General features: G+C 37.0%; 1 protein-coding gene across 1 annotated transcript; it reads right to left on the reverse strand.

Moving 5' to 3' along the window:
• Positions 1-6,321: 6,321 nt before the first annotated feature.
• On the reverse strand, positions 6,322-52,937 carry PCDH10 (protocadherin 10). The gene is made up of 5 exons (XM_075544817.1): positions 49,484-52,937; positions 47,865-47,923; positions 47,222-47,328; positions 38,783-39,088; positions 6,322-6,860 (listed from the first exon to the last, which is right to left on the reverse strand). Exons 1-5 carry the CDS (start codon positions 52,112-52,114, stop codon positions 6,841-6,843), a joined length of 3,123 nt encoding a protein of 1,040 aa, XP_075400932.1. The 5' UTR covers positions 52,115-52,937; the 3' UTR covers positions 6,322-6,840.
• Between the last annotated feature and the right edge of the window lie 19,152 nt (positions 52,938-72,089).

Below are 72,089 nucleotides of genomic sequence, written 5' to 3' on the forward strand. Positions count from 1 at the left end.
AGGAGAAGGGCTATTTAAAAATTCCAATGCAATAGAGCAGAATTCTACCCAAATTCTTCATTGTAATAATATAAAAGCCATGTTCCAAAAATTTAAAATTATTTCACATATGCAAACATTTTACATATGTAAACAGAGGTATATTCAAAATATTCCTTGGAGTCAAAGAAAGAATAAGGTATAAGGTAGATATGCTCTCATGCAAATCACTCATGAATATTTCTCGATCGTGGGAATAAGGGTCAATGTGAGTTGCAAAAGGAGAAGAAGGTCTAGGAACTAACCATCTGTGTGCTTTAGCCATGATTCTACACCACGAGCAAAGAGCCCTGATTGTGTAGTTGTGATGTGTTGGGCTGTTATCCACCCGGTCATCAGTTCAAAACCATCAGCAAATCCTTGGGAGAAAGACCGTGCTTTCTGCTCCAGTAAACAGTTAAAGAGTCTCCAAAACTCAGAGGAGTTTGCGATGAGTCAGCATTGACTTGATGGCAGTGAGTTTGGAATACCACTGATCAGTAGAGAGGAAAAGGCAAGAAGAGCAATTGAGTAAGTAAGTATCTAAAGAGAGAATCCTTTAATGTCAGAGGTTAGCATTATTTAGATACAACTCCATAAAAGTCTTAAAAAATTGAGATTAATTATTTGAATTTTTAGATTGTTTTTAACCAAGAAAAGTGGGAATATGGTGGAAAATAGCATAAAGATGATCTAGCAGTATCTGTTATCATTCTGCTGTGTGTTTTACACACTCAACCTAATTCTCACACACACGAGACACCAAAAAATGCAATTGAATATATTTTTACATATTTTATAAATGGTAAAGATTAAGATTTGGTAATGAAGAAATTTTGAAAAGATAATTCCCATCTTTCTTTAGATTTAAATACTTTTAAGTTTAAATTTGAAACACATGTAAAACATTTGGAGAAATTAGTCACAGTAAGAAATATATTTCACATTACATCCTATTTCACACATACATCTAAAAAAATAACTGTCACAAAGTGCTATTTACTTACCCTGAAATTATAGGTTTTAATATTTTTCAACTATTTTTTAACATCCCATTCATGTTTTTGCTTTTAAATTATATTCCTAGATTACTCACTTGATTGATTTCTCACTAGTAGATTTGTAGCAGACATTTTGATGATGTTTTTGGTAATTTTTTCTTCAATATATTTTTATGAATTATTTTAATTCCATATCAGATTAAAATTTGCTTGAAGGTAGGTTTCTTGAAGCCACACATTTTACATCCCCTTGTTTCAGGAACAGAAGAAGTGTTTTGAACGCAATCTATTTGATTTTACTGCTAATAACTGATTACCTTAACTGCAACATCAATGGTAATTCCCCCCCGCCCCCCGCACCACCACGCCCCCCCCCCCCCGCCCCAAAGGCTGAAACTAAGAGGTAAGTGGTAGAACACAGGAAAACCAAGTACACTGGTTTATTTCACTGAAAACGCACTATTCTTGAATGCTTTATCCAATTATTTTTCACCATAAAAATGACTTTATTTAAATATCTATAAATGTTTTATCTTCTAAAAATGGTCCTTTCCCCAGAAATGTGTAATTTAAACTCACGAAAAGCAGTTACATAACAACTCGAGTGTTAAAGAAGCGCACATCTCTTCTATCTCCTTTGAGCTATTTTACATCCTAAATTTCTACAGGATTCAGTCAGGGAAGTTCTAAGTAATGATGATGTTTACAAGGGAATGCTGAAACCAAGAGCCTTACTCTCCATTATAAAATCATTAGAATATTCTTATTCTAGCCTCCTTTTTTATCCTGATATTTCTACTTTGTTTTTGTGGTGATAGTTGGTCCTTTTTTTTCATTCACTAATGTATCCAAACATTACATCTTTACTTTCCTGGTTGAATTAGTTGCATTTAGGAAAATGATACCCATATGGAATGTGTTTAACTTGCATTTTCAACAATTTAAAAAATGTTTTCTAGAATTTAAAATAACATTGATGCTTTTTTAATTGTTTGGAACCATTTCTGTAATATTTATATCATAATCCAGCCTCAATATCCATCCATCATTGCGAATGCTCAGGATTACTAAAAATCAGAAAAGCAAATAAAACATATCAGATGGAAAATTATGTTTTAAAGATTCACGTGGGTATCTCAAGAATCATAGGGAAGCATCTCCTTTAGAATCCATAAATACAGTGATATCCTTGAAAATTAGGCATATGTTCCTTCAAATAAAAGTCAGTGATGAACAGATGTCCCCTGAAACCTGGTATACTAAGACTAAAGTCACTAAATCCACATTGTTTTCTTTTAAACATAGGGCCATATTTTGCCAGTGATTTTTATTCAAAACTCCCACAGGCGTCAGTGGAAGATCCATGCATGGAAAAATGGCATAATATGTATCCTAGTTTTATTTATTTCATATGTATACAGCAGTATAAAATAATATATTACATTTACACTCATTTTGCTTATGTATTATTATAGCATTCACAGTAACAAACACTATAGTTAAGATCGAAACTCATCTTTTGTTATAATACCCTGTTTTCACTCACAGATAACTGTCTCAAAAAATGTGTTTAGAGCTGAAATTCCCTGCTTACTTTCAGCTCTGAGTTGTATGAATGTACTGGAAATCTGACTTCTATCATTCAGAAGTTTTTGAGCCTTATGTGAAAATTTAACATATTTTGCATTATTTATGCAATTATTTTCCCACACCTCAAAAACATCTGGAGTGTAAAACTTCAAACTAAGTATGTGACACGTTTTCATGAAATAAAAGTTATATTTCTAATTTTACAAATACTTAAAAAATAACAGCGGTTAGAAATACAAGCATGCACACTAAAAGTATTAGAATTTTTGACATATTATTGCCTGCAATACTCTTGGCGGCACCCACCTACTTGCATTCGAATGGAATGCTATGATCTAAAACCTATGCCAAGTTTTAGAAGGAAAAAAAATACTCTACTGAACAGGTTCACAAATTACTAGATAAGGATTTTGTTTGCCTTAGCGGAGGGTTATTCCTTGAAGTACTAACAATATATAAAATAATTTTACTACTCCATGGCATAAAAATATGGAATTTTGTCATTTTCTGTTTTTCCTTGTTAAAAAGGAAAATAAAAAGGATGTTAAGTGCAAAGCCTTTACCACTACAAAATTAGAATTGAAAAGGTTAAACAACCCAAGAAAGTACAATATGAAAAATATAAGATTTTCAGAAAAAATTGTCAAGTATATCAATGGTTTAAGTATTTTTTAGTTCCTTGGGTATTAAAAGCACACATAGAAACATGGAAGAAGAAAATAACAGACGGACCGAAGAGAGAAAAAAAAAAGCGGTGAAATGTAATACTGATTATTCTTTGTCAATAACATGAATAATTTTCTTTGTCTTTGTTAACATTTGCCACACGCTCACTGAATCATTATATGAAAGATCAATTTAACTTGAGTTATTATTTTTGGAAGATAAAATGATACAAGTAATGAACAATTATTAAAGTTCATGTAGAAAACTTCAAATAACTTTGCCCTCCTTACAAGAGAAGCAGGAGCATTGACAGGAGCATTATGTGACACCTGGATGCCAATCATAAAGTTATTAAGACATAAAAAAGGAAAATGGATACTAAAAATGTTAGATCTTCTACTATAACACTTAATTTGCAATGCTTGATAAAGGCATTGCATTTAGTATATTCATTAAATGAAGTAACCATTTCCTCGAATTTTTCCCTAGAAAGATGAAACATCTATGTTGTTATCATTACACCTGTAACGTAATTCTGATGTGATGTTTAAATACCTGATTTTAAATTATTTCACAAAACTATGTTCACAAGTTAAATATTAGAAAGTTACATATGAATGTAATATTTCTAAAAATTGTCATTTGACATACCTTTGAAACATTATGAATTGTTTCCACAGGAAAATTGGTTGGCTTCTCACTGCTTTAAGACTGACCATGTTTGAAAGGTGTAGGTATCATGAATATCCTTTTGTGAAATAATGAAAGACTTTAGCAAGCTGGACATTGCTTTTCTTTGCTATAAGAGATTACAATCTCCTATAAAATCTAGGGGTGGTTGGATATTAGTATGGCCAGATTAAATAGAAATCCTATTCTAAAATTTTTGGCACACTAAAGGAGTAAATGTCTATGTGGAAATTGAGAATACAATGTTTTCATTTATCTGTTTTATATTCCAATCCATTTATAAATGAACGTTTTGCCAATTTACTCAAATAATCCTTATTTTGTTGTAATTTCTGATTTTTTAATTCAATGGATAATTGATAAATGACTTAATGATTTATTTTATTTACATAATGTTATTTATCATAAATTTGTTAAAAGTTGGTTGGTGATGGTAGAATGATGATATAATTTGAGTCCTATAATTCAAGTAAGTATGACTAGATGCTGTGACATTTTAAAAAGTAACTATTACACAAATATATAATTAGTCTTCAGGGACATTATGTACAACATACACGAAGGGTTACATAATTAAAGAAAACAGACTTGAATCAAATTAATTAATATAGCCATTACATTATATGTAAAGTAGGAAGAAACTTATTTTCAATGGTTTGTAATAAGGAAGATGGATGTGTATTTTTTCCCAGGATTGTAGCAGAATGCATGAAAGGTTTTAATTAAAGCACACTGATTCAACAAGAAAATCACTCTCTTGTTTAAAAAGCAATTATAAGAGACTATTTTGCAATTAAATTATATAGAAACGTTATCTTAATAAAATAGTCTATCATTCAAAATACTGATGCAGAAATGCCAAAACTTTGATAAAATGCACTTAGGGAATGTATGTGCTTTCTGTATTAACTATGATCAATTAATTTTATGTATTTCATAAGAATCCACCAAAGATTGGAATGTTACAAACATTATTTTTAAATATAAGTTGATTGGAGTATGACTTATTAATATATGATTTGATAGCAACGAATTTAGTGATACAAAGATATCACTTATGTGTCACCTTAAGGACCTATAAACATACCTATGCTTTGGAATGTCAAAACTAAAGTAAAATCTCAATTAAATGATATATATTAGATAGATTAAACCTGGAAGTACTATATTTTTGTCTATTTTTAGTAACGTATTGCAGCTCAACTTATTGAGCATAATAAGATCAATTAAAATTTGGATAAATATTTCAAAATAGGTCTTTAAGTTATGTTGGAGGCTTTTTAATGGGGAGCTGTGTTGATTTCGTTCTTTGCTAAGAAGATTGTCTATGTTCTCGATCTTTCCCTCTCTAAATTATGTTTCAACACCCAGTAAGCAATTAAATAAAGGGGAAAAAAGAGAAATACACCTCACTGAATTTAATCATTAACCTGTTGACAGAAAAATAAAAGACAAGCTTTACTTTGCAAGGCTGAGACTCGTGAAGAATTTTCCCATTAATAGAATATAGACTCCATGTAAGTTATTAATGTTCATACATAAGATTGAAGGAGTAATGTACTATGTTTCTATCTCCAATTTATTGAATTTCTCTTAGATGTATGGATCCTCTATATCGCATAACTTTTCTTAGTTCAAATATTTATATATCTCTATATAGTCATATAGAGTTATAAATACATTTAATATTCATGTGTAATTAAGAGTCACAAAACTACATAAAACTATGTAAAATAAAATTCTGTGTGAGTTATATGATTGAGGACTTTTTTAAAATAGTAATCTTCAATTACATACTTTACACCACAAAATGTACAGACACCCAGTGTTCTTTTTTTTGCGTGTTTTCTTTTCTTTTTCTAACAACAAATACAGGTGAATTTATAGATTCTTTATAAAAGTTTTAAGTGATTCTAAATTCAAAGCCTTAGAAATAGAATCCAAGTAATGTAGATTGTAAGATAGTTTGATAGTACATGTTCAGTGCTCAGTCTGATAACATCGACAGCTACATCTTTGGCATTGAAAATTCAGTACTCATTCTTGACAAAATTTTGTAGCTTAGAGCGTCATTTTCTTTTAAACAAGGAAAAACAGGGTTGACTAGGATATGAGACTGGAAGGAAACTATTAATGATGATTTTTCTTTCTCAGTAAGTTTATCTTTGGGACCCTGAATTGCCTTTTACTTTATTATATGATGTGGACTGTATGAAGCCATTTAAAAACCAACTAAGTTGTACCACATTTTAGGAAAATTATATAATATAATATATATATTTTATATTTATTTAGAAGCTTTGAAATAGTACAGTAAACACTTTGCAACACGGTGTATAAACTACAGAATGTCTTTGATATTTTTGTGGGTCTTGAGAATACATTTTTTAATAACCCACAGGTGAAAAGGACATAATCACAATCTCTCTTGTAAAGTTGGAATAGTTTGGGGAACACTTGATCACACAAAAATAATATAAAACAGTCAAGTTTAAAACAGTGATATTGCATTTATAATGCACAAATTTCCTTTATCTTTATGACTGGCTTCTCGTGGTGAATATAAACATCTAAAGGGGTCAGTGACATTTGGAGAGAGAAAGATATATAGTGCTGTAAACAGGCACACACTGATCGGAGAGACAAAAATCAGTTGCCTCTAAAGTTTCTACAGTTCTGCACATTTCAACTCATTTCTCAGGCCTGCTGAGAGCAATCAGGTCCTATAACTGGCCACGACGACTCCGCCGGCACTCTACTACTCCGGTGCACAGAAACTAACTGGATGGCCAAGATAATGACGTTGAAAAGTTGATGCTTTTGTTGGTCGACTTTGTGCAAATCATGCTGCTTCAGGTAAGTCCTGTAGAATTGACTAGCATATCCTTTTCCGTGCTGTGAAGAAGAGAGAAAAAAAAATGCTCTAAGATAAAGAGACTGACTTTTGGAGTTTAGGAAATGCACAATGTTGCAAGAGAAATAAATATCATTGGAGACAATTGCCACGCACCTGATACATGTCGTATTAAAATACTTCTATGCTGCTTTGATCTTTAATAACTATTCAACTGACTGCTATGGACATTGGCTAAGCTAGTTTTAAGCGAAAAAAAGTTTAATACCAACTAAAAATCATGGAGATCAGGTTTTAAAAAGCATTTACAAAGCAATCTCTACTTCATTTTTTGTATGTGAGAACTGATTATATACATATTCGTGTCTATGAGATGGAGCTAAAGAGGTAAACCTTTTAAAAGTATCGTCCATATAAATGCTCATTTAATAGACCTGCATTTTCTTTTGCCTCATTAGCAACAGCATGCCAAGTTGTTCTTCTGAGTGTTGACAGAAATTGTGTCATTCCGTCGCCCTCTCACATGCAGCGATAACGCCACGACAGAATTCCCAGCGCCTTTTACAATAAGCTCACAACTTGAAGGTGTCCACAAAATTTCTTCTCAGAAGAAAAACCCATTAACCTTTAATTTGATATATATTCAATTTAATAAAATCTAAATCATATGAGCAGATTGAAACCAATAGGTAATGGAGAAAATGGACAGCAAAGTGTTTTATGTGGTTTACATATTTTAAAGCTGTGAAATTTCCAGGACAATAGGGTCACAGACAGCGGCTTGTGAGACATATGTTGCTTTGAGGCTCTGAAGTGATACTGAAAATTTTAAAGGATATTATTCAGATAATAGTGATTCAATCTGATTGTAACAATACATTAATTAGTCTCAATTTGAGATTGGCTCTTCTGTCTCAAAAGTTTGCCACCTTCTGGCTAGGTTAATTTCACTTTTCCTGGAGAATTAAAAATACAAAAATCTAGCCCCTTAAAAAAGAATTAATTTTCTGAAAAAATGCAAAGCCAAAGTGGAGAAAGATTGTCATGGTCATTAACCATTTTTGAGAACTTTTTTAATGAATCCAGGAGTCTGTAGGTCACAGAAAGTTAAGTGCCTGGCGACTAGGTAGGGGAAGATTGACAGCTTTACATCCAGAATGTCCTCAGAAGTCAAACTGGAAGGTCTGCTTCTCAAAGGTCACAGCTTTGAAAACCTCAAGGGTCATTTCTGCTCACCAGGACTCTGATCAATGACAACTGTCAACAACTGATAGGGAACTGCATGACAACCACTGAATCACACTTGACCAAAATGCTAAAGAGAACGCCCAATAAGCAAATAGATACTTGGTTTTCTGTCCACATTAGTAGAATTAAATGAGATTTACCTATGTGTTTATTTTATTAATTTTTCTTTTTTATTAATTGAGAGTCGATACACATATCATATCATTCCATAGATTAATCATATAAGGCAGAATTGTACAATTGTTATCATAATCAGTTTTCTTCCTAGACAAATTGACACTGTCTCCCTTTTAACCCACTTGTCTGAACTGTCTCTCTCTAAATCCTTATTCTACTTGCTGTCCCTATAGGTTCGTCAATGCTGGGTTTCATTCAGAATTTCCTGTCTCATTATGACTTGGATTAAATTAGTTCAAACCTATTTTTTCACAGAGTTGAAAATTATTTGGTAAATTAAATAACTAGCCACCAAAAAAATTGAAGTTTAGAAAATAAATGGAACAAATAATGATGGTGAACAAATTAGATTTAGCCCAAATTCAATGATACTTTTGTAAGAGAAAGAGAACAGTATCAAAAAATTACATAATATCCAATTGTGTGCTGTCTTAGAGAAATCAAGAAATATGGTTATCCTATAAATGATTTTATTTTTCATATAATAAGTTGGACTATTAATTATGTCTTTGATTCTTTTTTAATAGTTCAAATCAGAAACCATTATTCAAGTTCTTTGAGCAAAAGAAATTCAAGAATAACATCTAAAATATCTACTAATTTTCTAAAAAATGAATATACTGAAAAACAATCCCTTCTTAATATAAATGTAATAGTCAGGAAAACATGTTTTCTAATTAGGTTCAAAGATTACTCAGGGGAAAGCTATTGGCACGGGCATTGTGAGTTCATTTGATTTAGAGCGGACAAAAATAAATTTAGTGGCTGAAGCAGTTGTCATTAGCTCTCAGGAAATTTGGCACATACTACATTCAATACCTTACAAATAAACTTAAGCTCCAAAGATATTCTTTCATTCATCCCGAGCGTTGCATGTTTGTAGCCTTTATTTAAACTTCTACTTCTTTCAGTAAGGCTCTGAATAACATCATCAGCCTTTTGTTTTTTTTACTTCCTTCCACCGATTGGTGAGTTCAGGATGCAGCCCTGAATAGGACAAGTGTAAGAACTGAGTCTGAAGGTCAGAACACATTAGAAGGGAGAAAGGTGATGTCCCCGTTTCAGAAGCTAATCCCACACATCTGAAGTGCTGTCAGGCAAACTAGAGAAAATGGAATATTATTTCCAAAGCTATAGTCACTTCCACTTTAGTCTTGAGAGTTTTAAGAAGTGAGTTTGAATATTGAATAACCATTATTCCTTTGTGACTGGAGGGGTCAATGTTATAAAATTGTGAGGCTGAGATGATCCTCTCCAAAGATGGTTCAATTTGATTGCCTTTTAGAGGCAGGGGCTCTAATAAAATATCCACTACTGTTAAAAAAAAAAAAAAGATGACCATACAGCACCTTCGAGACTTGCTACAATCGGTCAAATACACTGAGTCACTGTGATTTTTCCTGTGCTCTGTATTTATTTTGGAATTGTCAACGACATTTGAAAGTCTTCCTTTCTTTCCTTTTCCCAAATATACTTTATTTTTCCTATCTCTGCACTAGCACATGTAAGGAACTGGTCATTTGATAAATGAAAGGTTTTATTTATTTTCAGTTAAATTCAGACATAAGAGGAAAAGGAGTATTGTATTCTTTTCCAACTCTATTTTTTAGTTAATCACTGTATTTATTTTTGTGATGATCTCGATATGTTATCTGAATGGTTGAATTACACTAAGAATATTTGTTTATAATGGCAAATAATTACTTGTCAAATTGTGTCAAATATTCTTATAATTTGGCCTTTGTGTTTTTTGAAGGATGCCTGCTAGCTGAAGTACTCAGCTGATAGCCGAAAGGTCGGTTGTTTGAACCCACCCCCTGCTCCATGTAAGAGAGCTGTAGCAGACAGCGACCGTTAAGATCTACATCCCAGAAAACCTGTAGCGCAGTTCTCCTCTGTCCTATTGAGGTGCTAGCAGTCTGAATTCCAGAAATGGGTTTCCTATAAGAAAGTCTTGTGCTGCATATTTCCCCCCAGATTGAGGAAATCTTTAACAAACTGTGAGGTAATACATAATAGTATGGAACACTTAAAAGCCCCAATTAACTAATGACAAGAAGAATACATGTATAAAATGTAAAAATACTCAGTCCTGGGATAGTATTTCTATCATGGCACTGTCTGATGAAGAATGTTTTATGATTCATTAAAATGACAATATTTGAATCCTTACAACAGGAACTAAATACCCTTTCTACTTTATGACATTATAAATGACAGAAGCTGAATGGATAAGTTATTCTTGTGAAGGTAACCCTATACATTTCTTCCATTGAAAGAAGAAACAGCCTTTAAGCATCCCAGATGATTGAGACTCTTCACTATAGTGAAAAGCTTCCAGAGGCTGAGATCAGTAACCTACTCTGGAGCTCATTCAAATGTTTAATGAGCCTCACGGCCAGGACACTTTGGTATATAGAAAATGAATCTGGCATACAAAAGTTTGAGCCCAATACCCCCTGTGGCAGTCAGAAACAGCTGCTCTCTGTTCTCTGTGTGAGAGCATATCATAAACTTAAAGACAGTTTAAAAGCAAGACTCCATCAGAGATTTGTCCAGTTCAATAATCAGTTCTTTTAACTGCTGTCTTATCCTGAACCACGTTTGAGAATGTTCTTTAAAATCTCTGCAGAGAGTTTTTCTTTTTTTTAAATCCCTATTTAACGCTCTCACGGGAATATGCATAGTGGCTTTAACTATTTAAAGGTGACATCTTCTGCATTTGTCCTCACACTCCCAATTCGGACACCTCAACGTTTGCGTTAAAGAACACTGGTGTGGTGTTGGGTTAAGCATTATTAGGCTGGTGATGGAAAGGTCAGCAGTTGGAACTCACCAGCCACTGCATGGGCAAAAGATGCGGCGTCTGCTTCTGAAAGACTGACAGCCTCTGAGGCCTTATGATTCAGTTCTTCTGTGTCCCTTACGGTTGCTTTGTGTAGGAATCAACTTAATGGCAGAGAGTTTGGTTTCATATATTTGCCTTTACTCTTTAAATACTTTATATGGTTCAAATGATAAATTCTGTTTTCTTATAAAATACATAAATACATAATATGTCTGAAATATATACATAGACATATATGCATACACATTTGAAATATAGAGAGAAGACATATGCTATAAGAACACTACCTAATTCTATGTTGTGATTTATTAGGTATTATAAAAAATGTGAAATGGTGCTGTTGACAATATGTAACCTTTCTATTCTATAGTAATGTCTATGTACAGACAACATTCTGTTCTATGTCTAATTCTCATTGTGCTCTTGATATACTTACAATTTCTCTCAAATATTATGCATTTTATTCTAGCTCGAAAGAGTAAAAGGGAAATAATGTGTTAAGAAGAGGTCTTCCCATATGTAAAATGATTAGGCATTTAAATGGCAACTATGAAGTAAACGACTCAAATCATTTGCTAAACCATAAACATAAGAAATATGTGTTAAAGCTTAGTATTTAAATTTAGGTTAATCTCCATTTTGTGCTGGGGGAGCTGTCAGTTAAACAGTGGACTTATATCCCAAGGTGAGCCAGTGGTTTCAAACCCCCCAGTCTTTTTGTGGGAGGAAGACGAGGCTATCTGTTCCCGAAGATTTATCACCTCGGAAACGCGAGGTAGGTTCCTTAGGAGCTTGCATGGATTGAATTGCAACAGATTTGGTCTTTCCATTCTATATGTGTGTTCAATAGTTACAATAGAGTTTAAAATTAATACATGTTTATCATATAAAATATAAATTCATGCAGTGCATTTTTGTGGAATAGAAGTGTACATCGATGATGGAATAAAAGGGATCGTTTCCCAGAGTCCTGTAAGCATGTTTAGCATCATAGTTTCTTCATAGACATTCTAGCTCAATCAGTGCTGGTACACACAATGATCATCCCTAAAAATCCAGCCCTACCAAGATTACTCTTGCTAGCTAAGATTGCTGTCAAGGTGAAATAGGGATTAAAAATAAATTTGCCTACTTTTCTCACTAAGCATGATATGTACAGAGTGTACTTTGATACACTTTAAAGTCCCCTTAACTCTACATCAAGCTGGTGCACTGTGCCAAGCTCTGATTTTACTTACTAATTTCAGAATTTTGCACTGTTTAGTGTTTACTTTTATACTAAACCTTGGATAATATGGATTTCTATTTGTGTATTAGGAATTTCTATTTGTGAATTTGTGGGTTAGGTATTGGGCTGTGAAATTCAAGGTTGACAGTTTAATCACTCTGTGGGAGAAAATAAGGCTGTCTGCTCCTACATAGATTTATAGTCTCAGAAACCCTGTATAGGGTGGCTGTTGATCAAAATTAACTACCTAGCATTAGATTTCTCTGTAAGTACACATTCAATGAGTCTATCATTATACTGCTAATCTCACATTGCTTGCTAGGAGGAAGTTATTCTCATGGAACGTGATAGATTTCTTCTAGAAAGAGGACCGGCTGGTGTATAGGAATCCCTATGTGGATGTGTGTGTGCAGGTACATGCATGTCTTTTCCTTCCTCACTCGGAATTATCTTCTCACAGATGGCAGTGCATTTAGAACTAGTAAGTATCTGTTATCTCTACTCTTAACAAGGGAGATGTAATCCTATTACCATGATTTTAGTCTGTTTACAAATTTTTTCTCTCTCTGTATTATATTTAGTTATATGAAATCCACCAAAAAACATGATGGTGCATTTATTTCGTTAATTGAGATAATACCCACTGAAAAGTCATTCGTAGAAGTGATTGGGAGAGAAATATTAAAAGCACAGTAATAATTCTTAACATTTCTACCCAGACACAAAAATGTGAATATCCTAAATATCTATATTAAACATATAAAACACAAGATTTTAAGACTCAAATATACTTAAGATACTAGTACAATAAGTTTGCATAGAAGACTACAGATTTCAGGGAATCAAGTCTACACATCTAAAAATGATCAAAATTATGGCTTGGAAAATTGGATAATTTTCTCTGAGGTGGTGGGATAAGACATGACTTCGCCTATTACACTGTGGTCAAGAGCTTCGATCAACAATGTCCCATTGCCTTAGAAGTATATTAAAATATAGTTTGGACTCTAAATTGAATTATTTTCATAGATTCTGGCTCTACTTTGATATACCTCAGAAAAGACAATTCTAATATAATTTATGTTTATTATAAAACAATTTTTCCGGAAATCCATAATAACCCATGAAAATACTGAATTATAAAGAACTTCTGCAATTTTTTGTGGATAAATCACTGAATTATATGGTACTTTTATAATCATAAGGAGTCTAGGTGTGTAGTGGTTATGTTGGGCTGCTAACCACAAGGTAGGCAGTTTGAAACCACCAGCTGCTCCATGGGAAAAAGATGGGCTTTCTATTCCTGTAAACAGTGACAGTGTCAGAAAATCTAAGGGGGCAGTTCTAGCCTGTCCTACAGGGTCACTATGAGTCACAACTGACTCAAGGGCAGTGAGTTTGATTTTATTTTTTAACAAGCAGAATGGACACAATCCATTTAAGCATCCCTTATTTGAAAATATTTTGTGTATCTGACATCCAATAAAGGCATCTATATGTTCATTTAAAGAATAAGTGATTTCTAATTTTATTTTTGAGAATCATGGAATTTATAGCATTTACTGACATTTAGACACTTCCATTCAAGCTTGAAAATAGAATTATAAACAAGGAATTCAAATTAGTAACTTCTCTGAGAGGTTGAAATTAGATTTACTTTTGCAAATAGAATGCCTGGAAATTGCTGAATGGGAGTCATCGCTCCTGTAAATTTAGGAGTCTTGTGTGAATAAAGAACTGTTTGCACAAAAACAGCATTGTTATCATATTACTCTCAATTCCTCATGACACATACAACTTCATTTTCCATCTGAAAATGACGGATCACCTCCAGTAATGTAAGATCAAAAAACACAATGACAGAATAAATTGTTTTCTAAATGATCCCTTCACAGGCATATCTAGAATCATTTCTGCTCTGATGCTGATCAGCTTCCAGACTAAGATGGACTAGGAAGAAAGACATGGCAATCTACTCTTGGAAATCAGACACATAAAACCCTATGGATCAAAATGAACTGATCCACAACCTGACACAGGGATAGCATAAGACTTAGCAGGGTTGCATTCTGGTGTTCACAGTTCATCTATGAGTCTAGGGTGAGTCCAAGATAGCTGACAACAGAAGTAGTCTACTTTATTAAGGGTAAGGTTTTAAATAACTTAATCACAATGCTGGAGAATTCATCCTTGAAAGTCTTCTGGGTTGATAAAGTACTTGTGATTCAGTCAAGACAAGACTTTTTAAAAGTTCAAAATGGATACACCCAGACTGATGACTTAACAATTGTATGTGAGATTGTATAACGCTACATATTTAATATAATGGATGATCTGGTTTTCTTTAATATAGTTCGATACTTATACGTTTTTTTCAAACTAGCAGATTAAAACGAGGAAGTGAAAGTTCAGAGGAAATTGAAAATACTGGCACATTGAAAGTGACAACTGAGCACAGAGAAAGGACAGCAAAAGACCTCTCCACACTAAAGAAATGAGGAAGTACAGGGTTAGAGGCCTTAGTCAGGAATGAATAAGGTTATTCAATCAAATACAAGACCTTCAGCTCCATGTGAATTTTAGATAATCAGCGAGCACATTCTTATGGGTGGAGAATATAGGTATGCCCCATGAAATGTATGGGACTTCGGTATTTTATTTGCTAAATTTGTTAGCACTCTCCTCAAGGCGTCTGCTTCATCACAGCACAGATAACTCTAGTTACCAAGAAGGTAGGCACATTGCATTGTTTTCTAATATTTGTAAGTGTAGTTTTATAACAACCTGTGTACATATTTCCATAAAAAACAATTCAAAATTAAGATGTCAAATTTCAAATGGAATAAAATGAAGTTACTTGACATAAAGTTTTATTTAATGATAAATTTTCTTATAGTAGCTGAATAAAAAGCCAAAATAACATTTAAAAGAACTGAAATAATTTATGTTTTGACATTCAGAGCACATAAACTCAAAATACCAAACTAACTGCCATTTGAGTCGATTCCGACTCATAGCAACCCGATAGGCCGTGATAGAATTGCCCCTGTGAGTTTCCAAGACCCGTCTTACTCACCTAAGAGAAGCTGTTGGTTTTGAACTGCTGACCTTTGCAGATAGCGGCCCACTGTGTAACCATTACGTCACTGGGGCTTCTTTAGCACCCACAGGAATTATATAAATGTACCAAAGTCCAAGTGGAAACCTAAGCAACTAAAGAGAAAGAAAGAAAAAGCTACTTGCTTCCTGGAGAAGAATAATGAATGTGCTGTGGTCTGTCAAAAAAAGAGCAAGGAGATCTGAATGGGAAGAAGTACAGACAGAATGCTTCAGACAGGCAAGGATGGAAGGATGGCGAGACTGTTTCATGTCCTTTGGACATGTCAGGAGAGATCAGTCGCTGGAGAAGGACATCATACTTGATACAATAGCAGAGCAGCAAAACACAGGAAGACTTTAGCCAAGATGCATTGACCCAATGGCTGCCTCGATGGGACTGATTCAAATATAGGAGCATGTGAGGATGAGCCAGAGTTTCCTTCTCCAGCACATCGGGTTGCTATGAGCTGTAACCAATTTAACGGCACCTAACAAGCACACCAAAACAACTGGCTTTCTTGGTCTCAGGGTTTATTGATTCACTATTGCAGTCCATACAAATGTATATAAGTGCAGTTTATTCCAGAAACACTTGTGGAGCCTGAGACTCTAAAAATGAAAACACATGGATTCTGCTCCAAAGATATCCCAGCCCAATTAACAAAGCAGCATGCATTGCCTTAATTGTTTTACAAAAGATTTTTTTAAAGGCAATCATATAAGAAATTACAAGAAGTTACAGGGAGGCATGCACGTAACTGTCTCATAAGGCTTCTCATTAAAGGCAAAATTAGATGAACCTTGATTGATGAGTAGGAGATGGTCATGAAGATGGAGCAGGGATGATTTTATAGATGAGAGATCACTCAGAGGGAGAATAAAATGTGCAAAGTTACTAAAGGGGCTGCAAAAGAACACGGCATATCAAAAACCTGACAAAGCAGTGAATGACATGTAGCAAAAATTGTGGGTGAGACTTAACTATAAAACTCCATAGCTGTAGTCATGTATCTTGAGGAACTGAGCCACTGAGCTTTCAGGCTAGCGGATAGTCTCAGGAGATAGCACATTCCACAAAGACAACGCTCTACAGCTAACTATGGTGAATGGAGACATGCGTCTTCCTGTAATAAAATAAAATGCTTGGTCTCTTCCTACTCGGAGCAAAGAAGAGTGAAGAAAATTAAAATATCATGAAGCAGAGGCCTAGGGAACCACATGAACGAGTCTCTACTACCTTGAGAAGAGAGTAGCTGACGTGTGGCTACCACTGCCAACTTTTTGGATGGGGATCACAATAGAAATACTGAGCCAAGTGGCAGAAAAATGTAGAACAACCTTCAAAATAATAAAAAAGACGGACTTATTTTCTGATGGGGATTGCTGGACACTCCAAGACGATGGCCCTTAGACAACCTTCAAACCTCAAACTGAATCCAGCCATAGGGATTATTCAGCTGAAGAAATAGAGAGGGTTGCCCATAAAGCTCCAAATAATACCTTTGACGAATATATGCCTCAGAGCAATTAACCATACAGGACCAAGAGCAGTGATCCACTGCTGTCAATTCAATTCCAAGAGGACAACCTTTCTCCAAAAGTAAAGTTCACAAGGCTGGAAGAGATAGGAAAAAGAAAACAACAACAACCCCCAAAGGGAAACAGGGAGCCCAAGAAAGAGATGGGAAGAGTAGCATTACCATGAGGGAAGAATGCAACCAAGGCCACAGCACAAAGCGTGCATAGATGTTTGAATGGATCGCTGCTTTTCTCAGTTAACTGTTACCCTGATGTCAATAATTCCACTCCGCCACCAAATTACCAAGAAAAAACTGTGCAGGTTATGGTGTTGGCAACAGACAGCACGCACAATTTGAATGAGAATATATTATTCTTAAAAGAAAACAATCTAGTTGATGATAGAGTTTTAGAGAATCTAATTAGTAGACATCAAGTTTTAAAAAACAGAATTCTGCATTGATTTTGTTGAACTAGGCCATTGGCATTGATTTTGGTGAACTAGGCCATTTTGAGAACTAAGAAAGAAAATATTAGTGTATGTTTTCATAAAGTTAGGGGTCTAAAGTTTACAGATCAGGAAACTTTGCATTTAGTCACTGTAAGTCTTCCATAGTTAATAAAATAATTGAAATCAAAAAGATAGCCCAGTTATTTCATGACTGATGCTTCTAACATTATTCTAGAAGGAAAGAAGCGGTGAAATGATCTGTGTTAGGACGTCATTCTATCCCACTATCTCAAACTCGGAGGGAACAGCGTAAGCCTCAGAAAAGCTAAGGACCCATAGACGTAGGCCAGATGTTCCCCGCAAAAAAATAATGATGAAAATATAAAGCAGATAGTAATTACAGGCTAATATTAAATTTACCTTATGATTCAGAATTTTCCCCCCATTTCATACAGGATGATTTGATCATAAACACAAGCATATTTCACTTTAGGATGATCTGATCTACCACTCACAGAATTGCTGAAGACATGGGGAAAAGTTTAATTATGGTCTTTAAATTCACTAATATAAACAGTGTAAATGTTTAAAGTTCTCCTGGGTTGCTCTAAAGAGCCCTGATGGCACTGTGGACCAGGCACCAGCTTCTCTGTTATAGAGAGTGCAGGCTGTCATCTCCCATAAAGACTGAAAGTGTCAGAAATCCAATGTAGGGTTGTTACAAGTTGGAATCGAATTGATAGCAGTGGATATATTGATCAAGTCTCTTCTTTCCCAAAATAACCCCAGCCCAAGCTCAATCTATTAGCATTTTCTGCTCTTTCCTCATATTTACTTTTCAGTTTCAAAAAATGTACTCTATATTAAAAAGAAAACTGCATTTTTATTATTCTTACAGTCCAACTACACAATAAAACACTTTTCATATGTAATTTGGTCTTTTATTTTATTTTTTACTGTACAATTCATTTTGTGGCTGTTCCTAATTGCTGGTCAATTTTCCAATTAAAACATTTCCTCTATTCTCATCAACTTAAAAAAAAGTAATTATTATTGGGGATGTACCCTTTTCCCAGTTGTCGAATCTCAAGATTGTGAATTATACTTGGTAACTACTCACTTTCTTCTTTTATCCCAACTTTTAGTTTACCAATCCTATGAAATATTTTCCAAGTTTCCTCCCAATAGTAATCCCTTCATTTTCTTAATCACTATTATTTTAATCCGCTCAATGTCACAAAATTTAACTATTAAAAAAGTAGGCTCTGCTAGTAACACAACCCCATGTAACAAACCTTTCCTTCCAAAAATTGTGTCAAATTTCTTATAGTCTGGGATTCAGGTACTGAACTGGTGGAAAACTCCCAGTCAAATAGCAGGAGTAGTCTCAAGTATAAAACATGAGTCTCTAAAGAAGAGACTATAGCTAAGTTACTAGACATCTCTTTTTTCTCATTTTTATCTGCTAGGAAATGGGCATAGTAAAACTACCTGTCTTGTTTTATTAATTTAAGAATTACACAAACTAACTTCTCCTGAGTGTGTAGTGTAGTGCCCAGCTCCTAAGAGTGCAGTTGCCTTGAAGTCAGTACTCACTGCTGGAGTTCACGTGCAGGACAGAGCACTGTACTCCATCAGTCTTTCACACTGTGATCTTTAGGAAGCCGATCATCAGTCATTTGTTCCACGGGGATTCTCCGTGGGAACTTAGACCCTCAAATGTCCAGTGAGTAGGCAAGTTCTTAACAGTTTATACCACCAAGGACTCCTGGAGTCACAATGTTTGTGACAAATGTTATCCACCATGACTCTTGGTATTATTATTTAAAATGTAACATTCAAAGGTTCACTTCCAGTGACCTACATCATTGTTCTATATATTTAGTAAACTACAATATCCATATTTCCAAGGCACTTATCTTCTTTTATAATTTTATACAAAATTTTGGCCATGATATGCCCTACTCTTAAAGTATTTTTTATTGCTGTCAGTTAAAATCATACAGCTCAGATCACACTCTACTATTGACCCTATAGTACAACTTTATAAATCCTTCCTTGCTTACTATAAGCAATCTTTTCCATAGCTAGCCAGAGATATTTTTATTATAATAAAGTTAGTATCTTGATATCTGTTAATAATATGAAAAATAGTGGAATCTTTGAAAGTTGAGAAGTTCTGAAGTGCAATTCACTTTTCAATTCACAAGCATTATATTAAATGAAAAACTAAACCTTGTAAAATGCTTTTTCTTCACATGTTGGAAAATAGCATTATTTAATGCCAGAAGCTTCATTATTTTATGAAAATTGAAGTTTGTCTTCTTATGAGATGTTATAAAGACAGTAGAATGTACGCTTTTTAAAATAGATTAAGCCCTGAAACAGTTGTTAGGTCTCTTTTTTTCAGGTATAATAATGATTTTGTGTATAACTATTTGTTATGTAAACACACACTCTCTATGTTGTTTTTTGTTAGGTACCATCCAGTCAGTTCTGACCCAAGGTGTCCTTATGCAAAGCAGAAGGAAATGCTGGAGGTCCTGTGCCATCCTACAATTGCTCTTATGCTTAAACCGATTGTTACAGCCAAGGTATCAGTGCATCTCCCCGTGCGCCTTCCTGCTTTTCGCTGCCTCGCTACTTCACCAGACATGATGCCCTTCTCCAAGATGTCCTAAGTGAAGGATGACATCTCACCATCCTTGCCTTTCAGGAGTGTTCTGGTCATACTTCTTCCAAGAGAGATTTGTTTGGCCTTTAAACAGTCCCTGGTACTTTCAATGTCCTTCTCCAGCACCACAATGCAAATGCAAGTATTCTTCTTCAGTTTTATGTTTTCAATGTCCCATTAATAAATATACATACATATAGATAGATAAACAGATAATGTGATGGATTAAGAAATGGGTTGCTAACTGCCAGAGCTTCAGTTGGAAAATGACCAGTTAGCAGGAGAAGGATGAGGCTTTCTACTCCCACAAATATTTACTGTCTCACAAACTCACTGGAACATTCTGCTCTTGCCAATGGGTTGCTCCAAGTTGGAATCAGCTCAAGGGAAGTGAATGTGTGTGAATATATATATGTGTGTGTGTATACACACACACACACACAATTAGTCAATTGTGTTCCATAGGGTTTTCATTGGCTGATGTTTGGAAGTAGATGTCCAGGTCTTTATTCCTAGTTTGTCTTAGTTAAGATGCTCTAAGCTCAAAGATTTTCCTGCCACTTGTTTCTGTGTGTGTGTGGTGTGTGCGTGGGCTGTGTGTGTGTGTGTGTGTGTGTTTGATGTGGATGGTAGAAGCCAGCAAGAGAAAATCATAAAAACATAGGAATTACAGAAGCCTCAATTAATGAAGCCTGGGTAGAAACTAATGTAATATTAAGGTGACTTTTATTCATTTCTCAAATGGACCTGTGGCATCTTTGCTAGTTCTGCATGGTTTGGAAGACAAAGATACAAAATTGCTAAGTATGAGGATATTTGACAGAACCAGATTTTCATTAAAGAAACAAGAAGCAGGAAATTTTGGATTTGGAGCACCTAACTAGAACAAACAAGGAAGAAAGGCCAGGCCATCCACTTCCAAAAATCAGCCCATGAAAACCTATGGAACACCACTGCCTAATTAGCCATTGATAATAGACAGGTCTAAGCAGGACTGGACATTTCATTCTCTTGTGCATGGGGTAATCATTAGTTGGTTGGACTCTAGAGCAGCTATCAGCAACCACAGTACTATCATATGGTAGATATAGTCATCTTTGGAATATCTTGCACAAAGATCCACTTTTCCTCACTAACTAACTGTTTTCAATTATTTTCTGTGATGAGGTTAGGAGCTCTGGTGGTATAGTGGTTATGCGTTGGGCGGAGAACCATGAGCTCAGCAGTTCAAAGCCACCAGCTGCTCTGCTAAGAAAAAATGGGGCTTTTTCTTCTGTAATTAATTTCAGAAACCCACTCTCAAAAATTCACAGGGGCAGGGTTTCAAGAGTCAGCATTACCTCAATGGCAGTGAGTTTGGGTGGAAACACTCAATTGCTAACCAAAAAGGCAATGGCTTGATTCAACCAGCCACTCCACACAGGAAAGATTTGGTATTCTGCGACCATACAGATTTATAACCTTGGAACCCCTATAGGGTAATATACTCTGCCCAAGGGGTTGTTTTGATTTGCAATAAAAGTACTGTTTAGGGTTCTCTCACACAGAGCTATCAGACCTCTGGAGCAAATAATACCTTCTCTGAACTCAGAATTTACATTAACAGGCTAGTGCAATTGTCTACATGGTCGGGTATATATGGCCATCAATTTGGATCATTTAAGAATTTTTTGACTTGAAGAAATGTCTTCTCTTTTTCTAAATCTACCTAGATAATATGCTTCTTATATTAAATATCAAAATAGGTTTCCAAAACAGGTATAATTTGTCAGATTATTTTTACAGTTTGCTGTTTATAGTAAAATGTCTTCACTCACTGTAAAAACATAAATTAAATAAAATACTGGGGATGTAAAAAATTAAAGGTTATAATCATGCTTTTGAGACTAACAGCATCACAAAATGAATAAAGCTTACTTTTTTGGTCATTATAACTTTGGTTCAATATTCTGTCATACTAGCTTAGAAATTTAAAAAAGTAAACTACATTTTAAAAACTGACATATAAGAAAATATGTACTACAGAAATAAAATAGCAATATGTTGTGAAAAGACTATTTGAAATCTGGTTTCTCTGGGAGTAAATGAGTGTACCTTTGCTCTCTTAAGCACCGAATTTTAATTTTTCCATCCTCAGGCTGATAGCAGTGTTCCAACTGTAACCGAATATATGGTTGCCTTGAACACTTAAAAAATCTGTCCTTTGTGCTAGCGCATACTGTTTTCAATATATTAAATAATATCATTCCTACAAGAAATATTTTTAGGTCTGTTTGATAGATGAGAACAAAACATGTAACAGACAGATTAAAGAATCTGCAGAGGTGACACAGTAGTAACTGGCTACGTTGATGTCTGCTACCTAGCAGACCGGTCCACATTAGAGTCTGTAACCACAACATAGCACTGCTTTGGTATGAAGATCACTTTGCTAAGTGCACAGTAAGTTGTGAGTTTTTAGAATGTAAACGTACACCTAGAGAACAAAAATCAGAAAATGCTTTCTTATGAAACTGTACATATCAAGTAGTAATGATGTCAAGGTGAAATATTTTAGTAATGCTTCCATGTATACACTGTCACTGAGCAGATTCCAGCGCACAGCGGCAAAAGAGGCTGTACACCTCTACAGTAGCAGATAGCCAGTCTCTCTCTCTCTCTCTCTCTCTCTCTCTTTCTCTCTCTCTCTCTCTCTCTCCCTCTCTCCCTCTCTCCCTCACTTTCTCTTTTGTAGAGCAGCTGGTGGTTTGCAATCCAACACTTACCCAATAGTACTTCCAAAAATTCTTACTAATATATAGAAACTGTTTATTTGAAATAGTAAGACTAGGGAAATGTCAAGCATTTATTAAAAGGACCTCAATTTAACCAAGTGAGCAGGTTCTAGTTCATGTGTATTATAAAGAGAGTTGAAACATTTTTACTGGTACAATAATATACCCAAAGTTGGGTGATTTATTTTTTAAATTTCCTGTCAAGGCTAGTGCTATGCACCGAGGTGAGGGAAAAACAATTCGATACTTAACATCTATGATTCTGAGATGACCTGACCTGATTATTTACACTATGCAGTAGATACAATATCCTTATACTGAATATCATCGCTAACAATTACATTAATCTAATTCAATTTTTGTTCTAAATCAGAATTCTGATAGTTTTTTTCTAATGGAAAGCTCAGATATTGAAATATGTTGTCTCTATATTTGTATTTTAAATTAAGATATTGATATTTTGATATGCATATCAATCTATGCTAAGTTCATGAGTAATAATCACTTGCCCATTAAAAGGTCTTGAGGACATTCATAAAATCTATTTCTAGGACAAATAAAACTGAAGACCATTGTACCTAGAATAAAGTAGATTTTTAAAAATTAGTTTCTAAAATGAGTGTTAAACTGTTCTTGCCCACTATTTATGAAGATCTGGCTAAAACTATTGGTTAAAAATATGCAAACAATGTCCATGCTACTATTTCATAATATATACAATTATTTAAAATATTAGGACCTGAGAAGGTGGGGGGATTGGTGGGGAATGGAGGAACCTATCACAATGATGAACACATAAACCCCACCCCTTACCCCTAGGGGAAGAACAACAAAAACGTGGGCAAAGGGAGACAGCAATCTGTGTAAAATATGAAAATAATAATAATTTATAATTTATCAAGGGTTCAGGAAGGTGGGAGGCTGGGGGAAGGAGGGGAAAAAAGAAGAGCTGATAGCAAAGGCTCAAATAGAAAGTTAATGTTTAGAAAATGATGATGGCAACATATGTACAAATATGCTTGATACAATTGATGTATGGATTGTTTATAAGAGTTGCAAGAGCCCCTAATAAGGAGATCTTTAAAAGAATAAATAATATAAAATTAAAATTCTAAAGCAATATTATATACCCATTGTAAATTGTCTAAGTATTTCTATTTAAATGAAGAATCTTTCATTATACTATACAGATTAGCATTTTAATTATAGTTTCTACAAAGAATTCTTCCTAACAGCTTCAATAATCAGGGGTTACACTCCTAGACCGCAACCTAAATTTTATGCAAAATATGACTATTAAGTTAGTTAATAATCATATTCTACATAGTTAAATAGTTTGTAAAACTAATTCATATATAAGCCTAACTTTTAAACTACCTTTCTTATTCATTGCTATAATTTGAGAAATTATTATTCTCTTAGCACTACATAACATAGATACCAAATATAATTGAGTATATGCTGACCCAAATATCAGCCGAGGCACCTAATTTTACCTCAAAAAACTTCATTAAAAATGTGCTGAAAAACTCGGCCTATATACGAGTATACATGGTATATATTTTTCATATTGGTTTATTGATCTTAAATTAATTCATGTTAAAGAAATTAGCATTCACCACAATCTATACACTAAAGGCATTTCCACAGATGCAATCACCAAGTAATCCTTTGTATGCATAAATTTAAATATAGGTTTTAAATATAGTTTTACAATTATAAAATAGTAATGAATTTGACACAAAATTGTTTACTATAATCTGAGTTACAGGAATTATTCCATAAGCTTGACAAAAATGAAGGTCCTTTCATAATGTTAGTGTGCATTTAGTAAATTGGTACCTTTGTTGTTTCTTATATCTCCTATGCTTATAAATGGGTATTTAGTAGTAGGTTGCTAAAATTATTGTTTTAAAATGTAGCATTAATATTTAGCTAACCAATTACCCACTTGACTTTTATCCTTTCATTTTCTTTTTCTTAAAGGTATGATTAAATCATATTTCCACATTACCAAGAAATTCTGCATTTTTCTGCTCTCAAAAATATCAACCCAAATGTAATAATCATAGGTGGTATGCTTGTTAAATCTTCTAAGATAAAAATGAGCTACTAGATTTAAACCAGAAGTTAAATTGTCATCATATCCAATTTTCTATTTTTTACTTAGTGTTATTTAATTCCAAACCTTTCAAATCAAATAAAAATGAAAAATATATCCAAGAACAACTTGAATTTAATTCCAACTTATTTCCAACTCCTCGTCTGTCAGTTTGTCATATTGCAGAGGTTTGCATATTAGCATGATGCTAGAACTTTTTCCACCGGTATTTAAAATAGCAGCAGGGCCACCCAAGTTTCAAGAGGAGCTTCCAGATGAAGACAGGGTAGGAAGAAGGATCTACTTCTAAACAAAATTAGCGAGTGAAACTTTATGAAGCATAGTAAAAAAATTGTGATATAGTGCCAGAAAATTAGTCCCACAGGTTGGAGGGCAGTGAAAATACAACCGAGGGGGAAGAACCGGTGACTCACAGTAGGGTCAACATTAATGACGTGCATGGAAAAAGGATTTAGAAACTGTCACTTGTTAATGAGGCATGGATCAAAAGGAGAAGAAAAAAGTTGCAAACATCATTAATCATTGGAATGCGATTATGCATGACGTGGGAATCAAAGAAAATTGGAAGTTCTCCACGATGACATGGAAACTTCCAGGTAGATATCATAGGCATCTGTGCACTTAAATTGGTCATTTAGAACTTAGAAATTACGTAGTCTTGTATGCTGAAAATGGCAACTCAAAGAGGAATGTTGCTGCATTCATTGTCAAACAGCATTTCTACGTATACACTGAACCCCAAGACTGTCAGCTGGTATGCCTGAGTCGCTGCCCTTGTAGTTAGCCGCTCAGTGAGTAACCCACCACCAGAGCACAGCTTCTTCGGAGGTGCTACAGCTGAAGGGAAACCAGCACACAAACATTCCTTGAAGAAGCTCAACAGTGTCTGTGAGAATAGGAGCCCACTGTGGAGTATTCCGACACAAGTTCAAGAAGATGAAGAAAAATTTAACAAGTGCACAAGAACAAAAGTATGAGCTTGAATATATTTCACCTAAATTAAGAGACCATCTCAAAATGAATTTAACACAACGACTGAGATTAGCCAAGTTATGAGATGGAAGGACACAGGGCCTTGCAATGCAGAGACCACGTGGCTATTAGCATAACAATAAGGCTGTTAACTGGATTATATTAGCAAAAGAGGAAAGAAAGAAAGGTCAAAATGGATGTCAGAAACCATGCTGAAACTTGTTGTTGAGTGCTGAATGACTAGAAGAAACAAAAGAAATGTAGGAGAGTGGAGTAGAAGCGTTCAAAGGGCAGGGGTAAAAGATGAAGCACAATAGTAGCATGTGCAGAGAACTGAGATTAGCAAAGGATAAGCGAATAACCGGCCTCTCCCTTTCTCAGGCTGAAAGAATGGAAGGAACATAGCTAACTTGTGAGCAACATTTAAGGATGCTGTGGACAAAATTTTGAATAAAGGAAGAATCAAAGGAATACATAGAGTCACTCTATCAAAAACATTGATCAATGTTCAAACATTTCAGGAGGTAGCATACAACAAAAACTGACAGTACTGAAGAAACACATTCAACCTGCACTGAAGGCATTGACAAAAATTAAGCTACAGGAATTGATTCAATACCGATTGAGATGCTCCAGTAAATAATGTACTGGAAACATTCATTTGTGCCAGGGCATATGGATCATTTGGCATTCTTGCCCAGAATAATTGTACTCAAAATAACTCGTCAACATTCAGCCATTGAAAGAGGAAGCCTATGAGCAACAACAAATAGAACTGCAGGAATACATTTAAGCTAAAGTTAAAGCACTAGTCAAACACAGGTTCCAGAAATTGATGAAATGCCATTGACATGTTTCCACAAACTGATGTGGCCTGGAAGGACTCACTAGTCTATGCAGGGAAATTTGGAAGACAGCTACTTGGCCAACTGACTGGACAATATCCATTTAATTATACCCATTCCAAAGAAAAGTGATTCAAACGAATGCTGAAATGATAGAACAAAATCATCATTATCACATGCAAATAAAACTTCGCTGAGTATCGATTAACAATGGTTACATCAATACATTGCCAACGAGTTGCCAATGAGTCAAAAGAGGACACATAACAAGGGATGTCATTACTGATGTCAGCAGGATCTTGGCTGAAAGCAGAGAATACCAGAAAGATGCTTACTTATGCCAAGGCATTTGATTATGCAAATCATGGCAAACTCTGGATGGCCTTCAGAAGAACTCCAGATAGCCTTCAGTAAATTCCAGAACATTTTAATGTGCTCATCAGGAACCTATACCTAAAGCAAGAAGCAGTTATGAAAACAGAATTAAGTAATATTGTATGGTTTAAAATCAGGAAACTATGGTTTATGTCTGGGTTGTCTCCTCTCATGCATTATTCAATATATATGCTGAGAAAATGATGAGAGAAGCTGAATTATATGGAGAAGAATCTGGCATCAAGATTGGAGAAGGCTTTTTAACAACCTGCAATATGCTGGTGACACAACCTGTTGAAAGAAAGTGAAGAGAACTTGATGCATTTTCAAAGCCAAGAGGTTACTTTGAGGATTGAAGTGTATCTGACTCAAGGAATAGTATTTTCCATTGCCTCATGCGCATGTGAAAGTTGGACATTGAACAAGGAAGACCTAAGAAGAAATGCATTTGAATTACGATGCTGAAAGCAGAGAATACCAGAAAGCAGTTCCTCTGTGTTTTGGTCACTGTGTAAAGGCACTCAGCTTTGTGACTCACAGAACATTATGAAGGGCGTTGTAAAGAATGGCACTCCAGAACACTTCATTGTTTTCATGCAGAAACTGAGTTGATCTAACAGAACAAGGGACTAGCGTTTGGTTTAAAATCACTAATGTTATGCATCAAGGTTGCATCCTTTTGCCCTACTTATTCCATCTGTATGCTGAGAAAATAATCTGAAAGTTAGGCTATAAAAAGAAGAAACAGATTTGTGTTGGAAGAAGTAGAGTCAGAATACTCAGAAGAGAGGACGGTGAGACTTTGTCATAGAAACTTTGGACATGTTACTGGGAGGGACCAGTTCCTGGAGCAGGACATCCTACTGAACCAAAAAGAGGCTCAGTAAAAAGAGGAAAACCCTTAAGGAGATGGATTGACCAGTCCCTACAGCAATGTGTGCACTCATTAAGGATTGTGGGGATGGCTCAGGATTAGCCAGTGTTTCCTTCTGTTGTGCATGGTGTCACTGTAAGTCAGAACCAATTAGAAAGCATCTAACAACATAAGAGAAGACAGCTCAGGAAAGGAAAAATATATATATATGTAATGACAAATATATTTTAAATCTGTATTCTATGCGCCTCTTCCCTTTGACCAGTTTTCCAGGACCGGATTAGGAAAAGCATTTTTTGGGAAATAATAACATCACACAACAAGAAAGTATTATTTCACTAAATCACAGAGGATGTATGCATATGTATGTAGTTTGTCACACTTTCAAGGTAACATGTTTCTATATTCCTCAGGAACAAGTTCCTGGTTGGGTTATTTGTTACAATGTGTGACGTGAATCTTTCCAGATGGAGCATAGATCCATTTCCTCCTTTCTGCTCTCAATAGAAGTAGATTGAGTGATTACTATCTTATCTGTATAACATTTGTTTAAACACTTAACATCTATTATTTCACCTCTCCCCTTCTCCATTCAAAGACTCCCTATCTCTTTACACTCACTTCAGATAAACCCTTAAAAGAATATTAATCGCTTTGCTTTCTTCAAACTCCCCTTAAAGTGGCCACATCCGCAATTTGTCAGAGGCTAGGAGAAATGTGAAGTGCAGACATCTCAAATGTTCTACTGGTATTTGGGTTAATATATTTACATGTCTGTCATCATTTTTTAAAATCTTTAATTTAACAGAAGATTGTGTTTCAATCAATAAGAAAAAAATGAAGACAATTATCAAGCAGTTCTCCAAACTCAGGCATGAGTAAAATCCCAAAGTGTAAAAGAAATCATGCCCCAGGGGGACCTACACCAACAAAGCAGTTCTTTCTTTCTATTATCACAGAGAACAACTGACTGCTAAATTTTGGTGGAACACAATGCATCATTTCATTCAATATCATTCGGTATAATTATATAAAAGATCAGCATCTATCTATGATTAGCATCTGTCTATGATTAGCAGCTGCAGATTAATTTTATATAATCCTGAAATTGTCCTCTATAAAACTTTTAAAATGTAATTTTGAGGAAGCCTTTAAGTTCAGTAAAATAATGATTTTTGTTAGAATTGTTTATAGGACAAAATATTCAGGGAAATCAAACAGAAATCTATAGCTAGTACTGGCATTGTTTCTGACGCTAGTGTCTCATATGTAATTCTATAAAAATAAATCTAAATTAATAAAAAAGGATTGTTTCTGACATCAGATTTTTAATGGGAAAAATAATAAAAAATTAATGCAATTTAAAGATGCCTCTTATGCATCCTGAGTCATAAAATCCACAGCAACTGTCAAAATACCAAATTTTCCTTTTAAAAATATATACTTATTTCTACCATGATTTCAGTCAAATCGGCACGTGAAACATTTTATTTTACATCCACCATTGCAGGATTTTTCACTCTCTCATTAAGATGACTCTCTGAAATCACCTTGGTCTAACGTTCCCGTTGTTCGCTAGGAATAGTCTATGATACACAACGTGCTGCTCTTTAAGTGATTAAAGGTCATGCCAGGTTACATCGGATAAGAGTGACCTCCACTCATACGTCTTTATTAAAGATAATTTAAAACATAATTCAGAAAATATGGATTGTTATCAATTTTACTTTTGCATTATTTCTATGATTTTACCTGTTTAAAGACACATTGAGAATTTTGACAAAAACACAAAACCTGCTTCCAAATAAAGTATTAACTATCAATTCTTAGTCCAAATATAGTCGTTAGCACTTACACGAGCCTCAGAACATTTGAGACTCTTACTACTTACTTGTAAAGTACATGCTAGTTGACGAGACGTACTGTTTGCATCTCTGCTTACTGTGTCAACATTTAAAGAAGAAAGTAACTGTAATACTTACAACATTTTAATAAGAAATAAAAATGTCTTCCACATACACATCTGACACCTATTTTTCATATTGCCATGGTTACTTTTTCTAATTTTGAATGTCTTATAAGAAAAAGTGAAAATCTTAAAAAATTTAAAATGACAAAAATCTTTAAAAGAAACATAAGCATCCCAAATTTGATTGTTTCCAGCAAGTAGAACAATGTCATGTGAACAGCTTCTAATAATGGTGAAGCCTCTGTTGTTACTTCTCTGCTTCTCCTGTTAGGTGCCACTGAGTCGCTTCTGATAAAGCCATTAGTTAAATAAATTTCCTCTTGCCTTTAACACACTCGGTCCATTCTTTCTCTGGTGCTCACTGATTAACATAAGCTAATTAAAGTTAGCATGGGATATATGTTGTCCAAGTGTACCCATGCAACTGCACCATGAAATAGAACATAGAAAATATATTTATATTCACTTGCTGAACTTATTGATTCAATAACATTGCACATTTAGATTAACACTGTACTATACAGAAACTTTATCAGATAAAGTTCAAATATGACCTCTTCAATCCTTATGGTTTAAAGAAATGTATGCCGAGAAAAAATAGATATGTGGCTTATTATTGACTATATAAGATACACGTACGATGTTTTATAAGGAATCCGCCATAGAATCAGAAAAAAGCACCACAACAAAAAAGTGTAACCTATTTTCTAAAACATTCTAGCTTCAATTTGTTCCTAATTCTGTTTCTTTGGTTTGTAATTACATTTTGATGTATGATATGTTCAAATTTCCCTTGGTCACTCCACCCCCAAATAAGTCAAGTTTCTCAGTGATTAGAGTTTTACAGTACCTAAAAATAAAAATGCAAGGATTTTGGAAAACTTAGGAAAGTGTTAAATTGATTAATTACACTAACATAATATTAGGTTGTGTTTTTCATCATTTATAAGTATTACCTAATTTTGAACAATGAACCTCATATTCTGAAACCATTTCCAAACTCAATTATCTAAATAATGCCATCTAATTCCTACCACAAAGATTTCAGAAGACGCAGTCACCCAAAAAAAGTCTGGCACGTTGAGTATTAAATAGTATTTAATGATATTAAAAGGCAATAGTATTTGTGTATTCTAGACTAAATTACAATTGTTCTGTAGACTAATGCATTTAAATTTTGACCTATGAAATCTTCCATTTGTTTAGGCAAGAAAAATTTTCCCAAGTAGACAGTCCTTTGCATTGAATAATTCTATTTACATTTTAATTGGTTATCTTCTTTTGTTAAGCTCGTATGATGGACAAAGTGCTTATATGAATTTACTTCCAATGTACAAAATAAGAAAGATGATGGAAATGATCTGTAATACAAAATGAGGTTTATAAAGAATATTAATATGCTAAGTTCTAACTCAATGAGATACAACATATGCATGAAATAATCTGCTGTGAATAGTAGATTAATAAGCAAAAGTATTGTGAAATATTTAATCATTTTATCAATAACGTCTTCTTCTCATACTCAAAAATGCACACTTTTGTAACCACATAGCTGTGAATACACAGAAGCAATTAAGATTGTGCCAAGAAATAACTCCTACATTGGAATTACAAAAGAAAAAAAAGTGATAGAACCGGAAATATGCACCTATCAGCGTTATAAAAATGGGGGAGATGAGAGCTAAAGTGTGGAAGGTGCTTGTAAATAAATATGAAACAGAACGATGGTTTTACAGACAGGGTAAGAAAGGGAGTAATTAAAATGCCATGGAAGTTACAATATAGAAGCAAAATCAGCACTTACAAAGAACATGAAATAAGTCCCGAGAACAAGTAAAGTATGTTTAAAATTCCAAAGCACTGGAAACCTCAATCATTTTTACAGATCATTCTAGCTTCTATCTTTTAGAAGAGTTTAAAATCTTCGCATTAAAGGATGGTGTAAACTGTGGATGACAGAAATAGTTTAAAGCTTTAAAAGTGCACGATTCCTGTGCAGTTTTAAGCCTCAGCTTGTTGCCAACCAAAAGGTCTGTGGTTCCAATCAACTCACTAGCTCTCAGTAAGGATGTCTACAGTGATTACAGCCAAGAAACCTGTATGGGGCAGTTCTATTCTGTCTCACATGAGTCAAAATTGACTTGACAACAGCCAATAATAACAAAATACGTTAAAATTAGAATAGAAGAAGAAAGTTTGCCTGACAATTTTAACAATTATATGTGTGCAGATGTTTTCGTTAAAAAATGTATGTGATAGCATTACAAACATTCTGAATATTTTAAAGACACACATTCTTTTAGTTTTTATCATGTAAGTATTTAGCATATATAATATGCTATAAATGGAGAATAAGTCCAGGTATTTCAAGACAGTAATTGTATGGGTGGGGGGAGGGGGAGGAGAAAACAAAACAGAGCAAAAGCAGATTTTAACAATGTTAATAAATGATGAAAAACTGCTTGCCACAACAGTCTTTAATAATGAATGTATAAATTTTGTGTTTTAATAGGATGGGAAAGTTTGGGTAACCACAGGTCTAGCAATCAAAATAAAGTCCATTTAATTTGGTAACATATTACAGTGACTTCTTAAATTAAAGAGAATTATACAGTTAATAGCTATATTGATTGAAAGAAAACACGAAACTCCCCTTCAATAAAGGGGATAAAAACCTTCTTGGCTATTAACTAGTTGGTATGCAGTAAAAGATACAAATTTTAGACTAAAAAATGTAAGCCACAGAAAAGCACCGGTGTCTGAATAACAAGCAAATTCTATCTACAGATCTGCCAGAAATGCAGACGTAAAAGAACGGTTCTGTTTCATATTTAGTCTTCAGAAGGATTTTTGTAGCTTTCCCTTTAAATCATCCTGGTTGTGATAGGTAATTAACCAATAAATAAAGACACAGGATATCATCTCACTTATCTAACACAACAGGGAGATTCCAGTCAACAGCTGCAAGAGTTACCAAGAACAATGATATGAATTGTGGAATGCTTAACATTCTGAAAATCACACACAAAAAACATTCCATTTTAATAGTCAAGATATAGAAAACGTGAACTGAGCGCTGGTGGTGCATACTGATTACACGGTAGGCTGTGAACCACAATGTCAGCAGTTCAAAGCCACCAGCTACCATGAAGGAGAAAGATGAAGTTTTCTCCTTCAATAGAGTTCTCATCTCAAAAACCCACAGGGCCAATTCTCCTCTGGTCCAGGGTGGCTCTGAGACAAGATTGACAGAAATGCAGTGAATGATGGCTGTTCTCTTTCTACATCCTATTCTATTTCTGTCATTTGTCTCCTACTTAAGGTGAGTGAACTATGTTGTTTATGAGAGATTTGAGCTCAATTTCTAAACAAGGAATTTCATGGAAAAATAGCTTAATTGGTGTGATTATAAGGTGAAAGATTTGGCACAGGGGTTAACTACGAGATTAGACTACAAAGATGTGTTCAAGTTGGAGAAAAAGTGAATGGAAATTAGAAAAGGAAATATATGTGTATGTGTGTTTACAAGACGTTTCCTAAAATTACAGGGAAAAATTCCTTTATCTTTCAATTCTATATTTTTCATGAACTTTTTTTGAAGTTCCTGTTTGTGTGTGATGCTTGGACCAGTATCTAAGAAATGTTTAAAAGGTCTTAAAATACACACACACACACACACACACACCCATTTAGTTGTAGTTTTAAAAATATTTTAAAAGGTGATGCTTCATTGCTACATTTATGATATTAAAGAAATGTACAAATATTATAGTAAATATTACAACTGTGGTACCTTATGCCCATTGGTGTTGAGTCCATTCAGACAATGTGGCACAGAACACAATGGCCCAGTAGGGTGTCTAAGGCTTTAAGCTTAACAAAACCAGACTGCCTCACCTTTCTCTTACATTGCTGGCTGGTAGTTTCCAATCACTTATCTTTTGGTTAGCAGGAGATTGCTTCTCCATTATGTTACCAGCATTTCTTTAAATAATACAAGGGGCCTGAGGGTAATGCATACCAATAAGAAAACTCCTTTTTTATATTTGATTTTGGCTAGCTCTCACCACATTGTGGAGTTAATAACTCACCAAGGGCATTCTGAGATAATGAAGAGACTGGAAGGGATGCTGTTGAAGACTCGGTTTTTCAATTCATATCATACAAAATCACAAGACGTTTATAGAATGTGTTTTGCAGAAATAATGTTTTTACCTTTAGAACTGAGTCCAATTTATGTTGATTCCCTGTTTGCACAGAACTGCTCCCTAAGGTTTTCAAGACTGATCACTAGGTAAAAATCCCCAGAACTCGCTGATAAAGCACTCTGGGTGGCTACAAACAGCCAACCTTTTGGCCTGTGGTCCAACCTTTAGCTGTTTGCAGCACCCAGGAGATCTTGTAGTAAAATTGTGGATGCGTAGAAGAATTCTCCCAAAATAATGATAATTGAAAGCAATCCTAAGTAAATTCTCACCAATATTTTGAATATAAAGTTGTAGCATATATATTTTTGTTATACTATAGGTGAGATAAAATGACAAACGGGATTGCACACCCGGACTTTTAGTCTAAATATTATATTATTTGCAAGCTGGAATGGAACTCAATATTTTCCAGTAAGTTTTTCTCTTTACTTAGAAAAAATATCCATGGGTTTAGAAATTTAAATATCTTTATGTCAATATAGTTGCTTTTACTTTATTCAATATAATTTCTTATGGCATCATTGTAAACAAAAATAATCAAAGGCTTTTCAGACAGGTATTTTAGATAAAATTTCACCGGCTATCTTAAAATTGTCTTCAATTTTTAGGGAATGGTTCTGTCTATTGACAAGCTATCAATAATATTCCAAATAATAATAATCCCTTAGTATTTTGTTAGTGCAACTGTTTGGGAACTGAGCACCCTCTAGGTTAATAAAGGGGATGGTCTATTTTAGGGATGACATCAAAAACTTATGGACAAAATCCTAAGTAAATGAATTATTAAAGAGTATTATAACCACTAAAGCTTTTCTGCATTATAGCCTTTTTCAATTACACTCTTGAAATTCAATTATTTTTGTTGAGAATTCCAGAATTCTTATATATAATTTATTGTCATCTGAAAGTTTACAATTTTAAACTATATTTAGAAATCTTTGTTATAACAAGCAATGATATTTTAAAATCCCAAAGATTATATTTTCTTGCTGCATTTTACCATTTTTAAAGTGTGACAAATAATTCACTTTCACTGAATCACTTTCAATGATCTTTAGTATTTTGCTATTCTGATTTTCAAACAGCTAAAGTTCTATAACATCTTAATGCAATGATATTAAGTTAAAGATAAATCTACGTATCATGTTCTTAATATATGTCCTCATTCTATATATTTAAATTTTTCTTCCTTCTTGTAGAGTACCCCTTTATTGAATATCAGAATATCAGCAAAGGGCATTAAAGCAAAAGTGAACAGAAAAGCCAAATGTTTAGGAATTGCTTATGATTAACTAATCAAATATTGATAGATGTGTTTCTCCTGACAAAGGAAATGGTATTTTCATACATATATGAAAGAAAACAATAAGACTGTATTGGTGTTCTTCTAAAAACATAAAATATACTTTTAAAAGAGTGTAAGTGTTCCTAATTTTATGTAAAAGTTGGTTTCTTAGGTTTTTAATTTAAATTCTAGCACTCAGTCCTATAGAAAGGAAAAGTTTTGGGGATAAGCAATGGACTTATTTGTATTATAAGCATATCACCACTTCCCTGTTATTACTTTATAAATGACAATGGCAGCCTCATTAGGCATTTTTACAGCTTTAAATATATAACTGAATGTACAGCTACTTTGCTGAACATCAAAATGTACCTTATGGTCATTATAAAACTAGGTGCATATTCAGCCAAAAAAATCACTCCCTCAATAATTATTTAAACATTTTGATTAAAAGCAGGTAATTAGTGTCAATTTTTAGCTTCTTTAATTACATAAGGGACAGGCTTTTCAAGATGATGTTAAATGATATAGGTATTAACAACTCTCACCTGAATTTAGGGATACAGTAGTCAAGAATATTTGAAATTAATAGTTTGCAGAATAAGCTCAACCATAAAATTCTTAGTTTATTAAGACATAGCCAAGCTTAAATTTTAAAGATAATTGTGAATTTGAGATGACATTAAATACTAGAAGGAACAAGAAATGGATTCAGACATGATTACAGTTATATAAAATACCAAGAAAGTGTAAAGGAAAACAACAGCATAGTTATTTTAAAGCTAATTTTCCATTCAGGTCATCCTTCATCTCAAATTCCAATTGTTAATCCCTGTGAGTGGGCTAAAATGGGCCAACATTTTAAAAAATGCTGTTAAAAATTTAATTATCCTAAGCGTATACCAGAATAATATGCAAACAAATCTATTTTTTCTAGGTAACATAACAGATTTTTCATTGACTTCTAGCAACACATAATTGTAAATAACTTTCATAATTTTTAAAATCAGATTTCTAAGTGGAAACACTCATTTCTTACGGAGGTGAGACACTTGTATTAAATATATGCATTGATAATTTCAAGATTAAAATATTATTTACCATGAGTGCTAAAATTAAAAAGAAAAGTTAATCAATGAAGGTAAGACATTTACCTGATATAATTTCAGTTCTCTATAAGTGTAACTTCACCAACAGTAGTACAGAATAAGTGTGACTTGATTTCTGTTTAATACTTTACAATAGATGTTGCTGTTAAATAGTAAATATGTGCACTTATTCGGAAGTACAAATTTAAATTACTCAGAATCAAATATCGTTTTTTCCCCTCTAAATTTTGGTAATGTAGTTCAGTAATAATATTCTTAGGTTAAGTAAAATAATCCTTAGACAATGCTCATGCTATTTTGGCTGATAAATAAAATTCAAACACCTAGAATGCAATCTGAGGGTCCAAACCACATCATAGTCCCAAGTTATTAAGAAAATGAAAATTTAGGTGATTTAAAATCACAGAGGAGTATGACTTTGTCTGCTAAATGTTAAAAATTTAGGATCTAAACTAAATCTTAATTGTTAATGTTAGATATTTACATATTTATTTTCCTTAAGCAGTTGTGCTCTCCCTTAGTTTATGACATTAAATATTAAAGCAAAAAAAATCAATGATATCTAGGAAAAAACAATTCTAGGGTTCTTAAGTTCATACTATCTGTCATGGTCTAAATGCATTCAATTGATAGCTTTCATATCATGAGAAGCCTTTGAAAAACTGAAGAAAATTTTCCATTATCTTCCCATTCCATGTTCCCACAATCTTTTTAAGGTCCTCTTGTGTAGACATACTAATTAAGATATATATTATTTTAGTGCTTTTCTTTAAACATCGTTTGCCTCTTTCCTCTCACTTTCGGAGTCATAAAGGCAGTGAAGAGTTAAAATAGATCATCCTGCGGCCCTGGGACTTTTTAAAGCTATCAGATGACAGTAAGAAAAGCATGTCCAGTGGATTCACCGTATAACATTAAAGTCATCATTTGTTTGCATTGCTACAGGTTGAATTTTAGTATTATTATTTTATGGGTCTTATCCACAACACTGAAATCTCAATGGCTATTTATTAACTAAAAGCAAGATTCCTACATCGTAGAACATAAATGGAATACTTCCTTTATCAAGAGTCCTCAAAGAAATATACTATGGAACCTCAAAGCATTTTTATTGTTCACAGCGGTTGTATAAGATAACACACCAAAAAGAAGGTATTGGCAATAGTGACAGAACTGAGAACAATTATCGATGTGTCTATGTTCCCATTGTCATCGAGTGAATTTTGCCTGGTGGCAATGCTGCATGCGTTAGGGTAAAATTGTGTTCCATACGGTTTGCAATGGCTAAGTTTTGGAAGCAGATCATCAAGTCTTCCTTTCAAGTCACTTCTAAGATGACGTCGTCCTCCAAGCTGGTGCTTAACAGCGGAGAACGTTAACCCTTTGCACCACTCAGCAACTGGAGAAAGAACCCTTTGGCTTTGAGTCCATTCTAACTCATAGCAAGCCTGTAAGACAGAATAGTGTGTCCAGGGCTGTACTGTTCACAGAAGGAAGTTGCCACATTTCTCCTCCATGGACTCACCAGTAATTTCCAAAAGACAGCTATCTGCGCAACTGAGTTTTGGATAACTGCGCTATGAGGGCTCTTTTCTATGTTAGGATCGTTTTGGGTTTTTTTTCAATATATGAAAGAAATCCCTGTACTAATGTGCTTCTATATTGTAGATCTTCGAGTTAAAACCAGTCATTTGGAAATCTGCGTATTACTCATTTTAAATGGTCAAAGTGCTATCAGATTGTTTTCTGAATTTATCCTAAAGTATTAATCACTACAGTAAAAGCACGATGAGACAAGAATGCTGACATCAATAAGCATAATGATTTCTCACGTAGCTTGTGAAGAGATGGTCCTCTGCCCTAATATTAACCCTTCCCCGCAACCACAACCAAAGCAAGCAAGCAAGTGGGCAAAGTTTAAGTAAAATAAGGCCATGAAAAATATTTCCTTAGTAAAACAATCGTTATGTTCTAATGGTTCTAACAGTACGAACCTAGCACAGGAGGAACCTGCCTTGCTGTTAAACAAATCCTTTCTTCCATTCATATATGCTGCCTGTATCTGAGTCATTGTATCTGGTGTTTATGAAAACAACCCGAACTCCCATCTTTCCTTAGCAGAACGGACTGTTGAGCTGCATTTCCTCAAAGGGAACACTGTAATGAAAGATTGTGTGTCATACTTACTCAAATAGGGTGGTTTGTAAGGCGCTCGTGTATTAGACAGCAGTCCGTCCAGATCCTTCCTCTCCAGAGCGCTGTGAAGGGCCTTCTCTTTGCCAAAGGTGGAGAAGGATCGCTCTGCGCCAGGCTGGGCTTCGGGCGGTTCGAACACCTCGGTGTCTGGAACCGAGTCCATGCCGGGAACATGCAGATTGCTGCGGTAATCAGCAGCCTGGCGTCCGTCGGAAGGGACAAAAGAAGGCATCCAGCAGCGGTCGGAGTGGCCCAGGGCCTTACATTCCTCCGTACAGTTGGAGAAGAGATCCATACCTGGGAGGGCAACAAAAGGAGACTACAGCTGTACGCTTCCAGAGCACGGCCAGCCCCTTGGAGGTGAAAGGGTAAAGACCACCCGCAGCGCCATCGAGTCAGTTGGGGTGCGTCGCGGCCCTCTAGGACTGGAACAACTGCCCCTACGGGTTTCCGAGACTGAACCACTGTGGGGAGCAGAGCGGCTGATGGCTTCAAGGTGCTCACCTTACAGATAGCAACTCAATACCTAACCACCATGCCACAACAGGTCACCCAAACAGGGTGATGAGGGAAAGTGTTTTAATTTGAACGCATAGAAACAAAACATTTGCCTATTATTTTGTTTGTTACTTTGAATAGGATCTGCAAAGGACAAGGCTAACTTTCCTGCCAGAAAGGTAATGCTTTGAAACGATGCACAGTTTTGAAAATAAATTTTTGAGGTCTATTATTTAAGTAACTAAGAATCCATGATGGATATTTCTTAAAATATCTTGCTGAATTCAGACATAGAGGAAAAATAATTCAAGGTAAGACCTTCTTAAACCGTCATCTCTCATGACAAATCAACCGTGTTTCTCTTTCCCAGAGTCAAAAATATGTCCAGCACTGTAACAATATTTAGATTATGAAACGGGATGTGCAACAAAGTGAAAATCTGTTAACAGCAAAGTGCCATAGACCTGAGTGAAAAAGTGAACAGCAAGAATGAATAAGATTGATGAGTAGAAAACAGCATGCTTTTCTAGAATCTTAGGAAATGACCTCTTAAAAGGCTTTCTCCATGACTCTCTGGTGCTCCCTATCACTACAAACCACTTATGATTTACCACTGTAGATAAGCCCAGAACAAATGGCTGTAATTAGTGAAACCAAGGAAACCAAGGGTCACGTGAATCAGATGCAGATACTATTGATAAATACCTTATTACTTGTATTATATTGGGAAACACTTGTCACAGTCAACACAGAAATGCTTGCTTACTAATCCGCTACTACCAAGATTACAAATGACAACTCCGAATATATTGTCTTGCTTAGATTGACAAGACTACTAAATGCTATCTGTTTGCAACTTAAAAAACCTAATTCAGTTTTGTAAATATGGCATTGCAATTACCAAACCCTACAAAGTACGACCTGATGTTCATTTTTACATTTAGGACTATGCAGAAAAGCAAGCACATTCATCGATGAAAGAACAATTTTAATGTTTTTCTTTTTTTCAGGATGCAGTAATATTTGTTGAATGCGATTTAGAGAAAGAACAATCTGAAGGTGGTTAGTCAGTACAGAAGAAGACCTTAGAGTAAGGCTATTCTGGAAACCTAAGAATTTCTTTTCTTCTTTTTAACAAACAGAATAAGCCTTATTTGATAAGAGCAATTGATATTTCATCTTCAAATATGATGACATGAGCTCTTGAAAAAGGCTTGGTTTTCAAATTCCTATTCTGTCATTCTTTGATTTATGTGTGTATGTTTGTCAGTGTCTATATATGAAAAATAAAGAAAATACATTTTAATATTGTGAACAGTCTAGATAATGAGCATAATTTGGAGTTAAGAACAGTTAATTAAATATATTTTTAATGATTCATCTTTCTATAATTTATTAATCTTTGTTTATAATGACTCAAAAATTAAAGTATGTATAATGCCAAGTCTGACTTGGATTAGAATATCTATTGATAATTGCCATGTGTAAGCCTGGAAAGAAAGTACTGATCAGTGAACTGTTTAGGAATATAAACGTGACCTGAAACTGGGATTAAGGAATCAGACTGTAAATAGGACGTAAAACATGCAAGTGTTTCACTAGACAGAGAGAAGCTCAGTCATTTATCCTACATTCACATCATGATACATAGAACAGAGCGTGTGCCTGACACGCATTTATTGTGTGTCTTGATAGGGAGATGGAGAACCAGAGAGACTGTCATTTGAACACATGACACTATAAATGCTCCCTATTTAGAGTCTGATGCTGGGCCGAAGCGATTGTTTATAAATAAAATGGACTTTATTTGAGATATTTTATGAAACTTGTTTTACACTTTAATTTAAATTATGGATTTCAAATAAAATGTAATATTTGGCCCTGCTGAAGATGGATATGAGTTCAAATTTTGGAATTAATATAATTTTCCTTAAAGATTTTATGATACTTTAAACAATGACACAAGATCATATACAATCTCGCACATCATATTTGTACTAAACCCAAATTCTGTTTTAATTTAATATGATAATCTCACACAAAGGAAAATGATTAATAAACTTTCATCTGAACATTAATATTACGATGCTGTTCCACTTGTTTTTCTAGGTCGTTTCTACTCATGTGTCCGCGTTTCCTTATCTCCCTCTGATGACTTTCTGCCGCCACTAATTACTAGAAGTGAGTTGAAATCGCCTTAAAATTGGTAATGAAGTTCTTTGAGAATCTCTAGGACTATACACATCTTTGTTCATATATGTGTATTCAAATATATGTGTGTGTATGTATATATAATGTACATACCAACAAAAATGAGAAATATGTTAAATTTTCTCTCTGGAAGAACAGAGTATAAATTGACATAAGAAAAAGAATTTAAAAGAACCAAACTTGTAAATAATATTCTTAATGCACTTACAATTTTTTTTAAAAATGGAATTACTATAGTAATAATATACAGTTTAGTATTTATAATCTAGGAAAATCTATGTAGCATTGACAGCAGTGGATTTGGTGGGTTTTATAAAAGAAGAATCATAAGTAAGATGGCTTAAACTGTGCGTGAGCCTTTTTGAAATTTTAAAAAATGCACCTATTTCTCATGAGGAAATATCAGAAAATCAGAAAATGTTAGAAAATGTAACATAGATATTAAATCAACAATTTTCTAATAAGTTAACAGAAAACTGGTTATGAAGTCTTTCTTGTAGTTGAAAATCAACCATTTATCCCATTACCTCTTCATCATAGGCACTACTAAAAATGTTTTTCTCTTTTATCACCTATGACATATTCTATTACGCATATTACCTTACTTAGCAAATATAGGCAGTCCCTGGGTTTAAACAAAAATCTGTTTCTAAGTGTGTCTTTAATCTAAGTAAAGAGTGAAGTAGTTTTTTTCCTAAGCAACAAACAAAAACAAAACATTCCAGTCCAGTCTGTGGGTAAGTCAGAACAGGTGCCTACAGTTCTTATGCAGCCTATTTCAGTGCAACAAACGGCTCAAAACCCAATAATTTCAGAGCTGCATGTGTGGCCAATACAGGTGATTGTACTGGCTAATTTGTTGCCAGTGGGGCTCTAGTCCATCGTTTTATAGTGAGGTCGATTTAGGTAAGATTTAAGTTAAAGGAGAGCTGTATGGTAAGCCTGACACTGACTGCAAGCAGAAATCTGTCTGGTTGAGATACACGAGTGACTACATGATGCCCAGAGACGTCAGATAATACAGTACTTTCCCTATTGCTCATGCTGTGTTTAAATCGCTCAAATTGAAGGTCCAAGAGAAAATAATTTTAACTTGTGCTCTTTTCACAGAACTAGAAAAATAAAATCCAAACCTCACTTCTGAACGGTTAGCACGTTCTAAGAAATGCTTCAGCGTGTATATATGTATATGTGTGTATATATATATTGTGTATGTATAGCTTGCAATCTCTTTCCATAACTTTTTTGGTTTTGTTTTAAGAAATACTCTGATTTTCAAGGAATGACAACTGACATGATACACTCCTGTAATGCAAATATATATTTAGACAAATTTTAAAATACATATTTCAGCTAGCAAGAAGTTTGCCCCTTAGAGTCAGAGACAATATGAACAAGGAGTTCTTTCAAACTATTAGGATCGTAATCCATCTGTGCTCTTTCCAATGAATGCCACACTGAGTTAAGTGTGTTTTTTCTGATGCCACTACAGTTCATGAAACATGATCAAATAAATTTAAGGAAATTATCAATCTTTATGCTTTGAAGACATACCATTTTCCCTTTAACTCCTTAACAGTAGACTACTGAGAGGTATATTTGTAACCACAAAAATTGTCATAATGCTTAAGAAAATACTTTTGTGTAAAAATATCAAGATTATTCACTAATAAAAGAATCAAAACATGTAAAAAAGTCAATATTTTCTCCCTGGCATTTCTCAAATTCTTACATTTTTCTCCACTTTCCCTCAATGTTTTGCCAGATTATAAATTTATAAATCTTCCCCCAATTATAAATCTCTCCACATGATAAAATTGTAATTCAGATATTCTTAGAAACTCGTTGAAGCTTTTTCAAACACTAGTGTAACTTTCAGAGTGCTGGTGGTGGAGTGGGTTGAGGATTGGGCTGCTGATGGCAAGGTCAGCAGTTTGAATCCAACAGCGGCTGCATGGAAGAAAGATGAGGCTTTTGGCTTCTGTAAAGATTTATAGCATCAGAATGCCAAAGTGGCACTTCTACCCTGTCCTATTTCATTTCTACAAGTTGGAATATACGTATTGGCAGTGAGTTTGGCTGGTGTCATTTTACATGTAAACTCAGAAGCCGTATCAAATTTTTTTAATCAAGGTAGGGAAAGGGAAGTTTATATTTTATGCTCAAACCAAGGATTTTCTATGGTACTAGTGCAATGGCTTGAATATGCTTTATCTACTAATTTGAGAATGGTGGTAATTCCTCTCATTTTGTCATTGAATTTATAGCTATATATTAACCATATATAAGACATATAAATGCCATACTAATGAGTTCATAACTAAACACATTTAGGAATTAAATTCTCTGTTAACTGAAAGAAAAATGTGTATGGATAGAAATTAGCAAAATGTCAGTTAAATTAGATTGAGTAAAATAATAATAATTGAATCGTTTATTAGAGCTTTCATTTTTCATCATTAAAATATCAATGTATAGAAAATAAATTCATAAGTAAGCTCATTAATCTTCACATTGTACATACTTAACAAACGGAAAGAAACATTTCTTCGTAGTACATAGAATTACTTTGATATATCTCCATAAATATTGAAAATGTTTAAGAAAGTGCAATTATGTTTACATTCAGTAATGGTTTATATTTAGAAAAGAAAATGTACAATTCAATGATGTAACTTCAAAATTCTGAATTCCCACAAAATAAACAAAATTGGGGACATTTTAATTTAAAGTCCACTCTTACTTTCTTAGCAAACTTTAGCTCTGATGAATCAATTTTTCCTCTTGTGATAATTTATGCTTGTATACAGCACATCTCCTTGGACTTCTGCCATATTTAACCAATATATCAATAGTGTATAAAAATAAACTTCCAAAGAGCAGTGATCAAGCCGAAGAATTTTACACACGGAGCCAGGTGAAGTGGAAAACTGACAACGTTTATGTAATTCTCTCTGCTGCTGGCTCCATGTTTAAAGCCCTTCTCTTAGAGCAGAACCGGTGACTTCAAATGGCTTAAAAAGGAGGACAGCAAGGGGAGGGGCGTGGAATAAAAATAAAACTATTCATTGATGAACAAATTGAAGGCATATCTAAATAAATGGATACAAGTGATGCTCAAAAAGAGGAAGCAAGTGAAACAGAATGTTAGGAAGTTTAAAACAGGGGAAACACTAGCCAAATAGTCTACATGTTTACAATGTAGCATGGGTAGTAGGTTGAAGGCAAGATAGTATTCAGAAAAATAACAATATGTTTCTAATGTTCATTACTCTCCACCTTGATAGGCTGTTAATTCCCCACTACCTAATATCTAGCTAAGTGAAGTCTGCTAATTACTATAATCCCCCCCACTTGAAAACAAATGTTTTCAGTAATATTTCCCAAATATGTTTATTTGGAAAATCCTTAGTACCTGACCTTACAAAGAAGTAAACTAGATTTATGTACCATTTTATTCAAAATGGGTAATCCTTTATGTAATTATTCTAGCTACCGGGTGTGTGTTGATAGTACAAAACAGCAGTATAGACTGAAAAAAATCATTAAGTAAATGTACTTTAATTCTGTATATTTAGGGTTTTTACTGAAAAGTAAAACATTTCAGAAGTCCTTTTACAATAAAATTAGACATACTAAATTTGATTGCAATTCAGCACACAAAAGTGCAATTACTTCTAAATATAAGTGTATTATTACAATCCTCAAACAGCTATTATTGGACTCAGTATGTGTGGCTACTCTGTAACTGCTAATTAAATGCATAAATGGATTGGCAATTCTGTAATACTTTTAGAGGTTTGAGAATTTAAAGATAGTCAAGGTTGATTTTTAAAAAAATGTTATAAATAAAAAATACAAACTGTCCTTTTATAATGTTTTCCAGAAAGACACATTCTACCATTTTGTTTCTTTGAAATGCTTTGACATCTCCCATAGCTTGAAGGAAACATCATTAGAGAAGTAATTTGAGTGCTGGGAAAAGAAAGTAGGTATGGGGAGACCCTTGAGTAGAATTTATTCCCACATATCTTTCAAATTTAGTCCCTTTTGCTAATGTTTATTTATTTATATTCATTTGGTTAGGGTATTACGATTCATTATGTCTAGGAGACAAAACTAATTGAAATGTTCTCTGAGATTGTAGTGCTACAGAAAAGCAAAGGGAAGGGGAGTGGTCAAGGATATATGTATTAAGCATTTTGTTTTAAAGTTGAAAGGCTGTGTGAGAAATTAGAATTTCAGGGGGAAAGGAAGAATAATGAGCAATTCAAAATGTACAGCTTTTAAAAGATAACAATAAATCATATGCCATATATAGGCCAAAAATGAAAGGGACTTTGTACTCAAATATAAACTTCTGGCAAGGTCTGGTTTGTTGTCAGGTTCTCAGACACTAAATAGATGCTCTGTTCACTTAGCGTGAAGGCCCGCAAGGGGCAGAGACCTCCGGGGATTCTTGGCAGTTCTCAAGTCTCATTAGGTCTGCATATTAATGACTTGCAGCAATATAAAGAGACCCTTGAACAACCTTTTTTTTCTCTTCCTCCTGCCTGGGTTTCCCAAGGCTCAGGGTAGCCGCAGACACCGCACACATTAGCCAAGTGAGAGGCTTACAGCCACCACTGCTGCCAGGAGACCATGGGGCATACACTGCCCTTTGACACACTGCCTCAGCACCATTCAGACATGCCCTGGGTGTGTTAAGGAATGGGTGCTCTCGAGGACCAAGGCTACCTTGAAAAAGAAGGAACTATCACTATAGTCAAACCATTAACCAAAGGAAGCTAAGTTTAGCCCAAAGACTGCGCAGGGATGGATATGCTTAGAAGTTACCAAAAGCTTACTTGCTTTTCCAGGTCATTATGTGTCAGATAAATACAAAACTAAATAGAATAAGTAAATATGAAAAACAAGGTATGCATTTTATTTCCTTTAAATGTTTCATTGTAGGATCAGAATTATAAGGATAAAATAAAATGTAAAGGCAAAATAATATAGAAAAGGATTTGGTAAAATGAAATACATTTAAAAGTAAAATCAGCTAATGCAAAACTTCAATATCACACTGCACCTTGAGGCACACGAGTTCAACTTTTACCAGGTAATAAACAGACCTTTGTGAAAATATGAGGAAATCGAGAACCTTTCAGAAATTACATATGATCATATGCTTGCTTATTAACCTGAAAACCAAGAATCCAAAATTAGAAATACAGCTTTCAACCTATTTTTGACTTTTAATTGCCATCCCTTCTCACATTCTATTCAATACCGTTGGAATGCAAAATGGAATGCTCTGGAAGGCAAGAGATTTGAATTTATGCTCTTGTGACCTTGTACAGGTCAATCAATTTTATTCATCTTCAGTTACCTCATCCTTAAACAAGGCTAATAATACCTTAATTGACTAACTCGGGGTTGGAACAGGTGAATGTTCCGTGGCTCTCTTTTAGCAGTGGACTCCCTTAAAGGGCCCTGCATCAAGAAAAGACTTTCCATCCTCTAACACAGTGATGTCTATCTTCATCTCTCCAACAAAAGAAAGTTGATCAGTTAATTTTTACAAATGCTCTTGGAAATGTGTCTGCATTGGAAGTTACCATCTCGCTGTCATGCTCCCAGAACATTACCTAGAACATTATTCTTGTAAGATTCCTTCTCTTATTCTTAACACAGTTAACAGCATTTCGGTTGCCTTTTGATCACACCCACACTTACCAGCTGACTGGCCTCGGTTGGTAGCATCATGATCACTATCACCCTGCTCACTGTCTCCATGACCACTGTCTTTAGAGCTTACTATGTCAGCTTCCTGGAATGCAGAACTAGAAGTACAAAAATGGGAATATTAGAATAAAAATAGAGGAAACACAGAAAACGTTCTTCTGCCACCACATGGTCACAGATAGTGCTGCATGCATAGACCTCCTGGTTGGCTTTATTTCTGCTTAAAGCTGGTTTTTATAACCTAAACCAAACTTTTCAGAATTGAGCACTAACAGTCACTTTTAATACTGACTGCGTATAATGCTTGGGAATTATTCTATGAGTGGGTCTAGGTTTATGTTAATATCATTATCATAAAACACAGATGTGAGCATACATCTAGAAGAGTAAGGAAGACTAGTAGAGGCAGTGAAGGGGTGTAAACTGACAAAATATTTCAATATTTTAGTGAATTGTAAATAAATGAGGTGCACCATATATTTTAATGTGTTATCAAGTAAAATTAACATGACCAAAAGTGAGAGCCTGCCCTTATCAGAATGTGTTTCGTTTTGAATATCTGATAATGTACCTGCTTTGCGCTTTTACTAGGAAGGAAAATGTCCATACTACAAACTACCAAAAATGTTCATACCTGTTAACTCGCCGAGGTCTGTCAACTAGATAGCTGAGCTCTGCTCGCTGGTGTTTAGTCTAGGAAAGAAAATAAATAAATCAAGAGTATTTGAATAGGGAGAGTTTAACCAAGTCTGTTCTTGAGATTAGATATGATAACTAGCTTAAGTAATTGTGTTTATCCTTACAAGTTTCCAACGGTTGCTGGGTGAGGAAGATATGTAAACACTTGCAAAGAAAGTTGATTTTTTTTACCCAGTTGGAAAGGAAAAACAACAACAACAACATTTTTAAATTGAAGACCTAAAGGGTGACTTTAGGTATGTGTGTGTGTCTGTGTAGGTGTGTGTGCTTTTGAAGAAGAGAATACAAAGGGTCTTATAACCCTCCTCAACTATTGTCTCTAATAGAGTCACCCTAGTAATAGTGTGCAGTCTTAATATCCTAAAAACGTGTTTAAGTGTACACTGATTAACACAAGGAAAACAGCACGCTCAATAAGAAAATAAAAGTTTGGATATTTCATGGAATTATTTTGTTGTTTATTTTCAAAAGATGTTTAAGATACAAATGAGCTGTACAAATATTCATGAGTCGATAATGTCTGATACTCAAATAAATAAGATAACCTACCAAGAAGAGTTCATAATTTTCACCCAATTCTTTCCCCTCCAAAAGCCCTCTGCATTCTCCTCCTCCCTCCATCACCCACATACCTCTTCTAAACCCAATTTATTTTTTACATAAATCAATTTTATTCTCCACCCTCCTCCAACGTTGCCACTTCTCCACCTTTTAGAGATCGGAATTGACAAGCCAAATTATTGGATGAAGAAAGCCAGCAGCAGAGATTTATCAAAAAACAGTGGCAAGAAGGCGATTATTTGGATAAAAGATATATTTAAGACAACAATTGTTGAAGCCTTTTGTTAGTTTACTCTTACAGGGGTTTGTGCCAAAGCAACTTCATTCAAATTCACACTGTGTGGGCGTTCAGCTTCAAGAGAGCCTGTAAATGCTGTCCAGAGCAGAACTGAAGGCTTTTCTGCAGGACAAGGATCTGATAACTCATTCACTTAGACATGCATTCGCATTCAGACAACTGCGCAAAGTTAAACAGTCTACAGCTTACTTTTACACGCGACTGAAAGCATCGATAAACAACGCAAAATAGAATCAATTTTATTAATGCCTGGGACAGACCAAAGGGGTAAAATCTTTGCCAGTGCTAAAAGTCCCTCCTCCGCACTCGCCCGCCCTCTCGCTCTCCCCACTTCATGCCAAGCTTTCTGAGAAGGGAAAGGACCCAGGGGAGATTTGGATATTCAAAGAAAGGAGAGAGATCCAAGGTGGCCAAGCACCAAGGAGAGGGGGGAGGGGGTGGGGGGTGGGGTGGGGATGAAGATAAATGTGGAGGCGGGGAGCGCGGAAGAATAGAAACAACACAAGGTTAGGTTACACTTGAAGGAGTGGGAGAGGGTGATTTCCCGCCCCCCCGCCGCCCCCTGCCCCACAAGGTACAAATAAGTTAATATTCTAAAAATAAATACACAGTGCACCAGAGATACAAGGGCCGGGCTAGAGGAGGCTCTCAGATGGAGGAGATGAGAGATGGTGGTCCTTTCGCTTCAGCCTTACCTCGTTGGACAAAATGCTTCCATTGGAGATGATGTCGGGCTGCTGGTCGGTGTAGCCAGTGACGATAGCCCCGCAGGGGTTGTGCTCAGTGTCCGTGCTCCGAGAGGGGCTGCAGGGCTTAAGGAACATCAGGTCGGTCTTGGCGGACTCTGGGGTCAAGCAGACCTGGTAGCAGTAATTCTGGTTGTGGTGGTGAGAGCCAAAGCCCCCGGACTCCTCTACAGGCACCTGGGCTGGGTTGCTGGGTACGTTGGAGCTTTGGACCAGCATAATGTCAGACTTGCTGAGTTTCTTTTTGCGAGCCCGGGCTTGGCGGCCACAGCAGGTGGAGCCCCCGCCGCCGCAGCAGCAGCAGCAGAGGCAGCAATCGCTGGCCAGACACGTGTAGATGTTGAGCTTCTTCTCTTTTTGGCAACGCACGGCCAGCACTATCATGGCCAGCAGAAAGATGAAGGAAACGGAGCCCAGGGCGATGATGAGGATGAGAGTGAGGTCCAGTGAGGTCTCCCCACCACCTGAGCGGCTGGGGCGCTGATGCTCCCCTGACCCCCCACCTCCGCCCCCGCCCCCTCCCTGGGGTTCCACCGCGCCATCCACTAGCTGTACTACCAGTGAGGCTGTGGAGGACAGGGGCGGCTGTCCGTGGTCGCGCACTTCGATCACCAGCTCGTAAGGCCGCTGGGGGTCGCGCTTGGCCGGCACCCGGCGAGCCGTGCGGAGCTCCCCGGTGCGCCAGTCCATACGGAAGAGGTTCATTTCGTTGCCTCGCACTATGCTGTAGGTGAGCCGGGCGTTCTCGCCGTCATCTGCGTCCACCGCGGCCACGCGAGTGAGAAGGTACCCGGGCTCTGCAGAGCGGGGCAGCACCTCCCGCGCCGGAGTCCCGTTGCGCCCCGGCAGGGGCGCCACTATGGTAGGAGCATTGTCGTTCTGGTCCACGATGAGGATGTTGACCGTGGCATTGCCCGCCAGCGCCTGGGGGCTGCCGGCGTCCCTGGCTTCCACCTGAAAGCTGAAGTCCTTGAGCTGCTCATAATCGAAGGAGCGCAGGGCGTACAAGTAGCCGTTCTCAGAGTTGATGGACACGTAGGTGAAGACGCTCATGCCCTGGATCTGGCACTCGAGGATGGAGTAGGCTAGCTGGGCGTTGGCGCCCTCGTCGCGGTCGGTGGCGCTCACCGCATAAATGTAGGCGCCCGGAACGTTATTCTCGGTCACATACACGTCGTAGACCGGCTGGCTGAAGCGCGGCGCGTTGTCGTTCACATCTGACACTTGCACCTGAATTGACTTGCTGGTGGAGAGAGCTGGCTCGCCGCGGTCCCGGGCCACTACGGTCAGGGTGTAGGAGTCCCCCGTCTCTCGGTCCAGGGGGGCCTCGGTCACGATGGTGTAGTAGTTTTTGAAGGAAGACTTGAGGCGGAACGGCACGTCCCCCAGCAGCTCACACTGCACCTGCCCATTCTCCTCGGAGTCGCGGTCGGTCACGCTGAACAGGGCCACCACGGTGCCGGGCGCGGCGCCCTCGCTCACCGCCTCCTTCACGGTGCTGAAGCTGATCTCGGGCGCGTTGTCGTTCGCATCGAGGACCCTCACCAGCACCTTGCAGTGCGCGGGCACGGCGTTCGGGCCCAGGTCCTTGGCTTGCACGTACACTTGGTACACCGGGCTCTCCTCGTAGTCCAGCTCGCCGCTCACCTCCAGCCGGCCGGTGCGCGGGGACAGTCCGAAGAGCTCCCGCGCCCGGGGCGAGATGTGGCTGCTGAAGGAGTACACCACCTCGCCGTTTTGGCCCTCGTCTGGGTCCGTGGCGTTGAGTTGGATCACTAGCGTTCCCGGGGGCGAATTTTCGGGGAGGGACACAGTGTAGACGGGCTGGTCGAAGGCGGGCACGTTGTCGTTGGAGTCCAGCACTCGGATGGTGAGGAGGGCCGTGCCGGTGCGCTGCTGCTGGGGGGGCAGGCCCCCTCCCCCACCGCCGCCGCCGGCTCCTTCTCCTCCTCCCCCTCCTCCCCCGTCCACCGCGGTCAGCACGTAGCGGTGCACCGCTTGCTGCTCACGGTCCAAGGGCTTCTCCAACACGAGCTCCGCAAATCGGTTGCCATCCCCCTGGGTCTGCACGTCCAGGGAGAAGTAGCTGTTGGGGGTGATCTCGTAGTCGCGGAGCGAGTTAGTGCCCACGTCTGGGTCGAATGCGCTCTCCAAGGGGAAGCGGGTGCCCGGCGTGGCGCTCTCAGAGATCTCCACCGTCAAGTCCGGCTCCGGAAAGGAGGGGGGGTTGTCGTTGATGTCTAAGACCTCGATCTCCACTCGGAACAGCTCCAGGGGGTTCTCCAGGAAGACCTCTAGGTGCAGGACGCAGGAGGGGCTCTGCTTACAGATTTGCTCGCGGTCGATCTTCTCATTCACGTACAGCACCCCGGTTTCCAGATTGAGGTCCAAGTAAGGGGTCCGTGAGTTGGGCACTGTTTGAAACCTGCGAGCGGAAAGTTTTGTAATGTCCAAGCCCAGATCTTCAGCGATATTCCCCACGAAAGTGCCATGTTCCTGCTCCTCCTGGACAGTATAGTGAAGCTGGGAAAAGACTCCCTCCACCATCCAGAGCAAGGCAAAGAATAATAGCACAATCATCTCCAAAGGGAAAGAAAGCAGTTTCCCGCAGCCAGTCAGCCACCCAGTCACCTCCCCCACCGCCACAGGGAAAAAAAAACCTCAAAAAAAAAAAAAAAGCCAAAAACAATACCCCCTTAAAAAGTGCGCTACTAGGTGGGCTTCTGTGGCTTTCTGTTTTTAAAAATCTTATTCCTTTAGCTTCATTTTAGGGTTTCCCCCAATTCAGCCTCATTTTTCAATCTTAGCGCAGGAAGGGTGACAGGCGTCCCCTTTCCTCATCTGTAATCTTCCCACTGACCAATTAATAAAATAATAATACAATAGTCAGCGTCCTTTATTCCGACAATCTTGGCGCAACGCGGCGCTGGCAAATCCCAAGGAGGAAATTTCGATATTTCAAGACTGTCCTCGGTTTGTCTTCTTGCTGATGGGAGGAGGAGGAGGAAGAAGATGAAGAGGAATAGGAGCAGGAAGAGGAGCTGCTGTTGGCACCGTTGAACATGCCTCTTAATGTCAACGGCTGGCAAACGCAAAAGGGCTTAAAAACAGCGAGAGAATGTTGTGCCGGAAAAGCGCCGAACGGCTCTGCAGTATAAAACTTTCATTCTCTTCGTATCGTCGGATGGACGTCCTTCTTGGCATTTTTCCTCTTTCTCTTTATTTGTATTTTTTGGCTTTCATGGTCTTGTCTTTCTCTGTCCTCATCTCCACCGTCATTTGCTCTCTGCTAGTGTGATAAGCAGTTTCTTTTCTGTTGCTTTCCTTCACAAGCCTCTTTCCTCTTATCTGTCTTTCCTTTCTAGTCTCCGCTTCCCTCCACTTGCTTCAGCCTCAGAGCCTGTGATCTCCGCTAGCAGTTTCTGAGCTCTGAGCGCTCCGCTACTCTGTTTTTGCGCAGCGCCCTCGTTCTGCCAACCAATCGGTAACGAGCACCACCCACCGCGCCACTGTTGATTGGGCAAGGTGGTTGTCAAACAGGAGCGTCAGGCAGCAGGCAGGCGGGGCGGGGCCGAGCCGGCGCCTAGGCGACCCGGGTGAGTGTGAGTGTGAGAGCGAGAACAGCCCGGCAGGTCCCGAGGTGCTAGCTGGGGACTGTGCCGCGGAAAGTTCCCAGTCCCCAGCCGCAGGTAATGGGCAGGGAATCGAGAGGTTCCCCTGTTTGCATCAGCAAATGCGAAAACATACTAGCAACAGCAGTCGTGTGGTCCCCTAGGAGCGGGGTTTCCACTGATGCTAACATTCTTTTTCCTTTAAGGTATTTCCCTCTTCCGGATCGTGGAAATAAACAAGCCCGAGTGGGGGGAGGGCGGGGGGCTTGTGGGGGACCAGGATGGAGTTGCAGCGGGGCCACTAATGGACCGGGGTTACTTCATTAAGAGACTCTGACTGAAGTTGCTAGGACATTGAAAAAAATGGATGTGCCAAAAGAAGCCTGAGGAGAAGAAGGGGGAGCTGCGTGGAAAACCGTTGCGGTGGGAACAGAGATGGGTGCTGAAAAGCTGAGGGACTCCCGCCAAGGGATGTGTGCCGCAGCTCCTATAGGGTTAATGTGCCAGATGTGCTTTTCCCTCCACCAATGCATAGTCACAAAATTTCTACCCAATAGATTAGCTCTCTCGGAGACCTAGCTTCGCGGTGAGAGCGCTTTGATAAGTGGCAGAGGAGTAGCCTTTGAGCAGCCGCCTTCGAGCCCGCCATCCTAGCGCCAGGCTTGCCAGCCCCGGGCTGGCACCGCGCACCCGCCGAACGGCGCTGTGAGGCGCCTATGATATCCTTGCGCGTCGTGCGGCCAAGTGGGACGCAGCGGCGGCGGAGGCTGGGGGGAGGCGAGGGGGTCGCTTATTTTCTGCTTTTTCTAAATCTTTAAATGCCACCACTGCCCCCGCGCCCCCAAAGCTAAATGAAGCCACCAATTCTTCGGAGGCCAGGGTCAGGCTCCTGAAGCCAGGAGGGCCTGGCGGCCGCGGCCGCGGGTGGGGCGGTGTATTCGGGGAGTGCGCACGACCAGTGCACGAGGGGAGCTCATGGATGTAGCTGCGGATGGCGGTGAACATATTTGCACATGGATGTTGCGCACATCCGCCTCCCCGGGCCCCACGCGCAGTGCAAGCCCCAAGCAAGCCTTGCCCGAGCCCTCCGGGCGGCCTTGAAGAGCTCCAGGTGCCTATTCTGGAGGGGCCGAGCAACGTTGCGTGTTCTCGCAGCCCGTGCTCGTCCCCTTAACGTCTAGTCCCGAACTCTTCAGGTCTAAAGTGTTTCAAGACCTATGCCCCAGGAAAAGCCAGCACATTTCCTATTCATTCATAGGCTGTTCGAACGGACCGGGCTGTTAATGTAGGAAAGCAGCCCCTGTTTATTCCTTTGCATGTGGCACAAGACAGGGAGGTCCCTTGTGACTTCCTGGTAGGGAGCGACCCTAGAGTAACACTGCCACAACCTGCAGGGAAAGGAGAGTCGCCTCCCTGGCCCCCGTACGCGGCCCTTTCCCTCCGCTCCGGGAATCTAGAGTGTTTGATGGTCTGCTAGTAGACCGAGGCAAGTCCCAGCAAGTGCCCAGAGTGATTGCTGCCCCCTCCCCCACCCTCCCCAGGCTCTTTCAGGGAGATGGGTACCGACCGACCGTGAGCGCTTAGAAAGACAGGGTGCCAGCAAAAATGGCTAATCCTTTTCCAGCTGCAGTCAATTGACAACCGGCCAAAGCCGAGCGAAAACCGCTGCAGTTAAAAGACTTCAACATCACGTCTGCGGCTGCGAATGGAGCAGCAGTTTATAAAAGAACCTGTGGATCAATGAAAAGGAGATTATAGTGTGTCTGAATATTAATAAGGCATTGCATCTGTACTTTACTTTACGCCCCTCCCCCTTTCTGATTCTTGAGGATTGAAATGAAATGTTTTGAGCTCTTCAAACTGACTCATCCGAATCCAGGAGCTTTTTAAAAATAACGGTAATTTTCTAATGTCTTCATTTGTATGTCTGGAATATTTGTGTGCGTGTGTGTGTGTGTGTGTGTGTGCACGTGCGCGCGCGCGCGTGCCTGTTTGCGGGTGAGAGACATGCGGCTGAATGACAATGCAGATCCAGAAATTATTTGGGAAAGGATATTTCTAATCTAGAAATGTAGATGAAGTTGAGCTGACTTGGGGAGTTCTTTGAAACAGAGAGCTTCTAGAGGCAGAGACGAGAACAAGGAGAGATGGCCAGATTTGCCTGTAAATAATCTCTACATCCACTGTAACATTTGAGCTGCATTTTTTTTTTTTTTAAGAAGAGCTTGAATGGGAAGCTCTCCGCAAACGTGGGTTGCAGGCGTCTCCTAGCGGCGAAAACAGCACAGGGCAAGCGAGAGGATTTTGCTTCAGAGCTCGCTCGGCAAGGCTTGCTGGTTGGAGACTCACCGGCATTTCCTGAGTCTCGGAGGCTAGTGGCTAGTGGCCCGGCCGAGGAAGCCCATTCCCAATCCTCTAGCGGTTTAGCACCTGTGACTTCCAGTCTCCCAGGCGCCATCCTGGGGCTCAAGGTGTCAGTGGGCTCTTCTGAAGGGGAGCACAGACCGGAACCTGGTCTCGACCTCCTGCTAGGAAGCTCCAGCCAAAGACAATTGGCCAGAGCATTTTGTTTCGAGCCAAGATTCAGATACTGGAACTAGTAGCTTTTTCTGTCTTCCTCCTCTGGAGCCATGGAAACAACCCCAGGTCCCCTGCCCCAACCAAACACAAAACTGCAGACTTGCTTTTAAAAGCTGTCTTTTAATGCAATGGGTCCACCGGGGTACTTTCTACCCCAAGGAGGTGCTCAAGCAGGTTTGTCTCCCCCTTCCTTTTCTGCTGCCTTTGCACTCTCCCACCAGCCACCAGAATTTAGTGAGACCTTGATTACAAGAAGAAAGCTTCCAGTCAGCAGTGAAGAATACAAGAAACATTGCGCCCACCTAAGGGAAGGAGGAAGCAATCCCTAGCACCTGCGAGAATCCACCTAAGCCAAAACAAACTGTATCCTAAGACAGTGGAGAAGCACTTTTTAAAGGTATGGGGCGGGGTCAAAATCTATTTTGAGGAAAGTGGTGGTTGGTATTTGAGAGTGATAATGCGGGCTTTGGATTTCGTTTGACTGATGCAGAAATTGTATGGGAGTGGAGGTGGGGAACATAGGACACCCCCAATATTAATACCTCTTCCATATTCATAGTTACAAACTTTGGAACTAAGTAATGGGATTGCTTTCTTTCTCTACCCTTTACTGAAAAGGGCAGGAGGGGAACAAGTTTGTTAACCAGCCTTTGGATAAATGAGTGTTTGCAGTGATTTAACATGACTGGAAAGCAATTTGTTTCTAAATCCTCTTATTATTGCAGTGTGCCCAGGGCTTTGAGAGAAGTTTTTTTTTCTCCTTATTATTCTTTTTTTTTTAAAGAAAAACAAAATGATCAATAAGGAACGTTTCAAACGACAGGTTCAGTCACCATCCAGCTAGATGGCTTTGGTACTTGGCATGCCCAACAAGCACAGCATTGAGAGCAAGCCAGCAAGGAACCCGGCGGGACCTCATTTCCTCTCCTAGATACACATGAAATGGGCTGACTTATAGCGGTGGAGCCTAACGTAAGAGATGGAATGGCCACACTTTGGATCAGTGCCACAGGCAATGTGTTCTTTTTTACTCATCTCTAATAAACAGTGAATGTTAATTTGAGTGTATAGCATGTGCTATCATGAGTATTTACATAACTTTGGTTTCTGTGTTGTAATGTTTTGAGTCCAACAGAAAAATAAGTAATTATTGTTCTTGGAACTGAGAACACTAGACATTCCATTAAGCACCATTATGTTGATATTAAAAGCAGAAATAAAAGTATCCATTTTGTTGAAGCTGGTAAATATTGGTGTGGCTTCGAATTTCAGTGTCTTTTCTATTATCCAAAGGGCTAGCATTTTGTTAAACCCTGAACAGTAAATTAAAAGCACTGATGAGCTAACGCAACCTTCTAATGCAAAATGACAAATTGCACTTAAGCAATACATGGACAAGAAAATGATTTATGGATTTTACTATGGTCTGAGCAAATGAAGACAACATGAATTATACATCCTAATGCTCTAGATATAGTTTTCTAATAATACTGTTTAGTTTCAAATGCGATACTCATGTCCTTTCTATAGAGATGTTGATCAATAAGAGGTCCAGGAATGTTTTAAAATTAGGAAACAGTTTTCAATCCTTGCTCCAGATATTGAAGGTGGCCTGGATGGGAGTGAAGAAGATGAATCTTGACCATACGAACATACTTGCCATCTCTTTTAATAGTAAAGAAATAGCCTTTTGGAAACTTAGGTTCCCCTACCCCTTGCCATATTTTGGAATGGAAATAAATAGATCTGATTTAGAATGACAATATTTATTACAATCAAAATGTTTTATTTCATCCTACCCTTTTGTCATGTAGTTTAGATATTAAAAGGTCTGGTTTCTCCACAATGTCTCTTAACCTCTTCATATTGTTATAATGCTGTAAAATACATAATTTTATTGCAACTTTTATAACATTGTTTTATCCTTTAGTATGTTGAAGATACCCCTTAGGTAATAAAAGTTCACATCCCTTAGATTTGTTTGTTTGTTTTTAACGTTAGTGGACACAATAGATTTTATGGATCTTTTAAATTACAGGGACAAATCAATCATATAAGATTTTATGTGATGCTTGTATTTGAGTCTGAAAAAATATGAAGCTCTAGTAATTTCTGTGCTATAAAGAGTGACTGTTTCCTGCAATTTTTATTTAACCAGTTGCAGTCTGCATAAGTGAGGCAAGGGGGGAATGTGTAGACTTTGGTGACAGTGGTGTGTGTCCCTGCTATGGTTGTATTCTAAACCCCAGGAAATGTCAAATCACCCAGAGGGCTCTGGCGTCACATTAATAAGCTTAATCTTAATTATCTGGGCATATTCAAAATAAGGAAAGAAAGACAAAGAAAAAATGAATCTTAGATTCTACTTTTGACAGCATTAATAACCGCTTTTACTGAAGATTACTGAAATCAATGATGTGATTAGGATAGTAAATAAGAACGACAAGACATCACATTTAAAAACCCAGCTGCGTTGCTAACAGGGAGATGTGTGGGTTTTACTGATGGGGCCCAAAGGCAGAAAATGAAGCTATAGAGTTTGAGGTCGATATATAACAATTTCAAAAATTAATTATAAGCCTTGATTAAGTTTATATGAATGAGACAGAAAGTGTCCAGGAAAGCTCTCTCTGTTCTTCCCCAGTAAGTTTATTTCTTGTTTGATAGTGATATGAAGTTAGCAGTGTTTGGGTGGCAAGTATATAGATATATTTTAAGTATATCGATATATAATATTAGTATAAAACCACTTGATTTTATAAGTACAAGAAGAGATAACTAAGATTGTGATTATGGAGAGGGTTTCAAAATATTATGGGAAACAGATGCTGTGGCAGAAAGAAAGCAGACATTGCTTAAGGATTACCTTAGCAATTAGAATGGTGTTAAAATCACAATAGTAAACCAGAAGACATAGTAAAATAGATATCCTAATACCAAAATACTAAAATAGATACCTCAGTATCCTGATACAAAATACTTAGCTTTACTGCCCAATTAATATAACTTTTACATAGGAAACATGATTTCTAATTAAATGGGCTCAACAATATACTGTTAAAAATATTGTTCTTACAATTTTTTGAGGTGCAAGAAAATAATGTTTTCTTAAACAGCTAATGGGTGTTAAACATTTTTTTTTACTTAAGCTATAGTATTCGATCCCCTAAACTCTGTAGAAACGGAGACTTGGTTGCACTGTGGAATAAGAGAAAGGCTGCTAAGATTGCATGATTGGCAGTTCAAGCCTACTAGCCACTCCTCAGGAGAAATTTTAAAAGGGCTGTCTACTCCTGTAAAGCTTTATAGTCTTGAGACCCTGTGTCAGGTTGGGATCCACTCGATGGCAGTAGGTATCTCTGTCGGTATTATTGTCTCAATATTGTGAAGCTACTAGGACCATTCAGAATTTAAGATGCTCATCCCAAGTACCACAGAACTCAAGTCCAGGTCTTTGGAGGTTCATGTCCAGGCTCATTCTAATGCACTGTCAAGTTCCTCTAATCTAGCTGAATTTGATTTGCATAGGAGGTAAAAAATGATGAAAATTCAGAAATGGGACTAAACCAGATTTTGAGCTGCCAAGCGAATTGATTTTATGCTAATCAGTTTTGGCTAATACATCATTGACTTTAGCCATGGAGGAAAATCATAGAGAGCTTGAGATTTTCTCAGAAAACCAAAGCCTGAATGAGCACGTTTTCTTACAAGTGAATTAAATTGTAAGCAGATATCCTTTATCTCCACAGAATTATCTGACATAGGTATTGTGGATTTTAAGGACTAAAAATGGGCATCAATAAAATTAACATATCCAGAGGGAAGGCCCCTCTTTTCCATGTTGATTCTTGAAAAACATCCTATTGAACAATGGATCCACAGGTATTGACTTGGTCAGTTAGTTCATCAGAGTGAAGTCATGGGGGGAAGATCTAAGTGCAACTACTTTACACAGTGTGATCGATGTTTATTTTTTTTACATGTATCAGAACTATCCTGTCACAGGGAAATGGTGCTATTGCACCAGCAAAGTTTTGACTCTCACTTTACAGTCATTCCATCTCTGTTGCTCATAATTTAATGTTTTTTTCTTAAAAATTGAACAAATTTATTTGACAATCTTACGCAAGTAAAAAATAAAAGAAGACAAATTAGTGTGACATCACATTTACGAAAATAATTTTAGAGTACTATTTTGGCTGAATTTGCAAAACAAAGTTTGCATTTCTTATAGAGCTGTATCCAATAAGTGGGCTTATTTGTAACATGAGTCCACAGAGCAGGTTCTACTGTTTATTCATATTTGAAGGCACCAAAGGAGCTACAAATGGCAAAGGAGCCACAAATATAAGCCAAAGTGGGCTGTAGTACTTGTTTCCTTAGGTATTTGAACCTGGCAAATTTCATAAATACATTATAGTTCTGTTAAAATATATTTAAAATTTAAAACATCTTTTGAATTATAGAAAGATGAGCCTTTCTGCTTCTGTAATCTCAGAAAATCACAGGGGCAATTCTACCCTGTTTATAGGGTCACTATGATTCGGAATTGACTTGACGGCAGTGAGTGATTTGAGTTGAGTGAATGAAACTGCGATGATAATTCTGAACTTTCAGAGACATGCGAGACTTAAATGAAAATGATCATTTTCAGCACACTGTAGGTTCCCCAAAATGCTAACTAGTTTTTTAACATGGTGCATTGAATGTGTTAACTCACTTGTAATTGGCATTGCTTTTCCTTTAGATTTTAGTTCCTTTATCAAATAAAAACTAAACATACTTATGAAGCAGGCACAGCAAAACTGTACACTATTCCTTTTAATGGATTGCCCCATAAATTGATCTTCTCCATAACGTTTGATCATTTGTGTAAACAGAAGTGGATGTAGAGAAATTAGGGGAAGGTGGGCTACATGAAAGTTTCTGTGAAGAAGCTAAAGTTAGATGAGGGTTTTCTATTAATATAAAGAACACTGATATTTCATGATGAGCTGTTAACCACAAGGTCAACAGTTCAAATCCACCAACTGCTTGTTGGTAGAAGCTTTCTGCACCTATAATATGAGTCATAATAACTCTATAGCATTGAATTTGGAGTTTGGGGTTCTAAACGTTTAATCCTATGGAATAAGACTCGCTTCACATACCAAATATGAGGGAACTTCAGTAAATTTGGGGTGGCCATTATCTTTTAATTCCATTTTTCCAAGTTTTTGAGGCCCCTTCCTGGAATCAGGGTAGGCCTACAATGTCCCGTGGCTTGTATGTGTCATCTAAGTTGGTAGTATACATTTTAAGAATTATACTTCTGCATTACTCTGTTCTGCCTAGAGATAGATCATATGAAGCAAGAACTAAAATCCATAATCATTAGAAAAGTCTGGCCGCTTCTTAGCTTGGTTTCCAGAAGACCCGTAAGCAAAGGCTCCTTTGTCATTACCAGAACCATTGTTTTGATAGGTTCTGACAGTGCTATAGTAGTTACAAGAGAAGAGGAGTTTGTTTACATGTTATGATGTCACTGTGTTATAACAGGCCAAGTACAATAGAATACATTGGGTGATCTGCACCTGGTCATGGGTTCTTGTCTCCCCTAAATATTGCTACTCTCTAGTTAGTGCATTTTGTCAGGTTTTGTAGAATATTATGATTTGGTAATTGCTAGGTGGCAATATAATGTGTTGTTATTTGTCCATGTCTTTTTGATTTTGTAGTGCTTTATTAAATCTTCCCCTCCTTTATTTAATGTATGCACACCATGATATCATATCTTTTACTAAGTGGTTTGAATAAATTTTAACATATTCCCAGTGAGGAAAGATGTTCATGAAGCCTCAAGTGAACAAAATCCAAGATTATTTAAGAATCATCTGCCTTTGTATTGAAAGAAAACCAGCTAAAACGTCATCATCAGAAGGTTCTGCACCAGGCTAGGAGATCTTGAAGATGCGCTTGGAGACATGTTTCTTGAAGTGGGGGCCTTGACCTGTCTTTTGTAATGTGTTTCCCTTGTTCTACTTCTTCTTTTGAGACAGATCTTATCTTAAATATTTTACTTCTACACACCTCCTGCCCAGCACCTCCCTAACCCCATACATATACACATTTAATTATTTTGGTGGTGTCTCCACAACTCTTAACCATTTTGTTAACACACACACACACACACACACACACTATCCATTATTTCCAATCTTATGAGACAAAACTCGTCCTTGATACAATTCATATACAAACGTTTTAGTATCAAAGGCACTTTATGTCTAATCACAGGGTGGAAAAAAAATCAACAGGAGGCTCCCACTTAGAATGTGGAGACAGGAAACCAAAAGAGGGAAGATAAATGTATTTCCAAGTCACTCAGGTAGTGGTAAGAGAAACTTACATTTTGATGTGATTGAACTATGGAATGATATATGTATTAACTCCCAATTTAAAAAAAAACTGTAAATGTCACTTTAGAGCAATGAATAAATGTCCTAATAGCAATGATTTCAATAAACTAAGGATACTATTATTAAAAAAGAGAAACTTACATTTGGTTATTTAATGGGAGGTGGATGCACATAGCTGTTTATTGTTAAAGCTTTGTGTGAAATCATGGATTTATGAGGAGGCATGGAAGGTAGAAAAGCGTATATCTGTCTGTTCCTTCTCTGATCCCTTCACCGCCTCACTGGTCTGCAGGGAGCAAGTCCTTTACTCACATGTAGTCCTATCCTGACAGGTAAGATACTTACTTGGCAAGTACAGAAATATTTACTTATTGAGTATAGAAATGTAAAAAACATCAGTTTAAAATAAAATATGCATATCTTAGAAATGATTTCTTAAAATTTACTCATGTCTTATATTAAAATATTTATGGAAAATTTAAACTTATCTGAAGTAGGTCAATGAAAGTGTTATCATAAAATACTGCAAAACATAATTGATATTTATCTTCTCGTGCTTATCTAAAATGTGATTAGTCTAGTATTCTTTTTTCATTACTTATATCTAATTACTTTTAAAATACTAATTTCTTGGGGGGGGAAGAATCAATGTAATAATTCAACTCAATGGCAGTGAGTTTTTTTTATACTAGACAAAGTTTTAGCTTAACTAAAGAATGTTTTTATTTTATAGTTATTTTCTTGTTGTAAAATCTTAATACCTACTACTTTATTCATGACAATGTGTGCCAAAGTTCTCAAAATTTAAAACAAATTGATGAAAAATGAGTTAGTTTAAAATGCTCTGAACTCATTAGACTGCTCAACTGTGAGTGTTACATCTCAATTGTCTTTTACTTGCATCTTTATCAATCTCTCCCTGGCTGTTTTCTACCTACATTGCTTTAGGAGCGATCCCTCTAGCAAGTACTTACATCTGGAGAAGCAGTGGTTCTCAAAACTTGCAAACATACTGGCATCATAGGAGCTTGGCAATGGGATAACTGAGATCAAGGAGCACAAATGTAAATTATGGCGTATTTCTCTGGGATCCCATAATCAAATGAATAAAACAAAGAATGGACTGAAAAAGATTTAAATAATTTTATTACATTGTAAATAGTATATGCACAGTTTGGGTTAGGCTTAGAAAAAAGAAAAAAAGAGTATATGCAAAATCACATGAATAAAACAGTTAAAAGTGTTACAATAATTTTATTAAACTTTAAAGAGTATATGCATAACTATACATAGTGTTTGAATGCTGAATGCAGGGGGATTAAAAAAAGATTAGGATAGATTAATTCAGTGAAAATATCTAGAGAAAGGCAGTTGTCTTGATTTTAAAGGAAATAGACTATGTAAGTAAATATCGAAAATGGATTACAAGAACTTACTTATTAAGACATGAAGGCAAGTATAGCAAAAAACTTTCTATTGAGATCATAAAAATAGCAAAATGAATCTTTTCAATTATGAGCCAATATCCCCACTTCAGACCTGGTCTCTTAAAACATGACGCCAGCCAGCAACAATTGTGTCTCATTTGATTTATTCCTCTCCACAACCCTCCTCAAAACTCTGGCAAAATTTAAGGTCAGCAGACATGAGTGAGATCCTAATTCAGCATTCAGACTTGAGTAATGCTTTGGGTATAGCTTGGGCTAATAGCCAATGTTCTGTCTTAGAATTATGATAAAACCTAATATTATTGCCTATTCATTAGCATATATATTTTAGAATTTTGGCTTTGACTCTTTAAACTAATTCTCAAGTGCTGAATTTTAAAACTCTATATTTTAAAACTTTCTTTAGTTATTCTACCTGACCAAGTATGCTCAAGGGTAAGTCAAAAAGTACACAATTAAGGTTCCAATTCATAACTGCCTGTGTTTATTTGAAACAAAATGTATTTAAATGTTCTTCTGTAATCTATGCTTGGCTGCAGACAAGTTATCTTACTAGTGCACTTGGATTAATATCAGATTATGAGACCGGGATTAATATCAGAGTTTAACAAAACTCAAGTGGACATCTTCCCAAATAATCCAAGCTTTGCAACCAGTGTTGGAGTGCTGCCCCACAGACAGCAAGGCGTTAGGTACATTGAGCATTCTATGAGAGGCCGAACACCTCTCTAAGTTGAATTCACAGCGGAAAGTGATGGCCACTTTTAAAAAAATTCCAAACAGTTAATTTTGAGAGGTTATTTCTTAAGGACACAGGACAATCATGGAAGTTTATTAAAAAAAAGTTTAAGAAATTGAAAACTGCATAGATAAAAAATAATAATAAAAGTCAGGAACATTGGGCCAAAGATTCCCCCCTCTCCACCAGCACCATCAATCATGACAGTCTACCTGCTCCTTCTGTAAGGGTAACAAGGCTATCCTGAAAATGGCCTTAGGAAACCTTGCCACATTCTCCCGAAAGCCCTGTCTTTGGCTTATTTCTGTTCCTGCACATCCAAGGACATTGAAACAGAATTTGAGTCCCTGAGGATGCCCAAACTGCTGTGTACATGTGGTGTACATCAAAGAGCACACAATTCTTTAGGGAAGGTTTAACAAAGAAAGAGAGAGAAAGGGGGTGAGGAGGGGGGAGGAAGAAAACTCACTGTTGATAGAGGTTGAAACACCACCTACAGAACTGTAAATGCAAGATAATTGCTTCCCATGTTGACATTTGCTTAATAAAGTTCTCTATGATTTTGTAGAAATACTTTTTGATTTACCCTTGTCATTTAGTAGATACAAATTTACTTTCCTCTTGAGAGGAACGACAATAGAAGTATTGTTTAGTGATGTTTAATTAACCCAAGGAGCTAAACATATATTCAGCGGTTAAAAGAAATCAGTGAATTTGCGGACTAAATAACTAGTACATAATAAAGATATGCTGGCTAAGTGAATGTTTGCCTTTCCATACTATTGCTTGAAACCGATCTTTTTACTGTTAACCTATTTGTTGCTCCTTTGAATCCACCTACTTCTTAGCAGGAAAAAAAATATGTGACAGCCTCTTCTGTAAAGATTACCTATTGCTGTAAACTCCGTTATGTCTTATAGTGGCTCCATAGGACAGAGTAGAATTTCCCCAAAGGCTTCTAAGGCTATCAATCTTCTACCATTGCAGACTGCCACAACTTTTTGAATTGATGACCTTCTGATTAGCAGCTGAGCAGGTAGCCACTGTGGCACCAGGACTCTTTCTGTACAGATTTAGTTAGATGCCATCCGGTTGATTTCTACTCACAGTGACCTTCCCTATGACAGAATGAAAGGACACGCATTCTCGAACCATTATAACCGTGATAACTCATGGATCAGTTCTGCTGTAGCCGACAGAGTTGCTTGGAGACAGAATGGACTCACTAACAGGTTATGTAGAATGTTAGGCGAGCCTGGGTGCTGCAAATGGTGTAGGAGCTTGACTATTACCAGCCAACGACTAGCAGATGGAACCTGTTCAGAGGAGTCCGAGAGAGCAGACTTGCTCATCCGTTTTTGAAGGTCGCAGCCTTGGCATTTCCTTGGAATAGTTCTATTTTACACATATGGGTGACTGTTGGAATCAACTTGAGGGTAACTACTATTGTGTATATCAATGTGACTAGAATTCAGTGGCCAGGATTCTGAATTGTTTTGTCCTTTTTAGAAGATCAAGAAAAATTAAGAAAAAGCCCTTGCAATTAGAACATTAGGTAATAGAATAAATAAGGTGAGCATGGGCTAAATTTGCTACTTTAGGTGAATCAGAAGGTCTTATAATTTTTGAGGCATGATATGTAGTTAAGAGGAAAGACAGGTTGATCTGATAAATTTAAAGCAGAAAGAAGAGGTTCAATTGTAAAGTGCGCACATGCACAATCAAGTGGGAAAGGCATGATGGTTAAACTACGATTTGTTTATAGTATGAAAACTATAAACAAATTTGCTAAAAGTAATAGATCATACCAACTTAGATCGGAATATGTGTAGAAATTACCTTCTCTTACAATAGAAAAATACATATCTATTGTCAAAGAGATGGTTTAGATTTCATTTCCCACAGTATTAAAAAATAGTTCCTTGTGGATTCAACTGGAAATTAATATAAAATCATAGGTTAACCAGATCTTTTAATAACATTGACTTTTCATATCACTACAAATACATGTTTTTTAAAATAAGTCTTACAATTGTACTATTCAGGTTTATCCACAAAGGCATGGGAAAACAACCCAGAAATATCGGAAGCACTGCAGAAATGGGAATCTCTCTTCCATAGAAGACCACCCACTAGTAACCCCATGTCTGGAATCGGCTACTGATAGCAACATATAGAGATTCTAAATGAGAATCCAGGATCAAAAGTTATAGACTGTTTACTACTGCTATGTGCGTCTTTTGATGTTGTTAGGAGTGGTGTGTGTGCTAAGAACATCATTGTTTCAATATTTCTTATTAAGAGAAGAGGAAAAAAATCTCCTTGTGCCTTGTTGGTATTGAAGTTCCAGGTACTATCAACATTATTTCCAATTGGAGATACTCTGAATAGGAAACTGATTTTTTCAGACTCCAAATACAGAACTTTTGTTGTTGTTGACAAATTATCTTCTAATCAGAATATGTTATATTCTAACAGAAGACTAAGTTATTTATTTTATGGTGACATATCTCTGTCCTGAGGTGATGTGGTAGTTACATAATCTGGTGTCAATTTGAGAGGATTACAAGTGAAGGGTGGCGTCTGGCCTGTCAATCAAGATAGAACCAATGGGACTTCTGTGTGAGCACGGTCTTCTCCTGAGAATTCTGGGAACTCCTGTATTTCCTCTTTGGAGGTTGGAGACACTTCTTTCTCTCTGCTCACTCCCTGAGAGCTGCTCTACTGACAAGACACATGGCACTATGCCCTGGGAGCTGGAGAAGCCACATGGACCTACCCTGATACAACCAGACCTCTGCAGCCAAAGAGGCCATGTAGAGACCCCTGCCAGCACTGATATGCTTCCACCGCCACTGGATCCACAGGACTTACAACGCACTGGCCTGTGATCTTCCGGCATTTGGTGTCGTTGCATGTGTTTCATGAGTCAGAAGAGGACTTTATAGATTGGTATCGGAAATATGGGATAATATCGGATTTATGGACTTGATCTGGACTGGGCTGAGGTGTCAGTATTCAATTGCTCTTGTATATAACGCTCTTTCTTATACACATGTGAGTCTCCTTGGATTTGTTTCTTTAGTCTGCTCAGACTAACACAGGTGGCACACATGGTTAAGTTCTCAGCTCCTATCCTAAAGACTGGCAGTTTGAACCCACCCAGAGGGTCCTGCAAAGAAAGTCCTGGCAATGTGCTTGCAAACGGTCACAGCTTTGAAGATCCTTTGGAACAGCTCTGCCTTGTACACATGGGGTCCTCGTGAGTATCAATGGACATCAATTAATGATAGTTCTCATCTGAGATGTGCACTGGAAATTTATCTTAAACTTTAGTTTCTTTGTGTGTTAGTGCACTGGTCCTTGTGTGACTCACTGTATTTTTTCCATGATTAGTAAATAGGAAATTATGAAATCTTGGAAGCATAGAATCAGTTACTGATGTGTTGATGTCAACTTACGATGAAACAATTTATATCAGAGGGTTTTATTTGGGGGAGGGGTTATTTTTTTTAAAATCATTTTATTTGGGGCGCATACAACTCTTATCATAATCCATACATACATCCATGTGTCAAGCACATTTGTACATTTATTGCCATCATCATTCTCAAAACATTTGCTTTCTGCTTGAGCCCTTGGTATCAGCTCCATATTTCCCCCCTCCCTCCCAACTCCCCCATCCCTCATGAACCCTTGATAATTCATAATTATTATATTTTGTCATATCTTATACTTTCCAACAGAAAAGTGGGTAAAAGGAGACCTTGGCCAGTGTCAGAGGGGTTTGGATAGGGTTTTCAGTGGATAATTTTTCATAAATAATCAGGCCCTTATTTGGAGGCATTTCTGGGTAGACTTGGAATTCCTAACCTTTTACTATTAACCATTTATGCCTCCTAGGAAGTTACAGAGGAGCATAGAATAAGTAGATGATCTGGAATACAAGGTGTATTTATTTAAATAAATCAATTAATATAAACTATTAATATTTAGGAACCCTAGTGGCTTGCTGGTTACGCGATGAACTTCAATCCAAAAGGCTAACAGTTCAAAACACCAGCCATTCCACAGGAAAAAGACAAGATTTTTAACTCCCAGAAACAGTTTTGGTCTCAGAAACTCAAAGGGACAGTTCTACCCTGTCCTATAGGTTTGCTATGAGTTTGCATTGACTCGATGGCAGTGAGTTTATTGATACTTATCATTTTTAAAATGACATGTCAGGATTAAGATATGCTTACATGGGAAAACTCAGTTAACATTTTAAAACAAATCCCATGTGTTAGCAAAAATTCTTCCCCTCCTTTGCTATTAAAGTTGATATTTCAGATTTACCTGGCATCAGACGAGCTTATATGATATTTTGCATGCTAATGGCAGCTACCAGACGTTGAGATTTGAATCTCAGCTCGGGAGCGGTCACAGGATCTTTAGTTCCATATATGCAGACACATTTTAGATATGAGGGAAAAATATTATAAACTTTAAACAGAGTTTTAGTTTACTCATAATTGTGAATAAAATAGTTAAGAGAAAATAAAGGTCATGGTATTTAAGGACTTCTAGTTAATGTGGTGCCGTTGTCTTAAATTGCTGATGTTCACATTCTCCCAGCTGAAATTGTCTTGTGCTGGGAGCATTTGTGAATTTCCTCCTTTATTCTGAGAAGACGGTGTTATATTTCAGTGAATTGCAGGTGGCAGTATACACAGCTAAATCCTGTGTGTTACTGCAGGTAGATGGGAGATTTTTTTGATTAAGAATTTTATATATAATCTTATTTTCATTTTAGCATCCTTCCCTTGTTATCCCTTCTTCTTTTTTGTTGTTAAACTAAAAACATCAAATAAGCTTCCTCAGATAAAATGGTCCCTGTATAATGCATTTCAAATGGAATGTGAGCAAATAATTTTTTTAAATTATGTTAAATAAGATGCATCAGGAAAAGTATAACATTGACTAAGAAGTTTATATAATATTTAAATCGGGATTTGAAAACTGAAAGAAATCTTAGAATTACACCTTAACTAGTGATAGATATTTTTATGTTTCTTCCATTTTCTGTCTTAAGTACTATACAGGTAAATAAATACCCTATAATTGCTAAGTAGTAAAAGTGGCAATTTTCCTCATTTAACATCTTGAAATGTCTTATCAATTGCTTTGAAAGTTTAGGATAAAATTATTTTTCACAGTTCATACCCACCTTAAAAGTATTATATCCATGGCTATGATCATATATATCACATACATATACTCACACACACATACATACAGACATGTAACAAAAGGAAAATATAAACTATACTGTAGTGTCTCTTGGAGATTAGAAACATTTGACATAAGATGTATCGGTTGTTAACAATGTTCCTTTCCAGTTGTTAACAATGTTCCTTTCAGCAAATAGATAGAAAGGGAATCGTGATGGTTGCTCACACGGGTGGCACTGTACATCAGCAAGGTAAGACATCGGCCCATATTAAGTAGAAATCCATAAGTGCCCTGGCCTTCATTTCTCCCTTCACCATTTTACTCACAATTATTAATAAACTAAAACTCTATGTAAGGCTCAACTTTGCTCTTAAAATGTGTCTGTATATACATGGGACCCACTCATTTAGGGCAAGGAAATCAAAGTTCCTGTAACTGCTTCTAAGCTAGGATTCAGATCTCAACTTCTTCTATACTGCTGTTAATATATCAAATATTAAATGAGCTGTTGTGATGCCAGGTAAATTTAAAATAATAAATTTAAGGGAAAATGATGTGTAGAAGTGTGTGGTCGTTATATAATTGTCAATTTAAGGATTAAGTGTGTAGGTGTGCAGTCCAGCCTGCCAATCATGTCATAGCCAATGAGGCTTTTGTGTGGACATAGCCTTCCCCGAAGGATTCTGGGAATTGTGGCACTTCCTCCTTGGAGGTGGGAGACTCTCTGCTTACACCCTGGGAGACATAGCAGCTGACAAGACATGGACCCATCGTGATGCAACCTTGGGTGCTGGAGAAGCCATGCAGAGACCCCTGCCAGCGCTGAGATGTTTCCAATGACACTGAATGCAAGGACTTTTTACCCACTGGCCTGTGATCTTCTACACTCGTTGTCCTTGCATGTGTTTCATGAGTCTGAAGAGGACTTTATAGATTGGTATCGGACATATGGACTAATATCGGACTTATGGAGTTGATTTGGACTGGGCTGGGGTGTTTTCTCAATGTTCAATTGCTCTTATATGTAAATCTCTTTCTTAGACACATATGTGTGTCCATGGATTGGTTTCTCTAGTCTACCCAGACTAACACAAAGTCAGAACTCAAGATGCAAATAGTTCAGTTTCTTTACACAATACCTTTGTTTTCTTTCACATGTTGTGCTTTGTGACAAACTTCAGCATCCCTATTTGAAACCCTCTTTTTTCTTTTCCCTAATCCAGTTGCTCATATATAAAAGAAGAAATTGGGCATTGGGTAGATTCAGAAAAATTCCCAAGATAATGTACCTACTTTCCTTGTGCATCTGGCACTACAAATAAAGTCCGTGGTGAGTAAGCAGAATTAACTCCGTGTTTGTGATTCATTGACTGGGTGTTGCTTTCTCTTTTTGTTTGTTTGTGTTGCCTTCCCCACTGACTTCGTGCCTTTTCTTTTCAATACACTTGAGTATGTTTCAATTTTTGTCTCCTATACAGCTTATTAACTGGGAGTCCTAGTTAATACAACCATTATTCAAGCTTACTCACCACCACTAAGGCTAGTGATAAAGAAAATGAAGAAAGCAATCACCGTCTTCACTCGAAAGTTGATCAAACACACAATCAAGTTGTACTATAATTACTGCAGTTGGGAATGTGAAAGTTGGAAACAAACGGGCAGGCTCAGTTGGAACATATAGCCGCGGTGTAAGAGGCAATGCTGGAGATTGACAGAATTTTGCAAGACCAATAACTGATTCATTGCAAATAGCTTTTTCCATCAGCATAAAAAACTGACTGTGTCCAAGAACCTCATAAAATTGACTACTTCTGAGGGAAGAGATGACAGAGAAGCTCAATGTTATCAGCCAAAGCAAGGTCAGGGGCCAACTGTGGAGCAGTTGTTAGGAGCCATTAAGTTAGCTCCATCCCATAGTGACCCTCTGCACACACACACAAAAACACTGCACTGTCCTATGCTATCCTCCCAATTTTTTCTATGTCTGACCCCATTGATGGACCACTGTCAATCCATCTTCTCAAGGGCCTTCCTCTTTTGTGCCACCCCTCCATTTTACCAAATATGATGTCCTCCAGGGACTGGTCTATCCTGACAATATGTCCAAAGTATGTAAGGCTAAGTATTGCTATCCTTACCTCGAAGTAGCACACTGGCCACGTGTCTTCCAAGATAGATGTGTAGGTTGTTTTAGCAGTCCATGCTACTTTCAATATTTTCCAGCACCATAATTCAAATGCATCCATTCTTCTTGGTTCTTGCTCTTATGCTACATTTTGAAATGGTTGGACACAGACCAGTTCTTTTTGGTACAGTGACACGGTATGCACTCTCTCTTCTTTTGGTGATTCCTGCATCATTCAATATTTTCCCATAGAACCTTTCAACATTGCAACTTGTGGTAGTTATAAATCTGTTGTCAATTTGAGAGGATTATGAGTGAAGGAGTGGAGTTTCCCTGTCAATAAGGTCATAGCCAGTGAGACTTCTATGTGGGCATGGCCTTCTCCTGAGCATTTTGGGAACACTTCTATTCCTCCCTGGAGGTGGGAAAAACTCTCTCTC

Source organism: Tenrec ecaudatus, chromosome 3 (genome assembly GCF_050624435.1).
Source record: "Tenrec ecaudatus isolate mTenEca1 chromosome 3, mTenEca1.hap1, whole genome shotgun sequence".
NCBI lineage: Eukaryota > Metazoa > Chordata > Mammalia > Afrosoricida > Tenrecidae > Tenrec > Tenrec ecaudatus.

Coding starts and splice junctions, on each gene's coding strand:
- PCDH10 (XM_075544817.1), bottom strand. CDS start 52,114: ATGATTGTGCTATTATTCTTTGCCTTGCTCTGGATGGTGGAGGGAGTC. Junction 47,329..47,864: donor AGACCTCGGCGAGTTAACAG/GTATGAACATTT, acceptor TTGTACTTCTAG/TTCTGCATTCCAGGAAGCTG. Junction 39,089..47,221: donor CAACCGAGGCCAGTCAGCTG/GTAAGTGTGGGT, acceptor TTGCCCTCCCAG/GTATGGATCTCTTCTCCAAC.